This window comes from Hesperophylax consimilis, chromosome 1 (assembly GCF_061612785.1).
Source record: "Hesperophylax consimilis isolate HC1 chromosome 1, BYU_Hcon_1.0, whole genome shotgun sequence".
Lineage (NCBI taxonomy): Eukaryota > Metazoa > Arthropoda > Insecta > Trichoptera > Limnephilidae > Hesperophylax > Hesperophylax consimilis.
Genome location: NC_142836.1, coordinates 33200760 through 33272848, shown reverse-complemented (window position 1 = coordinate 33272848; position 72089 = coordinate 33200760). Strand labels below are relative to the sequence as shown.

General features: G+C 33.9%; 1 protein-coding gene across 1 annotated transcript; it reads right to left on the bottom strand.

Annotated features, from left to right (window-relative positions):
- Nucleotides 1-39418: 39418 nt before the first annotated feature.
- Nucleotides 39419-59264, bottom strand: lov (BTB/POZ domain-containing jim lovell protein). Its single transcript, XM_089632821.1, has 4 exons — nt 58685-59264; nt 50366-51190; nt 41387-41524; nt 39419-41249 (listed from the first exon to the last, which is right to left on the bottom strand). The coding sequence occupies exons 2-4, from the start codon at nt 51105-51107 to the stop codon at nt 40609-40611; spliced, it is 1521 nt and encodes a 506-aa protein (XP_089488947.1). The 5' UTR covers nt 51108-51190; nt 58685-59264; the 3' UTR covers nt 39419-40608.
- Between the last annotated feature and the right edge of the window lie 12825 nt (nt 59265-72089).

Sequence of the window (72089 nt, the reverse complement as noted above, 5' to 3'; positions counted from 1 at the left end):
TTTTGCATTTCGAATGTCTGTAAATTTGTTTGAACGTTCCGTTTCCGGTTCCAGATAGTGGCCGCTTTAACGATTCAATAATGTAACATAAATCTTTGTGGCACCTAACTGCCTAAAAAAGTGTTTTTATTGGTGTAGTGACATTTTTTGAGAAAAATTGTGCATAAAAATCACGTGACACTGTATTCGTGCAAGCTAATCTCCGAAACCGCCCAACAGATTTCAATGAAATTTTTTGAATATGTATGGTTGGCTCCAGCTTGAAATATAGGATCTATTTATCTCTAGAGATACGGAGTCGATTTAATGTAGTTTTTTAACAGAAACATTGTGGTATACAGTAGTGAATGGAAGAAGAAATCGAATAATAATAAGAAATAGAAAAAGACATTAGCAATAGCGAAGCATTGCGTGGGATTCACTGGTGTGTATATATATATAAATGCGTTGCGTTGAATAGGGTAAGACTCTCAATTAGCAATCTGAAAGTCGCGGGTTCAAATCCCGTGCGTTCCAGAGTGGAAGATACTCTCAGTATCGCTCTGGTGTAAAAACACCATTCAGAATTGAAACTTTGCTTGAAATGGCTTTTACGTGTTTGGTGACCAGATCTGAATTGCCAGGTACTCCCCGCCTTCCTCTTTCCTATTTCCTTCCGCTCCTCACTATTTTCAACCTCACAACATACCTCAAATGGGGATGCCATAGTCTCAATGGCTCCAGACGGTTGGGAGCAATTGGGGCTCGTGTGTGGAATTCACATTAAAAAAGTGTAAATATAAATACTAATAAAAATAATTAAGTAGATAGGTATTTAGGATAACAATTATTTTACAAGCAATAATTATTCGCCTGAAACACTCATCCACATTGAAAAATCTCCTGATAAAAGATACATGACGCCAACGGGACTCGAACCCGTGTCCCTTCGATTTCCGGTCGACAGCTCTGACCACTGAGCTATGGCGGCTTATCTCTTACCCGCGAAATGATTCAATATATACTAGTGTTTCATTCAACAATTACTGCTTCTTACATTTTTTCACCTGAAAACAACCAACTTTATTTTATATGAGAAAGGCATTGTAAGTGCTAACTCTCTCACTAGATGGCGTCGAGACAAATTGTCTACATTTTTAGGTGAAATACTTGAACTTGTCAAATATTAATTATTATTATTATTTTTTTTTGGTAAACTAATGAAAAATCTCCTGATAAAAGATACATGACGTGGATGAGTGTTTCAGGCGAATAATTATTGCTTGTAAAATAATTGTTACCCTTTGTGCTATGCATAAAAAACCTTGTCTTAAAACATTAGTTTACCAAAAAAAAAAAAAATAATAGGTATTTAGGAACCTACCTACAAATTTTATGGACGCGAGGTCTACTTAACTAATGGAATCAGTTCAATTAATAATATTATAAGAACCTGTGGTGAGGTGTTAACGTGTTTTTGACTTGTGTTTTCTTGCTAAATAAAATGAAATCGTGATACAAATTATCAATGACCAAAATACGTAACAGCTGATCGGAGTTATTTAAAATAAAAATATAAACATATTCAAAGTGGCGTTGTTGGCAACGTGACGGGGACTCTAACAATGGAGGCTTAGTCAAGTTCAGCTTTGTTATGTTTAGTTTAGTAATGTTCAATTTAGTTAAGTTGGGATTAGTAATGTTCAGTTCAATTTAATTTACTTAGTCATGTTCAGTTTAGCTAAGATCAGTTTACTCCCGGCTAACTGCAGACTGCAGACTGCCAGCCCTGCCAGCTCGGAAGCAGCCGCCTACGTATGTGTGTGGATTTATTCTGCAGTCCGTTCTGCCGTAAGATTTTTCCGAGAACTATAAGATCGATTTTAGATGATGTCGGACCTCACCATTCTGAAAAAAAAAACTATTTAAAAAGTGAATTTATTTGTTATGTCTTTCTCGGGACGTGCTGCCGAAATGGTGAATGTTTTTGGTTTATTTTCTGATTACTTTAGTATATTGCATCTCCTGGTGCGTTTTCCAATGGAATTTGGCAATCACAGAATGTCTTCATCCCGCAGGCTGCATTGCAAGCCATGTGGTAGGCGTATTCATCTATTAAGACTTACATCACTCTTCTCCTGGGGTCCTGGCACGGTTGATCGATAAAACCCCCTATCAATACTGTATTGACTAAATCCGTCATCTATGCTCAGTTGGCAATATTTCTACGATCGAACAGTCTACATTTGATTATAAATGTTCCGACTGCAGGTAGAATAGAGGAGGGTGTCAGATAGGCTTCGGATAACTGTCTAAAAATTTTTTGAATAAAATCGTAGGTTATTCAAAATTACTGACCATTCGATATTGTCAATTTATTCGTATGTTTACTTAACTGTATAAACAGTGTTGTCTTCGTAAAATGTTTTCTTGTATATTTCGGGTCAATATCGGTTTGGCTATCGGTGGCGCAACTGTGCTCAAGATATCCATATGAAATCGTCGGAAGTGTTAAGCCCATCAATCCGATATTGTTAAGTTAATAATTGGACCGCACTAGATCCCCAAGATGATCAAATCAATATCTCAATCACTGAATAGATAATAAACACTAGAAATGCCTTCCGTTTAGATTTGAATGGAAACCTAAGTCGCCACTGACTAAATACGTTCTAGCTTATATAGGACGCGCTTTGAGTAAGCACTATATCGTATATCGACATTGAATTTGAATTTCACAAAGATAATGAAACACAGTTCTGTATTTAAAACTTAAGGCGATGCCATACGTGGTAATGCAAAATCATGTGTTTTTGGGTTGAAAATTTGGTCGCCTAGAAATGTTTCAGATGCTTTAATTAAATACTGCAAGTAGAATACATCTTGGCCTTTGAAATAATCGAGTATTTTTTGGATAAGTCTTTTTATAAAAATAATGTAAAAGGCCTATAAAAACTGCTTTAAATTTCAAAATCTCCTACTTACGAACCCATTTTCGGTTATGATTTTATTGTATAATGTGGCAAATTAAGTTATTTATAAAATGATCGAAAAAATATTATCCACAAAATAAAATAAAAGGCACTTTTTGGCCATGTTTTTTTCTTGCGTAAATCAAAACAGGCGGATGGTGTTAAGCGGGAATTTAAACCTTATCGCCATCTACGTAAGGGTTGTTATTGATAGCGGGTCAATTTAAAATATTACACGACGTAGTGCATCGCCTTAAGGTCCGATTGGACAGACATTCCGATCAGGAAAAACGCTCACATCGAATTTCACGAGTTTTTCTTTAATCTATGATCTTAATGCTTTCATTTTTGATGGAAGCTTACTTCACTTTCCATAAATAATAAATCACAAAAATTTTTCAATCTTCGATTTTGTATTTATGTATAATTGATCCCATGAAGATTTAACAATTTTTTCCTCCCTATCTAGACAACCATATTTATACTTATTTAAAAAAGTGGTTTTGGTTTTTTTCCGCACCATTTAAATCGTTTATTATGTCAATTTTGAAGTTACTTATGTTTTTTAAAAAATTATTTACGGGTTATAATCGTCATTAATTTTCCTCCTTCTTTAGGCAAATTTTCAGCGATGCAGTGTTAATAATCTGACCTGATGATGTTAACTGTAGCCATAGTATGGAGAAAGCGTAACATGGCATCAAAACCCAAAAAATTATCACCAATGTTTTTCTTGTTTTATTTTCTTGTAATTTTTTGTGTTTTTTGCATAATGAATGTTCTTTCAAATGAAAGTAGCAAAAATCTAACGTTGAACTTAAAAACCACACCATTTTTTTTTCAAATAACTCATCAAGCTTCCAATATGGTTTATTACTGCCAGTTTTAATTCAGGTTAAAATTGGCTTACGATATTTTCAATTCATTCGACAACTTTTCTGAATACTCATTTTTTTAGAGCCATGAGATCTACATAACTGCCTGATTAAGATTCGCAGTTTTGGAGAGGGGACAAGGGGCTAATGGAGGGATTTGTTCTGATCTTCAAAGTACAAGGTAAAACGAAAGAACGCAGCTCGTTCCACTTAACCATTTTATAAAATAAATGAAGAAAATACGTATTACATAACAACCTCCGTTATAACACCTGAAAAACAAACTCAGAAATTGATCCGTAAGCAATGAATTGAATTGCTAATGAGGATACCGCCCTCATGTGCACACTAAAGTAGTTAAACAGGTAAACCAAATGTTTTCGTACGCGATATCCCTACCGGGTCAATGGCTGGCGCCTGCAACTGTTGACGGAAGGACTATCTACCGCAATCAAGGAGAGATTTTAATTACCACCCTCGTCCTGTGGCTATTATATGAAATCACCGAAATTCGTACATCAGCAAACTTGACAAACTCATTTGTTTTTGGGGTATTATGCCGTGTTGCGCTAACTCCTTCTTTAGCCAACGTTTCGGACAGCATTGCAGTGTCCATCATCAGGGCAGATGTGTTATTACAAATAACACATCTGCCCTGATGATGGACACTGCAATGCTGTCCGAAACGTTGGCTAAAGAAGGAGTTAGCGCAACACGGCATAATACCCCAAAAACAAATAACAAAAATACTTTTGGCCGTGAAAATCTTAAATCATATTTGACAAACTCAGTTAATGTCTTAAAAAGTAAAAAAAAACAAAAAAGTAAAAAGTAAAAATGAAAAGGTAAAAAGTAAAAATTTGAAAGTAAATAGTAAAAAGTAATAAATAAAAAGTAAAAATTTGAAAGTAAAAAGTAAAAAGTAAAAAGTAAAAAGTAAAAAGTAAAAAGTAAAAAGTAAAAAGTAAAAAGTAAAAAGTAAAAAGTAAAAAGTAAAAAGTAAAAAGTAAAAAGTAAAAAGTAAAAAGTAAAAAGTAAAAAGTAAGAAGTAAAAAGTAAAAAGTAAAAAGTAAAAAGTAAAAAGTAAAAAGTAAAAAGTAAAAAGAAAAAAGTAAAAAGTAAAAAGTAAAATGTAAAAAGTAAAAAGTAAAAAGTAAAAAGTAAAAAGTAAAAATTAAAAAGTAAAAAGTGAAGAGTAAAAATCAAAAAGTAAAAAGTAAAAGGTAAAAAGTAAAGAGTAAAGAGAAAAAGTAAAAAGTACAAAGTACAAAATACAAAGTACAGGGTAAAAAGTACAAAGTAAAGAGTAAAAAGTAAAAAGTTATAAGTAAAGTAAAAAGAAAATAATTTTGTGTTCCAATGGGGGTTTATATTGTAAGAATAAAAAAATAAAGAAATTAGTATTTATATTAGAAGAACAGTTGAGAATTATGAAACCATCTTATTCAATTTATTCATAAGCTAAACTGTATGCTATTGTCTTAATCACAGTTTATCCATAAATTCTTGTTAGATTTCGTAGCATTTGTTAAGCATATTCTTATTTCATCCTTTTTCCTGTCTTGACTTGACATTATCTCTATAATTTTTGTCTCCTATTTTTATCATAGCTTTTGTCATAGCATTTTTTTACTGTAACTTTTCTCCTTTTATTAATTTCGTGTAATCTAAATTGTTAATTGTACTTGGTGGGTTAGTAAATAAATAAATATTCTGTGTGTGGATAATAAGTTAGCTCCAATGATTACTTCGATATAAATAATTATACAATTATTAGACCGAATACTATCAAAGGATTTTGGAACGGCTTTCCAAGTTAACAGTACGTATGTGAGAGAGGTCAAACTACCCGCTCGACTACAATATATACTTTCTAATTGACCACTCGGTATTGCCACAGTCAACCTCTGTTATTATCCTACAATTAGTATTTAATATGTCAAAAAAGGAAATAACTAATTTAAGGGTGGCTCCACAAAATTAGTAGGAAAAAATAATTAATAACAATTTGTAATTAATTAGATGAGGTTGTTTCTTCATAATTTTATTTTATTTTAAGAACGCACGTGAAAAACCAATGTTAAAGAAGGAACATCAGATAATATCATCGTGAACAGTCCAAATCAATTTGTACAAATGCTTTCGCGAGATATACGGCGGGTAAATCCTTTTTATCTGTCACTCGTTTAATTTCAGAGTCGAATGTCGCCAGGGACGCGGGGGCAGGACGAGGGCGCAGGACGCAGGATGCAAGACGCAGGACGCAGGACGAGAGGACATTAAAGTACCGATGTTCCCAATTGTGATTGACGGGAGCCTCCGGGGGAGCCCACCCGCGGGCCCGGACCTACTGCCCGCTGCCCACTGGCCCCTGACTACTGCCGGCGCACAGAGGTCCGATGAGCTAGTTGAGGTTGGACATATTTTAGACTGGCAGTGACGGATACTGCCGCCGTTATTTTCTTCAAAAAATCAATAGTTCATTGTCATGGTTGACGTGTCATCATATATAAATTACATATTTAAAAAATAGCCGTCACATGACGACCGGCAGATGTGAAACATTGAAATTGATTTTTATTGAAAGAAGTGAAAATGAAAGAAAGATAGTCTTTATATTTTGAATAATAAAACAATTATATTTGAATATTAATATGTATATACAATATTTATCATTATCTAGAATAGATCCATTCCTAATTTTAGTGGAAATAGAATCAAATATGCCGCACAGAGCTTAGGCAGCCGGGCAGAAAAAGCCGAAGACCCAGGAGGCTGGCCGCTCCGTACCAAAGCGTCGCTCTATTTTCGTGCATAGGCGTCGTTTCGTCTTGCAATGCTTGCTACGCAAGAGTCAGTTTTACCCCTCCCCAGGGGCGCTAAAAGATGTTTCACATAAAATTATTGATTGTTTATCTAATTCTCACTTCACATTTATTGAATATAGGGTAGTGATAAAAAAAGGCGACGATTCTGAAAACAATTTAATTAAATATTATATCACAAGGCTTTGATCGAACATATGTTTAAAAATGAATTAGCTCGTAAACATAGTATACTTGACTAAACACACGTCTTTTTTCGGTGTATATTTTTCCTTATTTTCGTCCGAGTGATACATTTTGACAGGATCTATCACTAAAAACAATTGTTAATAAATATTTCGTTAAGAATATATCTCGAAGACTATTATCCATTAAAAATAGATCGCACCACCAAAATGGCGATCATTAAAATACTCGAACGCTTGTTTTTCGATACACATTTGCTACCATCGGCTGGGTAGCAGAAAATTTGTTATAATTTTGAAATCGTATTTCTGGCCACCTAAGTTTAAAATTTGGACCTCTGTGCGGCACGAGCTTTTTGTCGGAGTTTTCCCAAAAAGTCATGAGAAAGCTCCGTTCGCCCGATGCTTCGATGACATATTATGTATCTGGGTGGCGGCTCCTGGATTCCAGGAAATTAGGGTGGATAACCTCTCAGCTCAATCCCTTTTTCTTAAACAATAATAATGATCGATCAAAATTGTCAATTATTTTTAAACCTTTGGAGTTATTACAGCACAGTCGGTATTCTTTTGAAATGTAGACAATAAGGATGAATTTAAGTACCTACATACGTACCTACATAGATATTATTATCAATATTTTTTGGTAGCTTATATTTCTGACACTATTTATATGTGACGCTAGTAAAAACCTAAAGGACGCTATATTAGGTTTGAGGTATTTTCAGCGCCTTAGTTCCTTGGCGCTTCGCTTAAGTCAGCGCTCGGAGCGGACTGCACCAATTGCACCTGTACAGTGCCGGCCCTGGCTCTGCGTGTACACTTTGGCAAGTCGGCGATCGAAACGGACTGCTCCAATTGCACCTGCACAGTGCCGACCCTGGCTCTGCGTGTACACTTTGGCAAGTCGGCGATCGAAACGGACTGTTCTAAGTGCACCTGCACAGTGCCGGCCCTGGCTCTGCGTGTACACTTTGGCAAGTCGGCGATGGAAACGGACTGCTCCAAGTGCACCTGCACAGTGCCGGCCCTGGCTCTGCGTGTACACTTTGGCAAGTCGGCGATCGAAACGGATTGCTCCAATTGCACCTGCACAGTGCCGACCCTGGCTCTTCGTGTACACTTTGCCACGTCGGCGATCGAAACGGATTGCTCCAATTGCACCTGCACAGTGCCGGCTCTGACTCTGGCTCTACACTTAATACTCGTTTAAGCATTCATTTCTAAATGTCTTTCATTACTCATATAATCGCATTGCAAGGAAAACTTTGCCGCAACTAAAACCTAATCTCTCGTTGATCGATGGTAGATAACAACAAGCATTTCGCAGTGATTTAGTATGGGCGCCCGGGTTCATGGTACTAAGGTTTTTACAGGATTTGGTGGAGGATGCGAGCACCCGTGCCACGCACCGCAGTAGAAGGGATGGATTAATCGCTCCTGGACACACTGACCTCGAGATTGCTACTCACCCCTCATATATTTTCCTTCACCGAATTTCATTTTCCTTGATTTACTTAAAAATAACCTATATAGCATCCCCAAAGATGACCTAGGCCTTGAAGGAAATAATTTTCTTCAATGCCTCTGTGTGGAGTTAATGTAACTAAAAAAAAATTATGTGGATGTGACGTATTGCAGCCTACAGATTTTTCCTAGAGATTCCCCAATTGACGTTTTGAAGTAGTAAGTTCTGTGTATATGCGTTTTGAATCCTTTACTGCCTGAGTCACATGTCACCCAACCTTACTTACCATACAAGAATAATAAGAAAATAAGAACTTTCTTCGTAAACTCATTACCTATGTAACAATCGTTGACGTGATGTGATGACTTATGATACTACTTATAACTTACAACAAATGATACAATACATGATTAAAGAAGACGAGAAATAATAGGTGTATTTATATTACAATAGTTTTAATGTTTCTCGTTGCACCATCAATTTGTATTTTGCAGATATATAATATTATGTATAATTGTATATTATGTATCACAAGTACTGACTCTTGAAAATCAGGGGGATAGAATAATTGTAAGACTGGCAAAGCTGAAAGCATTTTTAAAAAATGTCTCGTAATGAAATTTACCCTTCGAATGTTAGAAACTTGAAAAATTACGACGTCTATCCGATGTCATTTACAAAATAAAAGACATGTTATATTCAGACTAATCGAACAAAAAATGAGCGCCGTCTATGGAAAGGATAGCCATTCAAAGAATATGTGTGTACAAATGAATTAGTTATCTGAATGGATCGCTAAATATGTCCACCACCATGTCCATAGTATGTGGAACTGGTTAAGTAGATCAGTAACGTGTCTCAAATCTATAAATTCGTATAAACATCTGTCAAATATTTTAGAAAAAAAAATTCACATTTCTAATAATGAATCACTAAATAATCCAATTGTTTTGGTACCTACTTGATCGCTTGTCTGATATGATTTATGTACTTAAATCGAGCTTATCATCAGTTCCAAGTTTGAAGATTAAAGTTCATTGAACCTGAATAAAGTTACGCATTACGCAGAAATATTTCCACGCAACAAAAATTGAAAGTAGTATGTTGAATATTCATTTTTCAGTTATTTATAATTAAAACTTTTTTGCTTTTTCACCATAAAATAATAAATTACGTTTGGTAGTGAATGAACTTACATAATTGATAAGAGTGAGACAAATAATACATAGTTTTTAAGTAACACGCAATAAGTTGGCTGAGTGAAGTTCTAGGCTATTTGATCCGTAAAAACAACATAAAAAAAACATATTTTAATGTACAGGACTTATATTGCGAAACGTTTTTTATTGACAAGCGACGATAAATCAGCTTTATTTATGCGGTTTTCGAAGCGGTTTTTTTCTCAGCAGGTTGACAACTGCGGGATTGGGATACGGGCGCATTATTCAGTGAACTCTAAGGCATGTTTACCTGTACCCGAGATGTTTGATGCCCGATGCCCGATGTCCGCTGTCCATGGGCGGAGGCCGGACACTTTTCCTCTCTGGAAGATTTTTGGTCGTGTTTATCCAAATCTACATGGACAAAAAAGAGAATTGCTAATTTATTAAAAATGGGATGTTTCCTGATGATAAACTGATGGTTAAAGTTCATGCACCTGCATTTGCCTAGATGACAAAATGCAAAAATATTAGGGCTTTTACCCGTATTCCGACATCGTGATAATACATTCGCATTTTACTAAGAGCTTAAACTATTAATTCATTCGTTAAGGGCCTGCAATCCCATTTTTAACCGGATTACGAACAATTTGAACAGATTCTTAATATGTTAGCAATATTCATTTTTCTCTGTGTAGATGGGCATTAATAGGTATTGCTGAAATGAATTACCCTAAACTGAAGGTCGATTCTGGTTCTACTTAAGGATAAGGAATTGTCGTTGAAATTAATATTTTTTTCGCTGTCGTCCGAAACTTGTGCAATGAGATTCTGGTTCTACTTAAGGATAAGGAATTTTCCTTAATCTTAAAATTATTAACGATGTTTAAATTAACTGCTATTACAGTTATTTCGGATGATAGCAGAATTATTGTCCATTACACTAAAAAAATAACTTTTTAGTTAACTGCGATTCTAGTTCTTTCGGGTGACAGAGAAAATGGAGTTAATTTATTGTTAAGGACAATTCCTTCCTTAAGTGCAACCAGAAACGCCCCCCTGGAATCGAAGTTAATGCAAATGTTGTTTTTAATTTTAGGTTTATGGAAAATTCTTTATCGTTAAGTGGAATCATCGCCCCTTGGATTCATAGTTAACGTAAATATCGTTAATAATTTTAAGGTAAAAGACAATTCCATATTCTTTGTAGGACCATAATCGCCCCTCTAGAAGCCGCAATAATATCTACCATTTTTATAAAAATATTTATGAAATGATTATACTAATAAAGCCCTTGAGGTGATTTTACACAATAACGACGCTATACAAATAATTAAAATATTATTAATATTAAATAAAATAAGTGAAAAAATAAAATAAGTGGTTTTCACCAGTTGTGAGACGAGTTAAAAAAGTAACATAAACAGGTATAAAATTCAGATTTAGCTGGAAAATGTAACCTTTAGAATATTGAACACTAAAGTCCAGTTTCTGATTGAGAATGAATTCATCATAAGATTGAGATTATCCTGACTATTAAGAATCCTAACAACGGTTAGTAAAATATAATATATAATAATCCTAATAGATAGGAAGCCATGCACAGATATATACGACGCACGGCCCTGGTGTATTTGACAGACCTACAGTTGAATTTGCCCTAGCAAATCTTTAAAATAAAGTGGTAATCTTAACGACATAAGAGATGATGTCGTATTGAAACAATATTGGCCCGGTGTAATAGACGGACCTGTTGGAATATTTCTGATAAACGTGTTACATAAAATCAAGGATGTCTCTAGAGGGATCCCCCAAGAAGTTACTAATTCAACCTATAGAAAAATAAAATCTGATGCTTACCGCTAATTTTTTATTTTCAAACTTTTCATACATTTTTCAAACCTTTTGACAAAGAATATTGTAACTGTAAGTCATTGATCTTAAATATATATAACTTACGTCCTTAGGATCGCTCTAAAAATACGAGCCTATGGCCGTTTTTACCAATTCAAACATTTGAACTATTTTGTTCTGAAATATGATTTAAGATTTTCACGGCCAAAAGTATTTTTGTTATTTGTTTTTGGGGTGTTATGCCGTGTTTCGCTAACTCCTTCTTTAGCCAACGTTTCAGACAGCATTGCAGTGTCCATCATCAGGGCAGATGTGTTATTTTGAAAAAAACGAAACACGGCATAACACCCCAAAAACAAATAACAAAAATATTTTGTTCTGTGTTAATGTAAAACTGCACCATTCCAAAATATTTTAGAAGAGAACATCATAATTACTTAATTTTCATATAACTACCGAACGGAAAATATTCAGATGTTTTTATTAATTTGTTTTATATGAATACTGCAAAAGAGTACCAACTGTTTCCAATCTTTTGGAGCCAATGAGACTATGGCATCCTCTATTAGGGTATGTTGTGAGGCTGCACAGATAGGGGAGGAAAAGGGATAGGAAGAGAAAGGTGGAGGAAGTACCCACACACTCAGATCTGGTCTGAATTCTGATTTTCGCCAGGGTAATAAGGAATAGTTGTTTCACAGAATTTGAACAATTCATCAAATTTCAAAGATAATTTTCAAGTTCTGTACAAATCCTGTTATTAATCACTATGGGTCAGTTGCTTCACTGAACTGAAATAATAACAGAACTAATCACAAAACTTGGAAAATAATGTTTTCGCAAAATTATTTTTATTAATTCTTTAAATGGCATTCAGAGTATCTTTTACTCTTAACGGTAACTTAAACTTTTTAAATGTGTTATTTTTTTCTCGTCCTGCCGTCAGAACAGCAAACGAACCAAATGAGAGGCGTGAATGTGTGGCGGCCTGCACTGGCAGGTCATTTCAACTCGAGTGAAGGAGATTGCGTAACTCAAAGCTCAAAGTACCTACCTCCAACATACATATTTGTACTTACAACATACTATAGACCAGTAGTTTGTTCGTCATTTAACTTGCCATGTTGTGGTCAACCAGCTTTTTCTCTGTAAGATTTCACGTCTGACATCGAAAACCAAAGATTAATATGTTCTTATTTTAACTACCTGCCGCTTCGTAGCATAATAACGTTACACGATGAAACCCCATCCTCATGTCAATTACCTGGGGTACTTTTATTTACACGTATGAGGTGAGATGATTGATATTATGTTACAAGTTTTATTTCCGGAGGCGAACCACCTTTATTTTGAACGAGCACTCGATATAACAATAACGTCTCTACTCTCTCTAACCGACGAATATACCTTGACCTCATGACCTTGTATAACTTCAATGACGTTATCAACTGTCCTAACGTACTCAAACTAATACACTTTAAAATACAACCCAGAGCAACTTGGTTTAACAACTTGTTAGTGATCCAAACGGAAGAATTTGCGAATTGCTTGATTAAAATCAAGGCATTAATCATTTTTTTGAAACATGCATTGCTTTTAGCAGAAAATTGAAAGCTGTTTACCTATAAAATTTTTAAAAAATCTACAACTCGACGCATATCGTTTACACGAACACTGTGTACACGAACATGGTGTACTTTCTCTATTATATTATTGATTTCATTTTTTTTCTTTCCCTCTAATTTCTAAAAACTATTTAAAAGCGTTTATTAATAGATATTGTGCACTTTCTATCATTTTTCAATAGCAGATAATTTTTTGTATTTATTTATTTTTATTTATAAAAAATAATAAATACATAATATTTTTTAAACGATATCCTTTTTTTCTTAAATTTATATAAATAAATATTTTTAAAGGTTTATTATTATTTTGTTAATCTGCGAGAAATTGTTAGGATGTAGGCAAATCCTTCAGTTGATATTTTTTATTGTCTTGTTATCTGCGTTTTCTTCAATGAAATAATTATAATGTATTGGACAATTTGTATAGCTATTTGTGAGATATCACCTTAGGGGCACTTTACAGTTGATGCAGGTATTACAAAAAATATAAATATTACTAAAATAAAGTGAAGTAATGTTAAGTAAAATGAAGTACAGGAAAAGGTGACACGAAGATAGAAGATGGAGACTCTGCAGAAGAATCCTAAGTGGTGAAGAAATTGGACCAGCTGCTGCAGCGAGAGAGTCCACCACGTCCACCAACAGTGCCAGAACGAGGTGATCATATTATATTCGATAAACGAAGTATTTTAAATTAATGCGATGCCATACGTAGTAATGCAAAATCACGTGTTTTTGGTTTGAAAATTTGGTCGCCTTGAAATGTTTCAGATGCTTTTATTAAATACTGCGAGTAGAAAACATCTTGGCGTTTGAAATAATCAAGTATTTTTAACATAAGGTAAGTCTTTTTATAAGCCCAGAAAAAAATAATGTAAAGGCCTATGAAAACTGCTTTAAAGTTCAAAATCTCCTACTTACGACGCCATTTTCGGTTATGATTTTATTGTATAATGTGGCAAATTAAGTTATTTATAAAATGATCGAAAAAAATTAAATATTTATGCCTGAACATCCACAAAAAAAAACAAAAGGCACTTTTTGACCATGTTTTTTTCTTGCCTAAATCAAAACAGGCGGATGGTGTTAAGCGGGAATTTAAAGCTTATCGCCATCTACGTAAGGGTTGTTATTGATAGCGGCTCAATTTAAAATATTAAACGACGTAGTGCATCGCCTTTGTCATCGTCATCGTCATCGTCAAACCTCACTTAATCTCATATAATTTAACCTAACCCAACCTTACTAAACTAACTAACATTCAGTCATACAACCATCTTGGCACACATTCCTTGCCCCATTCTCACTCATTCATCTTTTCATACATATTTATTTTTTACCTGACTTTTACATGACCTGAGCCACGCATTTGATACACTTTATTGTGTCACGTCCTCCTGGGGTCTATGACACTTCTTCAATTAATCTCGCATCATAGGCATAAACTTGATCATCGCCTTTGCATTACAGTCAAATGTTAAAAGGTCTGCGGAAACTGCTCGGATTCGAAATGCAAACATAAATTGTGAAATGTTTTTGTTCTTAGTACAGAAGAATGACGAATACTATGTATAAGGTAGTGCGCGGAGAAAAAATTAGTATTGCTATTATTATATTCAATATTTTCAATATTAGTCATTTTTCTCCGTGTTTGAAGACCATTATATATAAAACATGTTGTTTTCTTTGCATGGAAACCAAAAAATGTCAGCGTAAAAGTGATTTCATTGTATCTTAAGAGAATCAATGATGTTTCATGGCGTCCATGCAAATAGTATTTTTATACAAAATGCATTCGAGAAAACCGGTTTCCGCGTGCACGAATAGCCTATTGTGATTTTATTCAAAACCATGCGAAGTCAATTATAATACCAACGTGTTTTTGTTTGCAAAAAAAACTATTTTAAATATTATACACTGGCTGTGGAGAAACCTGACTTGAAATCTATGCTAATGCATTTTGATGCATGAATAAATTTTTTCAATGTTTCCGCTTTCCTTAATCTGAAAATTATGTAATAGATACAGCTTTTACAATATGCCAATTTTTTGTTTGGTGCAAATTTGTATATTGGTGCATTTTGTTAAATTCAAACTGGTAGATACAATTTAACTCTAGGTATTCGTTCGTGTATGTAAAATTTATAACTCTTATCTTTCATTATCTCTGATACTAGGATTCCACTGAACACATAAAGGTTTTATCGAGTGCATGAAGTCTGTCTATGTAAATCAGCTACAGATCAGCACACATAACTTTGTAGTCAGGGATATCGTTAGGTTAGTAATTATTATTTTGGCGGTCTGCTAAGTGAAGAGTGATCAGCAGTAAGCATGTTAACGTGATAAATTCTTCTTCTTCTTTACAAAATTTCTAGCACAGACTCACAAAAAATCACGGTATATTATAATTGTAGGATTTGTGAAGCTGAAAGTATTATTAAAATAATTTTTGCGTCAGGATCAATGCTCATCAAAAAACAAATTATTGCCATTTTTTATAGGTTCCTATTTACCTATTTTGTACCTAGTACCTATTTTATCGCTTGTTTGAAAAGAAAGTTCACCAGTTCCAATTTCGAAAATTACAAAGCAAATTTCGGTTCATTGAATGTGAATATGAAGTTGATTTATTTTTGGGGTATTGTGCCGTGTTGCGCTACCTCCTTCTTTAGCCAACGCTTCGGACAGCACAGATTTACAGTGTCCGAAACGTTGGCTAAATAAGGAGGTATCGCAACACGGCATACTATCCCAAAAATGAATCAAAATAATACTTTTGACCGTGAAAATCTCAAATCATAGGTATGTGAATATGATGATTTCTTTGTACCTCGTTCCACCGTGGAAGAACTTAGTATACATCTGGTTACGGATTTACTTTACTCAAATACCCTATGATATGTAGCACTCTTTTTAGGGTGAATTGCCTAATACAAAAAAATAAATACATGGTTTTCCAATAAGAGGTGTTATTTTAAATAGCCAGCTATTTCGGTAAATGTTACTTTTGAAGCTGTCATTTTTTTAACATTTGGCAAGTAAAAACTACGTCATTAATAAAAAGGTAAAAAAAGAATGATACGCGCTTTAACAACGAATTGAAATTATTAAAATTCACTTGAGTGAATCAAATGCAAATCATCTTGAGTGATGAGGCCCATTTCCACCTCGGTGGCTTCGTCAACAAGCAAAATTGTCGCATCTGGGGCTCGGAAAACCCAAGAATTATTGTTAAAAAGCCTCTCTATCCTCAACGTTTTACTGTTTGGTGCGGTTTATGGTCCGGCGGAGTCATTGGACCTTACTTTTTCGAAAATGAGGCTGGAGCAACAGTTACGGTGAATGGATTGCGCTATCGAGATAATGATTTATGGCCGGAATTGGATGGAATTGATCTGAACAACGTTTACTTTCAACACGACGGCGTTACGTGCCACACAAGCAACGAAACCATTGATCTTTTACAATTGAATATCAAAATAACACCTCTTATTGGAAAACCCTATACATTCAACGATCTAACTCCAGTGAAATAGTTGCAATATCAACAACTCAAGCCGCTAGAGGAACTAGTGTATTTGACTTTGACATTGGATGGCTGCAAATTGAATTTATTTAGTACTTGGTGTAGGTATTTTGCACTTTCTAATTTATGTTTTGATCAATATTGATAAAAGATACATATAAAAATGGCCCAAAAAACATGTTCTGTTTATGCAGTTTATGGATGTAATAATTACAAATAACGAAAACACTCCAAGTCGTTTTCAGGGTGCCAAAAAACGTTGGTTTGTGAAATATAATATGAGTTCTATAAATCATAGCAAATAAAATTTCCTGATTACGTAACAAGTGGATTATACCATGAAAATATAGTTAAATTTTAAGGTTAACTCAGCAAAGCTTTGTTAGTTCCTCTTAGCATTCTGTGTTCACGTTGAAGTTATAAATCATCGTCAATGTTCAAATATTCTAGTAAAATGTGTTTTCAATTTTTAAATAATATATTGATATATAATATCAAAATATAATATATTATTTATATTACTAAATAGTACATTGATTTTTTTGTTAAAAACAACGTCTAGAATTATGTAAGTATTTTATTACCCAAACCATCAAAGACAGAGTTAAAAGCCGCTTTAATATTTTATATGTATGAACAAAAAAAATACAGTAAGGTCGGATGTCGGATATCTAATTTTTTTAGCTTTCTATAATTTACTAACGTAAAATAAATAATATTGTATTTCACATAACATTTATTAAAACATTTGAAATAAAATAAATAAAATAGTATTTCACATAAAATCTATTAAAACATATGAAATAAAACCTAGGCGCATAACTCATGCCGCTAGGAGGCGATGGTGTAGTACGTTGCCATCAGAATGTATAGGAAATGTCAGAAGTTGGAGGTATTATTAATATTGCATGACGATGTCCAATGACCAGCCAGCCAGCCGTCTTACCAGCCAGGGGCGTTTTCTAAGTAATAATGAGTAGTAGCCAGTTGGAACCGTTTCGGAATGTGCGGTTTCAGTTTTTTTTTATTAATAATTATGAATGAAAATATAAAAATTACCCATTTTTAGTGATCAAAATTGGAAAAATAAATTGGTAATAAATGGTTCGTGAAAATATCCCATTGTTGACGCCATGTTCTTGTGCCGTTATCACATTCAATTTTGATTATCGATCATCAAATAAACTAATCTCTATTGTGGGTCTGTCTGTGATTAATTGTAACCCGGATTTGTTTTGAATTTGAGCATCATTTTCAAAATTGGAACTGATTGTGACAAGAATTCAGAAAAGTGATAAAGTACCAGCCTATAATAAAATATTTTAATTGTCATTTTCAAAATTATAACAAATTCTTTAAGAATTCAAACAAGAGATAATACTACCTATAATATTATATGTTTAACAAGAAATGTATTTTATTTCTATATTATTTTAAATGTGTATTTATTTTGTTTAAAATTTTCACGATTAATCTTGTCAATTAAAGCCATATTTCGCGATTTTTCGAGGGTCTACGCATTTCCATTTTCACGAAATCATTAATAACTAATATCATTTACCGTTATTTTTCACGGATAACTAGTTTATAATAATATGTAAATGAGTTAATTATGTTTATCTTTGATCCCTGTAATCAAATAATTGATAATATGATTCATATTCAAACGAATAGGAGGCAATATAAATATTATCGTAGATATCCTACATCGGCTATGATCATTTTATCGAATACTTAATGTCTATCCAAATTAAGAGCTTTTAAGTTTATGTGATAATAACATAATAAGGACCTCCAGTGAAAAATATCATTGCTTAAAAATATGTTCGCATAGATCAACAACCCCTGATTCTGATGAATATATGTTTTATTGTATATTATTTTATGTAGAATTTATAAATCGTCATTTAAAAGTAAATAAAGCACCATCACATTTAAACACCCTGTTTGGTTGGTACGACCGAATCTTTTGATGCTGACGCCACGGGTAACGAATCACATGTCATTCTGGTTTTGTGTTTTGAAGTTGTGTATTTAAAAGATTTCATCATAGTTGTTTCACGATATCGATGGAATTGAAATAACATTTAATATAATAACTTGTATTTTAGAAAGTTAATTATAGTTATAGGCGGTAAAAGGTGTATTATTTGTACTATTGTATTAGTATTATTATATTCATTTAGACTTTAAAAAGTCAAGGTATTCCATATAAATAAATAAATAAAAAATCGGATATATTTATCCGAGGCACTATCTAGGTAACAAACCAATTTTATTAGAAACTTTGTTTTCATTTAAAAATCTGGATGTCACAAATATGGGAAAAATTAGTTGTAAGATGACATTGTTAACTCTGAATTTGAAAAATTAGTTGCAAGATGACATTGTTAATTCTGAATTTGAAAAATTAGTTGCAAGATGACATTGTTAATTCTGAATTTGAAAAATTAGTTGCAAGATGACATTGTTAATTCTGAATTTGAAAAATTAGTTGCAAGATTGCATTGTTAATTCTGAATTTGAAAAATTAGTTGCCTGATGACACTGTTAATTCTGAATTTGAAAATGAGATCCACGTTACTTTTTATTTTTATGTTTTGTTTAGATTTATTTGTATTATCTTCTTCTTTAATGGTGTATTATTTTATAAAGACATCTTTGAGATTAGTTGAGCAGCAATACAATACAGTAATATTTATATGATAATCTGCTTACATAATAATAAACGTAGGTATATGATATTACCAGTGTACAATTCTTTCATAAAAATATGTACCAAATATTGAGATATATACCTCAAAGGCAAAAATCTAGAATTGCTCCCGAAAATTTAATAGAAAAAATGCATTTGATACACCATGGGTTAATCAAACTTACAAGTGCAATATCGGTTAAATTTGTAGCAAACGTTTATTAGTTCTCCTAAATGAACTAAGTATTGTACCTGCATCAAAAAATATAGTAGTTGACCTAAGTGATAGAGGAGAATTTTTTTATTGGTTAGTTTGATAGCATCCAACCATTGACTAATCACGACTCAATGCGTCAAATCATTTTATTCGTAGGGATGCAGAATTGAGTACAATAACAGTAGTGAAAAGATGCTGACATTTTACCTAGTGTGTCTTCAAAATTGAAAACGGTTGAACTTAATAATAAAAAAAACCTTTCCACTGTCGACGTCGCCATACAAAATACAATGCATGTTAAAATATGACGTAGGCTTTTTGTTACTGGTGACGTCACTAGACAAACCGCGTTTTCGGGAAACCCGATAAATTAAAACTTTTAAAATTATTTCACTTTGATAATTTATGTTTTTATAATATACATTAAAACATTTATTAAATTTCTATTTTTTCAACTTAATAATAATTGAGGATTTATTAAAAAAGGTAGGTAAAATAAGTAGAAAAGTGGAGAATATTATTTGTACTGTGTCAACACCATAATAATCAATAGGACGATAAAAAAATGGACTAACGTTTTAGTTATTGTAATTACAAAAAAAAAAAAAATTACAGATACAAGGATTTTTCGTTTACTATCCACCTTTTTACGATTTTAGTGTTGGGTTTTTGAATATTGACATATTAAATAATATTTTTAAATGCATCAGTCTAAACGTACAAGGATTTATAAAAACAAGTTAGCAAAAACGAGTATGTAACAATTTTGCACAGTTTATTATAAGTCGATAAAGGGATGATCAGATAGTGTGATCGATGCTTTTTGTTGAAAATAAAAGTACTGTTTTTCGTGAAAAACTATGTCTTCTAGTCATTTAATGTTTATTAGCTTTTGTTTCAAATCTGTTGATTTGGGAGGCGGGTTTGGGTACCGCCGCCCCGGGAATCATTTATTGATATTGGACTTCTGCCATAGGTCACCCCAAGTGGTTCGCTACGTTTGGTGATTTAGCAGGGTGGCCCAGGTTTATCGGGTGAGCTGTGTTCAGGATGCGCCTGCGCATGCTAGATCGAGAGAGGCTGGTTTAAGAAGACGCTTTGACTTCTTCAATAACTGGTCAATATGTCCGTCACTCCTGGACATACTGATCCCTAGATTCCTACCCAACCCTCATACCTTTTACCTTCCCAGAACTCTTGCCTTTCCTTAAAAAATACCCAAGAGATGACACAGCCCCGTGTGTGTGGGGTTGATGAAAAAAATACGTACCTACCTGTAATTCGTTCTCTACAACAATAACAAAATCATAATGGTGTTGAAGTTAGAAGCAATAATAATATAAAAGGACTGGAGTTCCTTATTGTCGAGAAAACTTCCTAATAATGTAAGTATGTTGATTCGTTATTTAACACCGTTGTAACTTTTTTTTAATTTTTTTTTTTATTATTATTATTTATTTATTTAGATTTTACGGCACAAGTGCCATTTACATACAAAGTTTTTATTTTATTTTTTTACATATTTATTTTACAGTATTAAATTTTGATGGGAAAAATTAAAGAATTAAATTAAGTTAAAACATAACATATAAAATAACAGTAAAGAAAGAAGCAATGACAATAGCCTGTTATGTAGTGACCTCATTAAAATAAGTGGCGTTAAAATGTGTTATTAGTGCAGCTTTATACTTTACAAGGGGAATATTAAAAGTATCTGCGAATTTAGCATAAAAGTTCCCAAGTGTGTGCAATCTATTTATAACCGAGTTATATCCTGAGACTGGTATAATTGTCACAATAATACATACTAGAGGACCTTGATCTAATGGTAGGTACATTATTCTTTATATTATTACTCAAACTAACGTATCATCAATATGTTATTACTTTTTACTAATTAGGCATACCAATTATCCATAGTTGTTACTATCTAAATAGGATTTAAAAAAATTAAGAGCAATATCCCAGTTTTTAAATGGGAATATCGATAACATGTAATTTTGGTAAAGTTCACTAGACTTTTCAGACATGGAGGTGTACCTGCTACCCACAATTTTTCCCGTACATAGTTAGGTTGATTAGGTTTTGTATCGATAGGTAATAATTTATATTAACAGCGACACCTCGTTTCATTCTATATACTTTTGACTCCGCATCTAACAACGGCGAAATTGAACCGATTAAGAATGTAAATAATCAATTTAAAATTTATTTATTTATTCGTTTGGCTCTTTATTTATTCCGTTATTGCCGGGAAAACATAAATTTTATTAATAAAAACGACGTAGGCCGAAGGTAGGACCAAAAACACTGCAAATTGGCACGTATCTCAAAATACTGAATAAATTCCCACTTTACGACAGGATCGTGAACTACTTGTAAACTTGCTACTAAATGTGATGTAAATAGGTAGACTTCGGTCAATATGTTAAATATTAATACAAATCGTCCTTCAATAATTGTTAAGAAAATGGGTTAGTTCAACTCTTGTCCCCTTATTTATAAACGTGGTGTTAAATAAGTATTACGCGATGCGTATGATCCGAATAGTGATAAACATGACTTATTACATGGCGTAGTTATAATTAGACCGGACTTAGTATAATGTTGTACTTTAAACCTTTCTTTTAAGTGAGATTACGAACAACTGCTCGGAATCATTGGAACTCCTCTCGTACATGGAAGAAAATAAGTATTGATAATTTCTCTTCAAATGATTGGTGATCCGGTTAAAAACGGGATTGCAGGCCGTATTCTTCTATTCTAAATTCTTAATAAATCGTATTTATGTGTTGAACATGTGATAATGTATTCGTATTTTAGTTAAAGTTTATCAGGAAAACTGCCTGCAATCCAAGTTTTAAACGGATTACCGATAATTTGAAGAGATTCTTAATAAATTGGCAATAATTATTTTTCTCTGTGTAACATCGAGAGGGGATGGTGCAGGAAAAGGAAGGTTGGGAAGCGCATGACTATTTAGATTTCCTCATTGGTATCCTGTTAATTCATCGCCCGTAATTAGTTACCAGGGTTAGGTTAATTATGGTAGCGATTTATACATGGTACTTAATGTTATTTTTCTGCTTAAATGCGTAAAAAGGCGTTAGTAAATAAATACATTATTTCAGTAAAAAAAATACAGTGTGTGGCAAGCCTACGCACGACGGAAGTGAAACTTTTAGTATTCTTCTCTCTCTTTTTTCATTTCATTCTCTCTTTTTTTCTGTCTATTGAAATATTTATAAGTAGCATGTGATTAAAAAATTAATAGTTATAAAAATATGGGATTCGAACCCGGGTCCTGCATAACGAGTGTCGAACGCTCTGCCTCTAGACCGCGAGGAGAGGTATCTCGCGCGACGAGAACCGCGTATACAAAGTGTACTCCTCAATTGACTTGACAAATTTTCGTTTTCAAACACGGAAAATGAATAATATCACATAACGTCTCGTAAACGCTTTATATAGGGTCGAATCGAAGATATCGGCAGTGTGAAGTCATATCTGTCGTTTTTCAAAATATTTCCGTATATTTGTCCGTTTTGGAAAAGATCTATCGTGTTTTAACAGTCTCATGGAGTCTGAATTTGAAAAACATTTCTAAATTTTGAAAAACTCACTTACGGCTGTGTTTTTTTAATAAAAAAACTTGTCACGCACGTCTGCGAGGGTAATTAGTCGCGTTATCGTCCTTGATTAGTAATTTACTGATTCAAAATAAAAATAATTTATCAAAATTCCGAGCGACTCTACCGGCTCGATTTGTAAGCTATATTTCGACCAAAATATCATATATCTAGTCAAAATATCTAAAAGTCGCAGCAAGAGAGCATTTTATCACTTTTCTTCGTATTAAAAAAATCACAAAAAGAAAAAAAAAAACAGTTAAACCGGGGATCGAACCTCGGTTCTTAACGACGATAGTCGGGTGCTCTGCCTCTAGACCGCGAATCTGAGTTTGGAGAGTGACCTAAACTAGGTATATAATATTAGCTAGGCTCCTATAGCGAAATGATCACGGTTTTTCGTGACGGTCATGAGTCGGTTTTACTCCGGTCCTCGAAAATGAATAACGCGCGTAAAGAAGTTTCACTTCAATAATATTGGAAAATAATTTTTGCTCCTGTAAATTGTGGGCGGTAAAGTTTCCGCAAGGTAAATTGTGCTCGGTGAATTAACCTAGAACCCTGCTCACTTAACATTTCTAAAACCATATCAAGCAACCCCTCGATTTAGACAACTCAAATTCTGTCTCAACTTTGTTTCAAATCTGTCTCAACTCTGTTTAAACTCTGTCTCTGGGTCCATATAGGTGAAATTTCCACAAAATAAACTATTTTATAAAAGTATTTCTGCGAACAGTAAGCCTAGTCACAAAAAGTACCCACGTTTCTAATTTTCTCTTATTTAATTAATCAAAACTTTTTTTAATTACCTATTTTAATAAACGGTATATTTTATACAACATTTTTTATTTCAAATAAAAAAAAACGTCACTAACTTAATGGCAATTCTTCTTAAACTTTATTCAGGCTGGTGTGCACTATAATATTGATAAAATACATATTAGGGAGTCCAAATAAACCTGAATATAACACATTTGGAAGAATAATCTTTGCTGAACCTTTAAAACGGCCAGCATCTTGAAACGGAAATGGAACTTACGAATAAATTTACAGTCAGATGAAATGCAAAACGGTCGAGTTAAACAGGGCGATTCACATTTGGAAAAAAATAATCTTTACTGAATCATTAAAACGGTCTTCATCTTGAAACGGAAATGTTTCGGAAAAACAAATTTAAAGTCAGACGAAATGCAGAACGATCGAGTTAAATAGGACATCGATACGGTCTGCCAATACACCTAAAAAACTTACTGATATGAAATGTTATTCATTTATTAAAATTCTGGTTTAATTATTCAGAATGATTGACAAATTTCGTAAAAAAAACTATCAGTAAAGCACAAATAAGTTATGATGAAGACGGAACACGTGTTCTTCAAAATAATAATAGTTTTGCAAATCTTCCATCATATTTATTCAGACATGATATCAGATATATTCTGAATGACTAATATTTTACTAGGAAATGGTCATCAGGTCACATTATTAACAGTCTTATATAATATAAAAAAGCCGCACTGTTTTTCTCCGTATAATAGAGAATCACATAATGATTTAAAAAAACGACCGGGAGATCATTCAATTGAAAAGTAAATCTATGCTTTCAATTCGAAAACACAGATTATAAAATCTACCTATTTTGTAGTGTATTTGCAAATAAATGTTTTTATAGACGTTTTGAAACCACGACTCACTTTGAAATAATAAATAATAATTACCGACAATTTATCACATGCTAATATATATTATCATATTATATTGTAATGTTATGAAGGCCACACGAGGCACTTTACAAATATATTCCCGCACGGGTATGTGGAACACGAGCTTGATTTCTTGCATGAAAATTAGTCCGTTTCTACAACTGAAAAGTTATTAGCATGCTGTGTTACGCTACCTCTTTCTTTAGACAACGTTTCGGATAGCATTACAATGTCAGGACAGATGTGAGAGGCTGGGCAGATTGGCTGTGTAATGCTGTAAACTGTTGATAAACAAGGAGGTAGCGCAACACGGCATAATACCCCAAAAATAAACCACTGTAATACATTAATCATAATCATCATCAACACTGAAATCTTAAATCATAACTGAAAAGAACTCTTTCACAAAAGTGTGTTTGCTATCTTAAATTTTGTTTTTTGTTGTTGTCATATAACACATTTCATTAATTTCTTAACAAATTAAAATGTTATTAAAATATCTAAAATCTGTAATAATTGATACTTATAAGTTTACGGCATCCAAAATAGGAGATAAGGCTCTTGACGGAGGTCGCAGGTTTATGTCCCGGCGTGCGCAAGTAAATTTTCTTTGATTGTAATTTCATAATTTAATCATCCAAAGTCGAAGCTGCGCTCATCATGTTGCTTGAAATAGCTTTAGCCATGTTTGGCGACAAGATCTGCAAAGCCAGGTACTTCCTCGTTCCCATCTCCTTCCCCTCTCCACTAATTTCAGCCTCACAGCATATCCGATTGGGGATGCCGTAGTCTCACTGGCTCTCTCCAGGCTGTTGGCAGCAGTTGCGACCACATAGCACGACGTTAAGAAATTTAAACGCTTTTATTATTAATTTATTTAAAAGTTGACCGTTAACTACTTTTTGTATCAGTAGGGTGACAAAAATCATAACGATTTGAAAAATGTACTTCATCTGTTCTGAAATGTAAGGAACGGCCATGCGGCCTTTTACACCCAACACTTAAAATTTATTTAGAAATTATCAGCCATTGAAGAAATCGATTTTTTACTCTAGAGTCAACTTTGGATATTCTTCAAAAACAGTTCGAAATATCAAAAAAAGATAATTACTTTAAAAATATATATATTTTGACATACCTTCTATGTAAATAAGGGTTTTCCAATAAGAGGTGTTATTTTGATAATCAATCGTAAAAAATCAATGGTTTCGTTGCTTGTGTGGCACGTAGCGCCATATTGTTGAAAGTAAACGTTGTCCAGATCAATACCATCCAATTCCGGCCATAAAAAATCGTTAATCATTTCTCGATAGCGCAATCCATTCACCGTAACTGTTGCTCAAGCCTCATTTTCGAAAAAGTAAGGTCCAATGACTCCGCCGGACCATAAACCGCACCAAACAGTCACACGTTGAGCATAAAAAGGCTTTTCAACAATAAGTCTTGGGTTTTCCGAGCCCCAGATGCGACAATTTTGCTTGTTGACGAAGCCACCGAGGTGGAAATGGGCCTCATCACTCAAGATGATTTGCATTCGATTCACTCAAGTGAATTTTAATAATTTACAATGCGTTGTTAAAGCGTGTATCGTTCCATTTTTATTAATAAAATAGTTTTTACTTGTCAAATGTTAAAAAATGACTTCACAAGTAACATCTACCGAAATGGCGGGCTATTCAAAATAACACCTCTTATTGGAAAACCGTGTATTAAAAGTAAAAGTTAGGTGTTATTATATATTGTATAAACAAAAAACAAATTACTAAAAAACTTATTAATCGGCTTTAATTTAAATTACAAACCACCGATTTACATTGGAACCAAAATTTGTCATATATAAATTGAAAATTTCCAACTAATTTATATACACATAGGTAGTCAGCCAACGTTTTTTAAAAATAATTACCACTAACACGCCTCTGAAATCGTGAATTATTGATTTTTTAGTGTCCTGTATTTTATAATTTAAAATATAAATAAACAAAGTAACATATATAATGTGAAATTTGCTATATCTTTTGATAAAAAAAAATGATTTTTCAGTTTTTGTTAAGTATTTTGGTCTCAAACTCAAATCTTTCTACTTAATTTTAACAATCCTCTCATGAATAATCTAAGCAAGTATACTTTTTTTAATGAAACAAACACATTGTATATAACCACGAAATTTTATTATTTTACATATCGACTGATTTTGCTTAAACCAAGCTTCATATATATTTATAATATGTTATTATATCCTTTTTGAGCTTGGTTAATAAGTTATTATTATATCCTTTTTGAGCTTGGTTAATAAGTTATTATTATATCCCGATGAAGCTTGGTTTAACCGAAACAGGTCGAAATGTAAAATAATAAAAGTGAGTTGATTTTTGCAAAGGGTGGTTTCATTTAAAAAATAATGCCTTACCACAAAGTAATTGCTTCTAACGAAAAAAAAATATAAATTAACTTTCTTAAATATTCATTTTTTAATTTTATGCGCAAATATTTGTTGTTCACTATATCTTAATTAGATAGAGTTTAGTAGGAATGTAGACGTTTTTAGTTTGTGAAATAATTAACATGTTCTTATAAAAGAGTTTGATGAGAAAGTTGTCACCCGCTATTAGATTCGAACAATGACTAACTAAAATACCGTAAGAGCTATTCAATGGATTGGAACCATCTACTAATCCGACTGAAGGTCAAGCGTTTCTTCCACTAGGCTATCAAGTATCTACCCCAATTATTTCATACATAATCTTTCATGAAATCTCCAAAAACTTTCGAATGGTGAGATCTGGTTTCGTGAAATTTGAATAGAAATCTATCTGAAATTTCTAGGATAACGTTACTATTTTCAGCTCGCAATATAACCTCCATCGTTAACTAAGCAGTTTTAAAATAAAATTTCGAAAGTACGAAACAACAAAAAAATAATTTTTGACGTAGCTTTGGAGCAAAAATTATGATAAGTAGGTACTACTAGTAGCGGCATAGTCCAGTGGTAACGCATTGGACTGCCATTCCGAAGGTCGCGGGTTCGAACCCGGCGTGCGCAAATAAATTTTATTTGATTAATTTGTGTTATTTCACAATTAATTAATTAAAATAATATATAGTATATTTGCGGCACGTTCCAGAGTGGAAGATACTACCAGTATCGCCCTGGTGTAAGACCACCATTCAGAATTGAAACGTTGCTCCAAATGGCTTTAGCCGTGTTTAGTGACTAGATCTGAATAGCCAGGTATTTCCCCACCTTCCTCTTTCCCTTCCCCACTTACCTTCAGCCTCACAACATCCCCCAATTGGGGATGCCATAGTCTCACTGGCTCCAGACGGGAGCAGTTGGGACTCTTGTGAGGTATTCAATATAAAAAAAAAGTCAAACATTTTGAAAAGCGTTGCAGAAATTGCGTACTGATAAAAGCTGTGAAGATTGAATGATATTTCATTCGAGATGGTTTTGATTCGAAAAACAAATTATATAGAATGAATTACTACAATTGGCTACGATAAAGCCATAATATTAGATAACCCCAAATTCTTACATTTGTACGAAAAAAGTTTTATGTCACGTCCGCAAGCACCTACCACCCAAATGTGTCGATTTGTTTAGAGCAGGAGTAGAGAACCTGCGGCCAGAGAGGCTTTTTGGTGCAGCCCGCGAGCACTTTCGGTGCGGTCCGCTGACTAAAAAATAAGAATATAAAAATCACTTTCAGAACGCGGAACTGTTTTCTTTCGCGGTGTTTACATTTTAAAAACATTATGACAAAACCCAGAGAAAGGTATAAAATAGCTGATAGACACCCTCACGTTACTAGAAAGCAGTTTGCACACAAATAAATAGGCGATCCAAAACCCCTTCTCAATTTCTTATTATATTACTAATAATAAAATAAATGTGTAATAAGAAATTATGAGTGCGATGGTAATTACACTGGGGACTCGCTTACAGATAAAAATACAGTTGCGGTTTTATCTGCAGACGCATTTAAGAAGAAAGGCATTCTCGTGTTTGAAATGAAGTTTTTAATTCTAGTTGCAATGCAAAAAATCGGAGAAAACCATTTTCTTGCTCTGTCGATTTAATTAAAGATGGAAACTCGCACAAGTATTAACCCTTGAGTTTAAACCTGTTTTGTGTTCAGAATGTAAATATATTTGCTGAGGGATTTTGAAGGAAAAAAATTCGAAGTGCAGTAATAAAATCCAAGATGCAGACCGTGTGCTGCAAAAATCGAAGGAAACTATTTTTGTATAGTAGTATAGTCTTAATCAAAGCTAGGGACTCGCAAAGAGATATAAGAGTCATAAGTTAAAGGCAGTTTTGTCGTTCGAATGACGTATTAATATTCCAGTTGCGGATTCATCTTCTAATGCATTTCGAACGAAACCGTTGGCATGTTCCGAGTGCAGTTTAAATTCTAGTTTTACTCTACATGCTGCAAAGTTCCGAAGAAAATCATGTGCTTGTTCTGCGTGTAACGATTGCAGAATTACACTTTAGTTTGAACCTTGTAGTCTTGTGTTTTGAATGCAACTTAAAAAATTCGAAGGTTCGGATTTATCTGTGGAAGCAATTCAAGGGAAACCACTCTCGCGTTCCGATCGCAATTATAAATTTCTAGAAGTAGAATCAATTGTAAACATAGCTTTTGGTCACGCATTTATCATTTTTTTATTCGAATAATTCTTGTCAGGTGTGAAATTAAAATATAACATAATCGGTACTTGATAGATATGAGACTATAGTAATATAAAGGATTCCGACCCCTCACCCCCCGCCACCAAATTTCAGTGCGGCCCGCGGGTGATACTACAAACATCCAAATGGCCCCCGACGACTAAAAGGTTCCCCATCCCTGGCTTAGAGCTTTTATACAACAGGGTTAAACGCTGCCAAAGACATAATAAACTTTTTAATGAATACCGCACAAGAGTCCCAATTACTCCTAACCGTCTAGGCACAGTGAAACTATGACATACCCAATTTAGGGTATGTTATGATATGAGGCTAAAGGTAGTAGGGAGGGGTAGGAGATAAAGGAGATCTGGTCGCCAAACACGGCTAAAGCTATTTCAAGCAATGTTTCAATTCTGAATGGTGTTCTTACACCAGGGCGACACTAAAAGTATATTCTTAAATGTATAACTAGACGAGAGAATTGATTCATTGAAGATAATTAAATAATAAAGTAGGTTAGTTCAGTAGTTATTTTTGCAAACATATTTATTTTTAAATATCTGCAAAAGAAAATTAAGCGTGGTTACAATCACAAGAGCTTCGTACAACGTACATGTGTCGCTCCCAACTAGCAAATAAATATTGAAACAGTCGAAAGGGCAAAAGTAAGTGCAAGAAATAAAAGTATTTATTAACATACTTGCTAATTGGGAGCAGGTCAAAAAGGCAAAATAAAGTGTATAAATTCAATTGTGACTATAATAGTGTACTTGGGCCTTCCCATCAATGTTTATTAACTTACTTGCTATTTGGGAAAGGCTCACGAGCGTTGTGCGGCCCTTCTGTACGAAACTTATTCCTCAGCTCGTTAAAAAATTGGGTTCTCGGAGTGATGTAGATTCATCATTGATGACGATTCAGTTCTCATCTCGTCCTGTATTGATGTAGTTTCTCGTGAGCTTCCGGACACCGTCTGTAAAATAGAGTGTCTGTGGCAGCATAGATTTCTTTATAAACAAATCTGCAGTATTATTTAGAGATAAAGATAAAGATTTAGAAAAAACCACACCCTCTTCCCACCCCTCAAAGCAAAATTTTCACACTTCTTAATGTAGTTTCTATATAATTCTACATTGATTGATTGATTGATTTCGATAAGCTCTTTGGTACCGTCGGGGACTTCAGTTGGTCTAAAAATAAATAGTAAACTTTTGACTATCACAGTGTTTCACCCCTAAATATATACACTCCACCTACCTACTTACAACTTAATGCGGTTATAAGTAGGTAGGTAGTGGCGTTGTGAGCCCAGGGCGGGTGGTGGCGAGAGCCCACGGGTTCGGAGCCTAGCCGCGCTCATTAAATGCGATTATAATAATCGAAAACGGGCGACAAATTGGAAATTACGAGCCATAAAATTTAATGGTAACATGGCAAGGCTTATTAGCCTGATTCCGCTGACGAACACTTACACGTTGTTGGCCCGGTTCGAAAGGGGCAAATCGTCAGAATGCTGGAATATTAATTTGAAATTTTTCTGAGGTCTAAATCTCCCTCTTCTAGCTAGTGTGCTTAATTTGATTGGTGCGATTTGATTGGGTATAGTTGTGTAAACTAGCCTTATTAAAGTGGATCACGAGGATATTATGCCGGAGCTACATGAACTGATTAAAACTCTAGAGGCGCTAAACCCCATGGGTTAACTCTAGAGGCGCAAACTCATGGGTTAAACAAGACGTGGTCTTCATTAAAAGCGCTTTTTATCATCGTAGAATAGCTAGGTGAATTATTATTTTCAGTTTGTATGAAAAGTTTGTTTTATTAGACAATTTTATATATCTTGGTTTTTGAAAAATGTTAATAATTAGTTCAAATAAATTATAAAACCCTTCCATTTATTTGATTGGGTAAAATAAAAAGTTTTTTATTTGAAATAATTATTAGCCTGACACATATAAATCTAAAAATCTTCCGAGAAAAAATACCTGCCGCCGAATTTATCCTTTGTGCTATGCATTCAAATAATATCGATTAAGTTGACGACTATTGCACTCTAATTCGAATAAAAATACCGTTACCATTATCGCGTAAGCGATAGTTAGTGATGCGCAAATATTGTCTTTATTCTTTATTCCTCACTCAAATGTTAAGCTTGCGGGCGGCGCACAGTGGTTGCAAATGCTCATTATCGTCTGATAAATCTGTAACTTCTTTGTTTCTATCATAAAAAAATAAAATTTGGTGTGCTGATTAAAAACTAAACAATCTTTATGTTTCATATTTTTATTTAGTGAATTGTCATAATTATTCTTAATATATTAAGTCTGAAAAACAAAAACATTTTTTTCTTTAAAAAAAAAACACTTGTAATTATAATAATAATTATATAATATTATAATTGATAATTAATAATAATTATATAATAGTCATAATAGACCCGATATAGTTTTACATGACAAAATTAAAAAAATAACTTATATCATTGATGTCGCTATTCCAAATTCCTGTAATATTCAAAAATCTGTTAGTGAAAAAATAAGAAAATACACAGATTTAGGAAATGAAATAAAAAGAATTTGGCATTCTCAGACTATAAAAATATTACCATTCGTTATTTCGGCTACTGGCATTATACCTAGCTCTCTAATTAAAAATTTAGGCGTATTAGATCTATCAAAAAAATTATATATAAAGATGCAAAAGTCGGTCATTTTGAATACATGTAGGATAACAAAAGATTTTTTAAATATTTATGTTGAGGGATCAGTAGGATTTATAGGCCCTGTTAGAAGTTCTACCGAGCCGAACCCTCTGATATGAAAATATCTGGAGACGGTGAATTATTTTCCCATTTGATCTCTGGTGATTTGACGTGTTGTTCTTGTATTGTTTTGTATTTATTTTGCTTATATAATGCACTTACATAATGTTGATTGACTAGATGATCATTTGTGGAAAAGTGAGTGGAAGGGTTAAGTTTTTCCTTTGGGGAAGATTTAACCCAGACAACTAAATCGGAAGTTTAAAAAAAAAAAAAAAAAATAATTTTAATTTTAATTTTTAATCATTTATTTCTGGAATATAATATCGTAAAACATGTATTGTGTATCCTTTATTATTCTAAAAGGTCTTTAGCCTCGTCATCTAGATCCGGCGTCTTTTTCGTAACGGGTATTCGTATGCTAGAAATAAATGGATCTGATGAATAGAGAAAAGAATGCAGAACATCTTCGTTTGTTGCAGATCTTGAACACTTTTTAGCATGGTGTAACCTATACATCTTATAGTCCTTGTTTCTAGATTTCTGAGCATCTTCAAGTGGTAAAATTCAAATCATACCTAATAATATTTTGTCCGTGCAATAATATTTTATGCACCGAAGCTGGCATGCAATACCAGTTGTACTGGCTAACATACAGCTCTGCGGTTTTATTCGTATCCTCTCCAAATTTATTTGCATTTGTGACTCTTCCGCATGCCATGGTCTGTAAAATTACAAAAAAATTATCTCTTGGTAGTAGCAGTACAAACAGGGTTAGCAAAAAATCTTCTAACCGTGTTTCCGTCATTACTACGAGTATTTCCAATACCTTGTCTTGGTTTATCTATAATTAAACCGAGCTATTTGCGAAATGGTTATTGAATATATGTTTTTTGTTAGCATTTTCTCTCTTGTTTTGTTCATTTGTGGCGGACAGCTTCATAAATGATAAATTATATAGTAATAATAAAAAAAGTGTTTTTCCGGTATGTGGTGAGGTTTATGCAGTCCCACACATTCCATATAGAGACACAAAAAATATATAATCAAAAACAAAAAGATAGAACAGAAAAACAAAGAAAAGAAAACAGAATAAATTGAAAATAAAATGGAACAAAATGATAAAATAAATAGAATAATAGAAAGTTGAAGCCTTTAGGGAGCCGTGACTATATTAGGCGCTAGTATGAATTCTTATTATTTTCTCCAGTGTGCGTCAATGCTGGAGGATGGAGTGAGGCGGGCTTCCATCGTGAGGATATTTCCAGAGCTTCTTATCCTTTCCCTCATTCCTGCCACCCTGGATCTAATAAGGGCTGCATATCCGGGAACTCGCCCCTCCGTGAACATACGGGAAGCGCTGCAGTATCTGAGGAGACAAAACATTGTACGGAAGGCGTTGTTGTATTGGACCCGTAGTCTTTCTATACTACTCTTTTTGTAGTTTGCCCATAGTTCGCACGTGTACAACGTTGCGCAGAAGGAAAGGAAGAGCGTCCTTTTTACTGCGGTACTGCAAAGGCGAAATCTTCTACCGAGCATGTTTGCTTTAACGCTGAGAGCTCGTCTTTGTCTATCGATATCGTCATCGTCCATCAGATTACTGGTGATTATGTGTCTAAGGTATTTAGTTCCTTCGGTCACCTTCAAGTTCACACCGTTCAAGATAGCTGGAGGAATATTTTTCGGGCCTTGCCCATGTCTTATGACCAATAGAGCCGTTTTAGCGATAAAATATTAAGTATTAATATTTGCATGTCATTTAAAAACAATTCATCGTTTGTAGGTACTGTGACAAGTTAATTTTCTGATAAAAAAGAGCAGCGAAAAAACCGTTTTTTGACGCTGTTGCGCGAAAAATCCGGAAAAGACTTTTTTTTCACACATTAAGAAAATGTATCTTTTAAAAAATTGTGTTTTAAAATCCACAATCCCTGCGACCACTTAAAAGTTTACCGGAACTTTGTCAAAATCTGATTTAGGTATCATTTGTTTAAAGGGAGCTTACAGATCATTATTATTTAAAACTAAAAAAATAAAAGTAATATTATTTAAGCACAAGAAAAAACCTTTTCGGTGATAAATAATATGCTATAAATAAACTAGTTTAGATACTTCAAATTTGCACCACGAAATATTCCACATTTTGATTCAATAAAATATCTCCGTCCAAACCCGTACTTTGATATTATTTTAAATATACAAAGAATCAAAAAAAATCCATCAATCATTTATCTAATTAAAACCGCTATAAATATTTTAAAAAAAGTTGATTTTTTCGTTTTTACCAGACGGTCTTGTTCCGAGCCCAACCATAGTGCGACGTGCCCACTTTGACTCTCCCATAAATTCAGCATTGATGTTACACACATTGTTAGAAATAGATATCTTTTTAATATGTTTTCCAATTTTAAAGCGAAAAATACTCATTGAACATTTTGAAAGGTTCTAATAATGCACATGATATTATCATGTAATCCCGTTACTTACGCAGAGGTATTCCAATAATAAATTAATTTTGATAGGTTCTAATAATGCACATGATATTATCATGTAATCGCGTTACTTACACAGAGGCTTTCCAATAATAAACTAATTTTGATAGGTTCTAATAATGCACATGATATTATCATGTAATCGCGTTCCTTACGTAGAGGCATTCCAATAATACTGTCTCGTGATTAGGTAAAAAAAATGTTTTTGATTTAAATGTTTTTATAAGGTAGGAATATCCCAATATTTATTTATTTGACATAAAATTATGATGTGTAGGTATATCTAACCGCCTAGTATTTTCTTCGTTTTTGATAATTTAAAACAAATAGTGATATACATGTTGTTAAGGGACGTCCTTGACTTTAACCAGTGATTCTTGAAATTATTGTTCATTATCAATGCCTAACTACAGCAAAAGCACAAAGCATAAAATATCTCGGGGTAGTAATTGATGAAATTTAATAAGGGACCTACATATCAAAGGTATCACGGAAAAACTTACAAAACTTATATATTTCTTTAAAGATTTAAAAAATGTGGTGAATAAAAAGGACATGAAAAAATTCTATTACGTTTTATGTCATTCTCGTATTGAATATGGAATTATAGGATGGGGATCTGCTGTATCTAAGTATATACATAACCTGAACACAATTCAAAAATGAATCATAAAGACCATACTGAAAGTACCCATAAGAACGCCTTCGATTGAAAGTTTCAATAGTTTCAATATACCAAATGTACGACAAATATATGCTAAAAATATACTATTGAAACTATTCAAAAATACTGAACCCTCTCAATACCGCGTATTTATCAAACAAGGTCAATCACAATGACATAAAAAATATTCCAAGTCATAAAACCACATTCGGACAAAGAAATATATTTATTTTGCGACGAAACTCCACAACATCCTCCCCCTCGACATAAAGCGAATAGGAAATTTGAAAGATTACAAATCAAATATACAAATCTGTCTGAAAGAGATTAATGAAAAAACATTAAAAACGACATAGAAAACTAATAAACAAGAAATGAAAAAAAAATAGTTTTTTATTTTTTTGAATAACTTTATTGAGTAAAACCTCCATTTGTAATATTTAATTATTGAAGACAATATTAGCGATTTCTATTTTTTGATTTTTTATTTATATTCTACATTATTATTTTCCATGAAGTGGTGAATCATTTAAATTTACTGAATTTAAAGTTAATGTTCTTTATACAAATAGAACGGCTTCATTGCGGCTCACAATTGTTACCTGATATGTGTGTTTTAAATGTTACTTGGCTATTATAGGGCCTTGTATTTTCTCGGTAGGAAAAAAATTGTTACCTAAAAACACTAGAAACTAACGCCTCTATACACGAGAGTAAAGACTGTCAGATATTGTTGCAACCGAACGAACAAGACTAGGAAACCAACCAACCCCTCCATGATAAAGCCGAGAAACGTTGAAAAATAAGAAGTGGTTCAATTAATTTCCGATAGATGTCGTTAATCAATGTAAGCTTTAGTAGTGAACAAACAATTGAAGAACATAAAATTTATTGTGAAGTACGAGATGTCGTATGTAAAGTATAGGAAATATTGATTTTTAAGCATCAATGTATTTTTATAAATCGTAAAAGAACAGATCTTTGAAAAATCACTCTACTTGTCAAAGCTGAATACGAACGACATAGCAATTTGGCTTGTAGCCATTTGGAGTGAGTTTATATTGTGTCGCGTGGGTTCAGCTTAAATAACAATTATTTTATAGATCCTTGACATCATCTATTCAAATTTTGAAAATTATGTTTTTACTCACAGACAACGGAAATTAGATGATTAGTGGTTAGGTACCAAAAGAGGTATGACTGATATGAAAAGAAAATCAATGCTGCCATCTATTTGCAGAATTACTAAGCGTTTCATTTTCTTTCAGAGAAGTTCAAAAAAGTAAATTATTATTTTGGAATTTTTCATTGCCATCTATCTAATTCGGCGAAAACTATTAAGTTCCCGGAGAATTCAATCTGTGGAAATGAAAGAGTTTCTGAAGGAAAAACACAGATGTCAGTCTGAAAACAGCTTTCTTTTCTTTCACGGGGCTCCCCCTAATGACGATAGGGTTGCGAGAACATTTCTTTGAGAAGGTATCTAATCACATATCAAGTTCTTTGAGTAGGTATCTAATCATCTATTAGGTTTTCGTGAGGTAAGATTTTTTAAATTTTAGGTTCCATCATATCGAGTTTTTTTTTTAATGTGAAACCGTTCTAGAGTCCTAACCGTCTAGAGCCAGTGAGACTATGGCATCCCCAATCGGGGCATGTTGTGAGGCTGAAGGTAGTGCGGGAGGGAAGAAGATGGGAAAGAGGAAGGTAGGGAAGTGCCTGGATATTCAGATCTGATCAAACACGTAGGATTTCAGAGCAATAACAAGAGGTATTTTTTTACATCAATTCATTTAATCATCCAATTGACAATTCAATATTCGGCAATTCCAAAGATGATGTCCCTACATTGATCTCCAAAAATTCATAATATACTAAACATATTTTTTTAAATAATTTTATTCCATATTACAATATAATATACTAAATTTATAATATATTTAATTTACAAAGCCCTTAAACATAATTGCGTGTTTTAATAATATATTATTTTCTCCCATATTTTGTGGGTTTTGTGTTCAAATAAGGAATTAATTTTAAATAAACATTCCTCTAAATAAATTATTCTGAACGAATTCAAATTATAATTAATTTAACATTAAATTATAATAAAGGAACTATTCAAATGTCCTGCTACCATTTAAGCATGTTCTTAGCACATAATAAATTATTAAAAATATTTTTTTAACTACTGAAATATTTGATGTTATGATCTCGCTTAGTATGGAATGTTTCTGGTAAGTTTTGGAGATACATTTATAGGTAGGTAGCAATTAACTAAAAAATAACGATAATACTGATCGGGAATGTCTTTTATACTAATTTTAAATATATTTTTGAAGACAAAACTATAATTGGTAATCATAATTTAAAGAAAACTTTAACAAACAAAAAAATCTCACTTAACAGGGAAAAAGTGATTTTTGATCTTTATTGTCGATCATTTATTATTTCAGACGAAATTTTGTTTAGTGAAAATAATTACGCATAAATAAATTGATGTGTAATAAACTTATATATCAGTTCAATTATTAATCTACATGTAATAAAATTGTTAAAATACAAAAATGGTAACAACCTTTGAAAGTAAAATTATCAACTGTAACTATTTTACCGTATCGGATCGGTGGACTTAACACATTATTTATATGGAATTTTTGAGGAAAGGACCAAATCAGGGAAGAATAATTAATCATAGGGTAACCCATTTCTTAGGATTGATTTGATTTGAAACTATCAATTTGAGATATGTGTCTTAGACACACTATGAAAACCAAGTAGGCTAGTTGTAGATAACCTTACTTAGTAAGGTGGACAATTCAAGAAAATTCTTAATTATTGTAAATTAAATTATATTGATCTGTTGGATAATATGTTGCGCAAAATATACGTAATATAGATATATTTTATAATTTTAATAATTATATAAAATATGTAACTATTATATTAATGTTACCCTGATAAATTGATTCTATTATAAATTGAATCTATGGAAATGATTCAAATAGAAATGTACAGATTTCTTTGGAAAATAAGAAAACAAAGGGTTTTAAAGAGAAAATTAAAGAAAACATTTTAATTTGAATTTTGAAAACAGTACAATATCGATAAGTATTTTTGACTAATGTTTGTACACCTAAATATTCAAAACCGTATACATCCTATATCTTCTTAACATTTGATTATTTTGTAACATTATGTGGAGAGAAATTTATCTAAATTTAGCAATACCAATTTTTACAATATTCAACACATTTACAATACAATTTTTATTTGGCAGATATTCCTGCATTTTTTTTACTCAATTAAATACCAAAGTTCCTAGACCGTCTGGATATTCAAAAATCATACAAGTGGTGTTCGTAGAAGAAATAAGAAAATTATTTCGAAGAGTGTGTTCATTCAAAAGTAATTTAACAGACTTGTTTTTACTGTAATTCAAATGTATTATGTAACAGAAAATGCTCTGTTCTAATAAGAAACAGAAAGTGGAGAAAAAAGCTTAATAAAAGTCATGATAATATGAAACTATATCACAACCATAAGTGTATCACTAAAAAACTGAAGCCTATTTAACATTTCTTACTTAATTGATTGATGCTGGTTTATTTCCTGTTAGTTTAAAGTTGAAATAATGCAGATTGATTGGAAGCAAACTTTGTAGTTTAACACTTGTCAAACAAAGAAGTAATAAAATAAGAATGAATAATATGAATATGTTATGAAGTAGAAACTATTGTTGTACTGTCACTATTTAACATGGAACTGTTGTTAAAGTTTGCTGCCGGCGAGATTTATAAAAATATATATAGATAAATAACATATCAGTCTTTTTTATTGTTGAAATTTATGTAAGTTTTACTATGACAAAATCTCATTAATATTCTTAGTTTATCCAACGGTAAGAAAGTAATAGCATTTTAGTGAGGTTTGTTTCTCTTTGATTAAGATATATTTTATAAATAATAAGAAATGCCAATTAGCATTCTATAGTCACCATTTAGTTACAAATTACAATAAGGTTTAGTATTTATAAGTTATAATATTATATTGATTTACTTCATTACATAGAAAAAAAGCTCATGGAAATTTGAACATTGTGTGCAAGATGGTTTTGAATCGAGTATTTTTACATCTATGTATAGAACTTAAAGTGTAGATATTAAATATGAATTATTATAACAATGTATTCAAAACTTAATCGCTGATTAATCAACCAAATCATTATTACACCATTTACGTAAATAACACGGTCTATTTCAAAACAGTTAACTCCAGTGAGTGAAACATTAAAAGAGAGAGGTCAAAAATTTATATTCCCTGCATTCTGTACATATATTAAACATCTAATATAAACGATGGTTATCTTACACATTTAAATAATATCAATCAAACAAAACACAGTGATTTCTTAGCGCAAAACAGCCGGAATGTGGAATAAAGTTCACTGGGTATATCGCAGATCTATTTTCATGAACGTTCCCTTTTACACTTCTCTCTCACGCAAGCTCTCTTCTACGCAAGTTTCGACGCGGGTGAAATTCACCGACAATCAAAACACAGTGATTTCTTAGCGCAAAACAGCCGGAATGCGGAATAAAGTTCACTGGGTATATCGCAGATCTGTTTTCATGAACGTTCCCTTTTACACTTCTCTCTCACGCAAGCTCTCTTCTACGCAAGTTTAGACGCGGGTGAAACTCACCAACAAATTAAAAGAAAACATTTATTGCACTTGGTTGATCATATCAACGACATATAATATATCTACGTGATCATAATATTTTGTATCTAATAAGTTATAATGTTTCTACCTAATAAAAATATATCACATTAAAATATCTAAAGAAATAAATGTCAGTGCCATGTATTAACTCACATTATTCTCAATTCACTTACATACATAAATTGGATAAGATAAAAAAAAGGAACCAAAATCAACGGCAATAAAATTTGCGTTCGTTAACATTTAGAATGTTACAGTTTCACCGACATAATATTAACTAGTTTTTATTCACGCGTCGATTGAACACGGTATAATACGATTCGGCTTAATTTCCTTACTCGAATAAGATACTTACAAAATGCTAATATTTCCTATTTAGTTTACATTCGAATCCATACCTTTCACAACAAGCATGAGATCAATTTCTTCTTACTTATGTCGTCCTTGCTCTTATCTCACACCTAAAGGATAAAATAAATTAACGACATCTATCAGGGAACAATTGAACGTCTCTGTACACTTTGGTTCGTTTCTCGGCTATATCACAGGACGCAGAGGGGTTGTCGTGTTCCTAATCTTGGCCGTTCTGCTGGAGTATCTCTCTCCGCTCATCCCTGGAGAGCAACGGCGGTCTGAACATGTGGTCCGTGTCCTCGTCCGCGGAGTTCTCCTTGGATCTGTCACTCTTGCAGTCGTCCTCTTTGCCTGCCAGAACGTCCAGCGCTAGCGGCATGGACTGCCCGTACAGGTCGCGGGACTTGTCGTTATGGGGGAGGAGGTGCAGCATGTTGAGCGGCATGGGGAAGCCGGGCGGGAACTCTGGGTAGAATCCTTGTGAGAAGGGGTTGAACATGGGGCTGGACATGAGGTCCGGCTCGGAGCTGGCCGGCCTCTGGTTCAGCGAGTTCATGTTCTGCTCGTCCTTGACGTGGTGTTTGGGCGTGTTGTTGTTGTTGTTTCCGGAGCCCATGCTGAGCATGTCGAGAGGGCCCCCGATGCAGTCTTTGCGCAGTTGCTCGAGCTTGAGGCTCTTGCCGTACTTGCCCCTGACGTACATGAGGAGCGAGTTGTAGGGGATGCCGAATATCCGGGATGCTTGGCTGGTTGTCATCTTCTTGTTCCATACGTGTTGCAGAGCCTCGGTCAGTTCAGCGTTGGTCCAGGAGCGCGGAGGTCCGCCGCGGGGGGCGCTGTGTTGGCCCTTTGGGCGCCCTGGACACACAAACAAAAGGATCATTATTTAAGCTCACAGCGTGGTTCAACTACTATCATATTATTATATTAACGTGGTAGCGGACAGATGACTTTCACCCTATTGAAAGCAAGAAGGTAGAGGTAGCTAGACTTACACTTTTTCTTGACGCTACTGAACATGTGCGGGTCGTGGTGGGGCGCGCGCGGGTCCGGCATGTCCATGAGCGGGCTGTACAGCTTGCCGGGGTCCAGGCCGGCCGGGAACAGCCCGAGGCCTGAATCTAAACCGAACACTGCAACAATACAAACATACTAATTAATATCTATATATCGGTATATATAATATGTAGGTGTTCTAATATGGGTGTTTGAAGCACATTCAAATCGTCATCTACAAAATAAATTGTTGCATTTCAGAAAGTTCATTTTTTGAATCACCCTCTATAGCGTACTACTATATTCTATCAAAAAAATTCTGCACTACGTATCCACTCTCGACATAAAAACTTTGATAGCCAAACATACCTACACGGAAACAAAAATACCAAACTAAAAACAAAAAAACGGCCGACTTTTAAAAGAAATCTAAATCCTAGAAAATATAAATAATTGACTATAAAACTCGACCGTTTTGCATTATGTCTGTCTGTAAATTTGTCGTATTTATTTGAACGTATTCGCATTTTGAATATTGAGATAGTGACGTTTATTTACAGAAATTGTATAATTCTTTTATTGGAATGTATAACATGTAATTAATAAGTAGATAGGTATTTAAGTACCTACTCACTTCTTATGATTGTGAGGAAATATTGGTTTTGATTTTAAAAAAAGAGAAAATTAGAAAAATACTTTATGGACGTGAGATCTACTAATGTTCATAGCACCACTAGTTAATAGTTAAAAGGTTTTTAGAATAATAGTAAGTACATGTTTTGAAATTAAAGCATACATAAACAACTATACGTTGATGACTATTGACTGAATTAAGAGCAATCATCATGATTATCAGATGAAGCTAATCTTGTAGAATTATGGCCGATTATTTCTTTCAGACATACAAACAGTGATAAAACTATCTTACTTATGTAACTTACGCTCTTATAATACAAGCTCTTAGAAATATTTTTGCCACTTTAAATAACAATATGTTTGAAACTCGCATGGTGAAAATGATTTTCTCACTAAACTTACACGACAAATGTTTGTGGTTCAGTTCTTGCGGACAACTTAACAGATTAAAGCTCTTTGTCGGTTGACTTAAGTTGTTCAGATAACTTTAGTTTACTTTACGTATCTTGCCAAGGGAAAACCGCCTCACATGTGTGGAATAACCCTACTTCAGGGATAGTTTAACTTTCGCAGAACTTTAGATAATTTATTGGTGGGTATTTATTTCAAATCGAGTAGGTAGTAAGGCTTTACATATTCTACAAGGTTAACCTATCTTAAATACATTTTTTATTAATTATTCTATTAAGGCGATGCCATACGTAGTAATGCAAAATCATGTGTTTTTGGTTTGAAAATTTGGTTGCCTAGAAATGTTTCAGATGCTTTAATTAAATACTGCTAGTAGAATACATCTTGGCCTTTGAAATAATCGAGTATTTTTTAGATAAGTCTTTTTATAAGCCCAGAAAAAAAAATAATGTAAGGCCTATGAAAACTGCTTTAAAGTTCAAAATCTCCTACTTACGAACACATTTTCGGTTATAATTTTATTGTATAATGTGGAAAATTAAGTTATTTATAAAATGATCGAAAAAAATTTAAATATTTATGCCTGAACATCCACAAAATAAAATAAAAGGCACTTTTTGGCAATGTTTTTTTCTTGCATGAATCAAAACAGGCGGATGGTGTTAAGCGGGAATTTAAACCGTATTGCCATTTACTTAAGGGTTAATATTGATAGCGGCTCAATTTAAAATATTACACGACGTAGTGCATCGCCTTAACAGATCACTTTTTTTTATTTAGTACAATATTTATAAGCATTACTCCTAAAATGTATCAAATTAAAAATAATATTGAAGATATTATTGTAACTGAATGGAAATAAAAAATAAATTATGCGTTTTTATTTTACTTAATATTTTAGTACCTATATGACTTTATTATTTCAACATAAATTCCCCCACCTAACACAAGAGCCTTTATCACAGTGTAACATGTAATAATTTGTATATTTATTGTAAAAAATTAATGATATATTTATAAAAGAAAAAATTGATGGTTGTATAGCTTTTAACAACTAACTAACCATCCAGCCGTTTCCCCGCAGGGGTAGGCAGAGAGGATGGACCGTCAAACAACTCGGTCTTGGCACAGACTTCTTGCCTCATTCACATTCATACATCCTCTCATACATGCTCTTCTATTATTCTGACTCTTGACATGGCCCGATTCAAGTATCTGATTCACTTGATTGTGCCATGTCTTCCTCGGGCTTCACCGACTTCTGCTACCATTCACATTTATTATTTATTACCATTCACATTTATTATACAGTTTTTATAATAACAAAGAAAATAATTTAACTCTGTAAACGTTTCGAACGATAAATAAACAAAATATATAGTTATGTGAGATTAAAATGTTATTAGGAAAACATTTTTACTCAATATGGTGATATTGAATATATGCATAGATTTAAAATGATTTATATTTTAAAATGTTGAAGTTTCCACACCTATATAGGTTTTAATGATATGACGGTGGAAGAAAGCACGTGGCGGAAACCCACGTGGAAAACACGTTTTCCGAGTGCATCCACGCATGCGTCACACAACCACCTCATATGTGATACCTTCAGGCCTCAATGGAAAGCAGCTCGCGGCACGTGAGCAAAAGGTAAACACGAAACACCCCTTGAAAGCACAGCTTCAAGGGGGTGGATGTGGTCTTCCTACACATTCACGTGATTTGTACGCAATGTGTTTGGGGTTGTTACGTCACGTGAATGGGGGGGTTATGTACGTTGCAACTGTTGAGTAAAGTTACTCATCCATTCATGAAAAGTTTGGAGCACTTCCCCTGGAGGTAAGTTCAGGGGATGCGTTGCGTTGTTAGTCGTTGAGTCAGTATTTACTCTCGTCAAAGTTGAATTAATGATCACATAAGTAGAGGAATTTGATATTATATGCACTTTCAGAATTCAGAGTAAAGTGAAAGTCGTGGAAGTTCTATTTGTTTTAAGGAATAATGGCCAAGTCGAGTGCAGTTAAAGCGGATTTATTTTCATGCGATGCGTTTTAATTAAAACAATAACAATTAAATAAACTAGAAAATATATAATAAATACCAATCGGGCACAGCCGAGTGGTCTAAAGCGTCGCGGGTTCAATCCCTTGTTAACTAAGTCTTCAATTATTACATACGCAAAAAATTGTTTATTAATTTGGAAAAATAAACATTATTTAGAACTAAATTTTAAGTTACCGAATTCACTATTTACTATTTCGATTGTGCATGTGAAAGCTCTATGAAACAATACACGATTCAGTTTTAAAGAACGATAATAGGTATATACATGGAGAATACACATCACATATTATAAGTATATTCTGATAAACTGAGTGTTTTTTTTTAAATTTCTTATTGTTCACAATTTGAAATAACACATGTTTTGTTATGCGTTTTTAAAAAACCTACACTTTCGTTTCTATAACCTAATACATACGTCAATATGCTAAAGGATAATATGTTATGGAAGTACAATAAAGACCAAAATGTTAACTGGAGAGTATTACCTATACTATATTAGTAGTTCGTACCATATACAGTCTAATAGTTACGTCTTTTATAAATAAATAAAATAAGTTGCGTATTCTATCGGGTCAACAGTTTTTCTTTATTAACTCAAACGGTAAGATAAAACTAGCACTAATATTGTTATTATTCAAGCTCAGATATTTTTAAAAGGTTGTAAAAGTTTTCACTTTTATCAACCAGCGTATAAAACACGATTAAATCCAATTACCAAGAGGCGCCGGATGTACCTAGCCGTGTACTTGGATAGTTGGCTTGGTAGGTACTTCATCCTAAAAAGGTCGAATAAATAACAAAGGAGTCGACTTAAGCGAAATCGTTTAAAAATTCAGATTCCTCGAAGTTTCGGCAAAGAAAAAACCACGAGTTTATAATAATGTAATGGGATCAGTGATATTTAATAATGCGTCGTTTCTTCTTAAAGTTTATCGCAAACTCTTTATTATTGATAAATAATAATTTATATAGGTATATTTGATCTCTTTAGGAATAATAAGAACCCAGTTAAATAGTTAGGTATAAATCGGAGAAGAACTATTCTCCAACATTTGCTTTCCGTCGGATTTGAGCTGATTTAGTATACAGGAAAATCGTTTTTGAAGTGTATGTACAATATAATACAAGTAGCCTGTTCTTAAGTTGGGTAACTTAGACATACATAAATTGTTTTTCTTCATCAGAATGTAAGGTTTCTTAAAAAAATTTGAATGTGAGTTTTACAAATGTAGGCATGCTTTACTTTAGTATTAGAAATAACCGAATTTTTCCAAGAAATAATGATAGCATGAGAATATATTTAGCGAACTCAGCACGTATGCTTATTATCAAATCCTTATGAGGCAAATTTCTTTAATTTGTTTGTTTTATTCGCTTCTTTAACACAGCAATTTCATAACATCATCGTTTTTCCCTAAAGCCAATACACGCTTACTTACTCATCTTGCGTATATACTTACATACATTCTACAATGTTCAGACTCAGACCCAGCAAATGTGGTTGTTGGGGGGAACCTCGTAACATTTCGGCAATACGTTACGTCTTGGGGCAGGAGTTAAGGTGAGCGAGATGGGAGTTACACATCCCCACGGGAGAGAGGAGGAAGACCGTATGTGCTGACAGACTGTTATCAGAATATGTTATGTAGGCATATACCTACACATCGCTAAGGGAGGTTTCCCAAAATCAACCCACTAATTTAAAAGTGGAATTTACTTGAGAAGTTAAAATTTAAGCCATCCAATAATCCACGAGATAATCCCTGATTTCTGCTACCATTCATATTTGCGTCATATATTTTTCTTAAACTCCTTTCTTCGCTCATTTGCTATACATGTCCAAACCATCTAAGTGTCTCAAATGTTAACAAAATATATGAATTTGTTTTTTTATGCCTAAAACTAGTTGACTTGTATTCAAATAAAGTGGAGAAAAGAATTACTATTTATTATACATTGTAAATAAAAATGTACGGCAGGAAATTAATTTCTTGAACACGAACGCTTTTTTGTTTCCGGGAAGTTTTCTAAATTTAATGTAACCTCGTGGAAAATATAAATAAACTCCCATTGATAATCGTTATTATTTGTAAAATTTACTTTTAGCAACCATTATTTCTTGTCGGCTATAATTTACAAAGTTCACACTTTAAAGTGCGTTGAAACATGATTTGTTTTGCGTAAAAAAGTTTAGTTACCTACACTTTCATTACTAATAACTAATAAATACGTCAATATGCTACATGATATGATATTGAAGTAACAATGTCAATAGAAATTTACGTTTTCTTCGATAAACAAATAAAAAGCAAAATTAAACTATGTCAATAATAATAATAAAAAAAAAAACAAAAAAGTGATCAGTATCTTTCCTTAGGTGAACTATCTTAATATCAATTCACCTCCGCGAGTAAGTTAAAGCTCTTAATGCGCCAATAAAAAAAGCTCATCAAACAGGTTCCCTGGCAGCGCGCTGATAGCCGGAACACTTCCGAGCTTGCGATTATGTATTATGCCACGCACTGTACTAATAATTACTATTGCTACCGCCGGCATTTAGGCCCGGAGCGAATATACTCGTGTGTATAATGTATACCTGTTATCCAGCGCCCTTCTGCGCGCCTGGTACCTCGATCTCAATTCACCCAGTAATCCGAATTAAAATTATGCAGATTTATAAAATTATTATTTTTGCAACTAATTATACGATTAATGGTTATGCCATGATGGGGTGATGATTAGCCATTTAGCCGTTTCGTTGGCAGAGAGGATGGACCGACAAACAAGTCAGTCTTGGCACAAACTCTTCGCTTCATTCACATTCAAACACATCGGTCTTTCGCTCTACACTCTACATCTAAGCACCCCTTTATTAATCTTGCACGTTCGTCGTTATTTTAGTACGCCTATACCAATGATATGTCATGTCTTGTAAAAATATTATTCACAAAAGTTCTTATATAATAATAATTAATTAATGATACTGACAACTTTCATCCATCCGTAAATAGTCAACGTAATTGTGAAAATCTGTTTCGTGAATAATTCACTCAGAAATATATATCTTTTTAAACGCTCTCCGATTATTTGCATGACACATATTTGTGCCTTTATTTTCTACCCTGATATCCGCGGGCGAACAATAATAATCTTGTACACATTCGCAAAAGTGAAGAGTTGAATCGTTTTTAATGTAAATTCAAATAAACTCACCCTACAAGATCTGACTAAATTGAATTCCAACTTACAAAAAAAAAATTAGTAAGCTTGGAATACTAGAATTGAGACTAAATGGGCTGCTGTGAATATAATAGTACGATTTAAAATATTGAACTAAAGTCTCTTTCCTCATGTCTAACGCATTTTGTAATATGATGGAAATAATATGATTTTTTCCGATGCCCTACCACAACCTGTACTTTTAGAAAGGCGTGTAGTATTATGATAATTTTATCGACGATTATTATGATAATCACTTTGTACGATGGTATATTAGAATTTTATTAAACCATAACAGTTTTTTATTTATCTCATTTCGTATTTAGTATAAGTGACGTCAACGTATTAAAGGCACATTTAAGAACTTAGTTCAATCCACGGAGTTTTCCGTTCCCATAAATAATGGTTCGGACAGCGCGATTTCTTTATGTCTCGAATCTTAGGCCGTCATTAGCAGCAGAGCTAAGCGTGTCTTGGTTTGTTTTCTAACAAAGAAGAGATAATCAAGAAACGAGATAATAATCAAATCACACATGAATAAAAATCCCAATTTGGGAATCTGAAAGTAGTCGGGCGGGCAAAGCTCGAAGAATGGGCACTCGACAACATTGTGTATTTCTGTTCCAACGCATACGAGTGTGGGTATACAATGTACACGCTATTTGTTATTATTTTAATTAAAACGTGTATGCAGAGCGTTGCTCGCCTTCATGTGTTCATAGCCGAATTTAATATTTGGATCGTGAGAGCGATTCGGCTCTTAAAAGTTCGCAGGTTACGCAATTAAGATGCTGTGGAGACGTTCAAATCTGCAATATTAAGGTGGTTTATTACACTTCGGTACTATTGTACTGTGAAAAAAATATTCTTAACAAAATATATGGCGACAGCGCGCCTATGTTCTTGTACCATTTGAAAGGGGATCCAATAAATATAAAAGACAATGAACAGTGTGCAAACTTGTTACATTCAGAAACTTCTTCGGCGAACTATTTCACAAAGTATATTTCGTTTGAAAGGTAAATAAATTAAATTTGCATTTTAAAATTACGTAATAATTTTCCTACCCTTTTTATTAATAACCATCCTACCGATCAGTTCATTAGCAGTAGGTACTAAACATGCAGAATGCATCCGGGAGTGGGTTTTTTTTAATTGGAATGATAAATGCAATAACATTTAATGACATTCACATTCTAATACCAAGTCTTGTGTGAAGCTATGAACACATCAAAAAATATTAAAATTGACGATATAAAATAATATTGATATTTATACGAAGATCAAGCAAATGCGTGAATAACAGATAAAAACACGTATTTTTTTACAGTCTTAATATCCAAGGATTGTTGTGTTTGACTTTGATGGTTCAATGGTTTTTACAAATGGCGGAAGGTCATACAACGCTCAGCTTTTTTAGAAAATTATAATAATAATTGCATTATAAAGCAATCAATCGATGAATCATAAGTATCGATTAGATGACAGGCGTCGATTATAATAATTATAATAAAATTACCTATAAGTATTTAACTACCTTAACCACGTATATCACATTAACTAGCAACTGAAATAATTGGACCATAATTTCTAATCTGCAAATACCTACATGTATACTAACAAATACAGACAATAAAACCGCTATAAACTCACCCCCTCTTGAAAACAAGTTGAATATTTTTAGAAGTCGTATTATTTAAATGTTGTTTCATAATCAACCACTTTCCGATTAGTTTTATGATTGATCTGTTAAATGTTTTTAGTCATTATAAATTACGTAGGCATATAAAACGTTCGTATGAGGTAAACAATGATTTTGCAGTTGTACGGATGTAGGTTGCATCGAATTTAAAAATTAAGAAAGTCTTCACACAAGCAGTAATAATTGAACTCACTTGTAACAATTGAATTGCCCCATAAAATAAATATATGGTTTTGATATTAATTCACACAGGTATGATGATTAAATTTAAGTTAATTGAAAACGAACCGCCCAGGTGAGCTTTTACTTTAATTTAAGAGATGTTAATGTTTAATTCATTACACGGTGTAAGATAGTTTCTACAACATGTGTATTTAACGTTTAATACTCCACCCATTTGAGTATCAAAAGACTTTGATAAATGTGGGTAAAAATGTTGAGGAATGTTTAGAATTTAATCTGCATCAAGATTGAGGGAATTATTATATGTTGCGACCTATCACGACACTATAAATTATTGGTGTATCAAGATGGACTATAAGCTTCAAGGGTATTGAACAATGATTTAGTTTAATTTATTTTAATTTAAAAAATCTTACAACGATGGAAATAAACGAAAGCTATGTTCTAGTAGAATTATTATCAATAACGAAGGCTTCAGCATAATAATTAAAAGTGATAGGTATTTAAACCTTTCAGAATATCAGAATATACCTACCTGTTTGTGCATAGAAAGATTGTCAATTTTCTGAGAAGATTCTAAATTTCTTTTCATGGAAGTTAAAAGAAATCTAAGGATTATTCACAAAAAAACATTGAGAATACCGCTGGTGCGGAAACACAAATTATTTTATCAAAAGCATCATCCCGCCAGGAGAAATATTATCAAATGTCATTTGAAATAGTAACAATGCAAGTATTATGAAGGGGTGTTAGTACTTACTGTGGGGTGGTGTTAGAGCCATGGCCGATACGGAGGGTGCTGGAGGGTAGGGCATGGGCTCGGGGGGCGGCAGGCGTGGCGGGGGTGGGGGCGCGGGGGCCTCGGGGCTGTGGCGCAGGTCCTCGCTCTCCAGCTTGGGGCGCCTGGCCTCGCGCAGACCAGCCGAAGGGCTCCTGCGGGGCCCGCCAAGAGACAGGTCCTGGGGTCCTTCTCCGGAGCGGCGCCTGGGGCGGGCCTGCTTGCGGCGCGGCAGCGGGGAACAACACGCCTCCACCGGGGAGCCAACGGCTACGGGGGACACGGGGCAAACTTCTTCTAAACCTTCCGAGAGCGGGGGCTCGGGAGATGGAGCGCCCTCGGGACTCTGCTCGCGGCCCTCCTGCTCGACGAGCCCGCGCACTTGCAGGGCGGCGCCCGCCTTGATGATCATCTTCAGCTGCTCCTGCGCCACGCTGATCTCCCCGCGGTACATAAAGTCCACCACGGCCTGTACCTCCCAACCGTGGAAGTCCTTGAGCACGATGACGGGGTGCTTGCACGGGTTCTCGGAGAAGATGCGGCGGAAGAAGGGCGAGCACGCGCTGAGCACGACCTTGTGGGCGCGCACGCGGCCCTCGGCGCACACGAGCGTCACGTCTACCAGGGCTTCAGCCCTGAGCAGGGCGGCGAAAGCGCGCAGCAGGTGATGCTGATGATTGTTCCAGCGCAGACTGTAGTGCTCCTGCTGTCCAGTGGCGGCCATGGCTGCTCCAGGGGCGGAGGGTCTGTTTCCGGTCGGCTCTCGGTCTAGTACTGCTGGGTGCTGCTCCTGCTGCTCATGCCAAGCTGCAACAAGCGAACACTGCTTTTAGATAACGTTTTGTCACTGTATTATTATCGAGACTTTATTATGGTTTTATAAATGTTTTCAACTCTCAATTGAGTTGTATTAAAAGTTGCCCGTTTGTTAAGAAAGTTTAATTAACCACCCGATAGTTTCTTTTGTAATTAATGACATCATGATCATATTACAATATTATAAACAATACAGTTTTACTTCCAATTAATTCAATTCACCAACAAGGTTCCTTATCATCAATTTCTCACATTAAAACCAGTTCATTGTTTTGAAGGCATTTCAGATAAAGATTGCTTTAAAAATGTTCAAATGTTGTCTTTAACAAACCTTCAAAGGTAACACAAACTGATAACAAGAAGAATATTGCAGTATTCTATCAGTCATAAATTCTATCCGCACTTATTTTAGAGTTCATTTTCCGATTTTTCAACAAAATGTTCATTTGAGAAAAAAACTTTTAATCTATCTATCTTTAAAAAGATCCGAAAATTTTCGGCGGAATCTTTACAAGCCGTGCGTTGGGAAAAAAGCGCGCGAAACACCGGCAAAACGTCAAACTTTCGGCGGGTGATTTTGACAGATGGAGAAGCTTTCAGGTGAAGTGAGATTGTGTCGAATGAACGAGCGGAGGGCGCGTGCGGCTCTGTCGGCTGCCGCGGTGCATCTGTCGGCCTTCCTCGGACTGCCAATGGACGCATAATTCCCGGATCCGACGTTAATGAATCCGATTAGACAAAGACGCAAGCGCCGCGACGGCCGCGACGTTAAAACACTCGCCCCGCGTCGTCTGTCCCCCTCTGATCCGTCCCGGCGGGAAAAGACAAAACTAAACTACCCCCGCGCAATACTAATTTCCGTCTGGTTTTCCGTCTCTCTCATTCGTATTGGGGTGTCCGAGTAAAAAAGAATCGTGTGTAGAGTATCGGTAGGCTCTTGTGGGGGTGTGTCGGGCTGGTCGCGGTGGGTGTCGGTGGGTGAGCGGAGGCTGCGGGTAAGCATGAGGGGGAGGTGCAATTAGAAGGAGTGATGCGAGCCGCGAGGGTTGAACCCGAAAATCTCTAACATTTTTGCATGTGTTTAAGAAAACGAAAGAGCGAGGAACGCAAGGGTGGAGCGTGGTTGCCGCGAAAATTAACACGCGGAAATAATAAAAAAATCAGAGTGCTCATAGACTATTGAAATTGTGTATTCTCTTTTCAAATTAACTAATTCAATGCATTGCTTATAACTAATAAATGTTCCACTGAGTTATTTCAAGGAAAGCCTAATAATTTAATTTCTTTCTTCTTAGATTGTTTGAAAAATTGAATGATGGAATGAGAAGTTACACATAACACAGGTTGTGCAATGACGTTTGAAATGTCATTCAGATTGCGACAGGTCCTATGTTCAGCTTCAACAAGCATGTTTTCATCATCACGAGAGTGAAGTATATTTATATATTTACCTGTTTTACAAAAATATTCGAGAATAGAGAGTTGCCGAAGAATGGCTTTGCGTAACTTCGAACAAGCGTAGCGATAGCTAGGTACTCAAATTGGGGCGATTGCCACTTTAACCAACTTTTGTGTGCTTTTTGGTACAAATTCAAACCAAAAGTAAAAGCAAAAAAAAGGAAATGATAGATTATTAGCATAAAGAATTACGTGTTAAATAAAAAAAATGAGTACGCACTAAAAAAATATCAATTTTAAAAGATTCTTCACTGGTTTAAAGGGAGAAAAATTTAAGAGAAGTTTTTAATCGTGACTGAGAATCGTATAATTTTTTAAATATCTCTTTGACTTTAACATTCACCCATCTATTGCTGCACAAGCATTGCAAGAATGCACAAGATTTGGCCATACTCAATGATGTAAGCTTTACTGCAGAAATGTCACCTCCCAGGCTGTACGGATTATTTAAATCAGTAGGAATAAAAACATTATAAAACAGAAGTCTAGGATTTATTTTACAAAAAAAATAACTTACAAAGTATTTTAAATTCGCGAACGTCGGAGATAACTTATATAAAGTGTTTACTTTTGGTGTTATTTTAGATTTTTCATCAATTGAACTTCACGGATGCTGAGAGTTTGCCTTTTAACACACCAAAGAAAACTTTTTAAACTTATTTATTATGATGACCAGTATTTCTTCGGAATTAAGATGTATTTGCATTTATCATTTTATGAAAATCGCGCAGTTTTTTTTCACATCAGCAATAAAATGATGCACGAGCAGAATTTTTATACACATGTAATATAATGCTATATATGGCTTTGATTTCCTAGAATTAATCTCGACTCGTAAGGCAATAGTTTTTAATAAAAACAACAGCATTAGGTATATTATTTCTTCAATAGTAAGCCATTAATATTGTCGTAATATATCTTTAGGGTGTGCGCAAGAAATAAATTAGAACTTTCAGCGTCCGTAAAAAGCTGTTTTGCAATCTGACTAGAATCACAGTGTACCATTTAATTAAATTAACAATAATTATTACCTTTGACACTAATCTATCAAGTTTGCGTTTGCAACCGTTTCTCATTATTTAATCTGAAACACTGATTTACGGTTTTCGCATTTCGAAAAACCGGTATGTAGATTTCAGCTGAAACCAATCTACTCACTTTTCACAACATTATAAATAAATAGCAGGTAGGTATTTAATATATTTATATTAGGTATATAGTAATATAGACCACGTATCCTTGCAGTCGACGAAAGGCAGGCCCATATCAGAAGTTACATGAAATAAATCTAGGTATTGCTGCAGTCACCAGATCCGGGATTGTCATATTATTCATTGTACAGTGTTACTAGGTACATAAAATAACAAGAATACACGAAGCATTAACATTAAGCCATTGTGTGTTGTATGCACGGTAGAATGTGAGGTGACTCAGGGTATAAAGAAAAACCCAATATGTTTGAGTGGAAATATCCCTCACGTTAGATTGTCCTACGTGGAAACGGGTTCTTTTGATATGTTAAAAGATGTAGTATCATCTCGGTAGTACTACCTGCTTCCTACCTGTGTGTTTCAAGGAAAAGATTAGTGTGGAATGTATGTTTTGGGGTAATTTTCTGATGAATGTAAAACTGCATTTAAAATCTTATTTTTTAAGGTTGAAGATGTAAGTAAATCGCTAGCAAATGTTTGTAAACAAAAATTAAGTGATTTCTAAATAATTTTTCACTTGTGGCAAACACTTTGTGGGTATACATTATTATAATAATTAAAAATAAGTTTGTTTGAATACCACTTTATTATATATATTTCTAACAAACCGGTTTCAGTTCGAACCGAACCATCATCATGAGGATAAAGGTTCAATCAAATTTATTTTATTTTAATTATTATGATTTCTATGTAGTTTTTAGTTAACTCCTAAGGTCTCGGCCATATTCTGTGGGACGTTCGGAGAACTTCCCCATTGCAATAAAATCCAAATAAATGGAATATTTTATGTATCCGAAAAATAAAAACTGTTTTTTAAAGGCGATGAAATATGCTCTCACATTTTATTATTAGAGTTAGCATAAATGTTTTTTTAAACTTTAAAATTTGAACCGAAACATAAAAAAAATTAAAGAAAAAAATATAAAAACCTATTTTATTAGGCAAATTTATTACAAACGTTATCGTCACCTCAACTTTTGTCGTTTCATATAAAATAATCAATGAAAAAATCGCGAAGTCTCAAATTTGCGGTCGGTACCTCTAGCTTCATAAAGGTGTAATTCTTCTGTGATTAACTTCTAGATTTTAGTATAAAGCAAGGTGTTATCTCTTCATAACACCTTTTAGATCAAATTTAACAGTAAGAAGACACAACGATTCCTGTGAGTCCCAAAAGCGTACAAATTAACCTGAAGGGATAATATGAGAAAGATACCTGCTAATTCAGATTTTCAGTAGAATATGCGTTATTGTACTAACATGATGGGTTAATATGAGGAAGATACCTGCTAATTCAGATTTTCAGTAGAATATGCGTTATTGTACTAACATGTAGGGTTAATCTGAGGAAGATATCAGCTAATTCAGATTTTCAGTTGAATATGCGTTATTGTACTAATATGAAGGGTTAATCTGAGGAAGATATCCGCTAATTCAGATTTTCAGTTGAATATGCGTTATTGTACTAGTAAGAAGGGTTAATCTGAGGAAGATATCAGCTAATTCAGATTTTCAGTTGAATATGCGTTATTGTACTAACATGAAGGGTTAATCTGAGGAAGATATTTGCTAATTCAGATTTTCAGTAGAATATGCGTTATTGCAATAACGCATATTCTACTGAAAATCTGAATTAGAATATGCTTTATTGTATTCAATCGGGACACTTGAAAAATACATTATGAGTAATAATTTGGCTTACTTTAATTCAGAGCACTGGAAAACGCTCGGTATGAATGACAAAATAGCTTCGGGCTGTTTTCTTTTGAAGATATTTTCTAAAATTATGCTTATTTTTATTACAAAGTGAGGGTTAATAAAACCGTGATGGTTTGTAAATAAACAGGACCATTATGATAAAAGCATATTTTTATAAACCCGCCATAAATTCACAATTAAGTCATTTTTCACATGAGTAACGATTATGATTGACCAGGAAAAAAATGACAGAAATAAATAAATTACTATTTCCTTTATCCAAATATTGTACGTATTATCGGAATTTTATCAGAAAGCACAATAAAATATGTACTTTGGTAGTCGAAAATATATAGCTTAACTAATTAATATCCTACATAATATACATACTACGTTTATGATAATAATTATTTCCAATTTAAACCCCATTTAACTGACAAAAGTGTATCAATTCACTAGCAAATCATTATTTTTAGTGCATGGTAAAAGATAACTAAACGTACTGTAACATTATTTTTTTAAAGTTGCAGCAGCGGCAGGCTGGACTTCTATTCTCTATTTTCTAAAGAAAAACATGTTCGTAACTTATGTACAGATATTTTATTATAATTTCCTACTTTTGATTCAAGGTATTCTTGAACGGTTGAAGGATTATTCTCATAACATTTTCAAACTTATTCCATAAAAGATTTAAAAAAATATAAACAAAAAAATCTATATTTAATATTTTTAGTTTCTATTAAAAAAATATTTTAGTTTCTTCGCAATGGATTTCCATAAACGAAGTGATACAAGATGCTTACTTTTAGTTCTGGAAGTTCTCGTGGGAAAACCATAACAATTAACATCGCATTAGTGCAAAACAATGAGTCACAGTAATGTTTAATAACAGTACTCAAACATATTAAATAACACTAAAAGCCCTGCAATCATCAAGTCGCTGTAGCCAAAAACATTATTCTCTAATTAAAACTGTTTCTTACTAGAATCAATCGGGGCTTTTTCCTTCGTGGCTAGTATTGCTAAACTGTACTGATCCGCCTAGTTGAATTGAATTATATGGACAAATATTAAGAACCAACCGTGATAAGAAATTAATATATATAAAAAAAGTTAGTTTGTACAAAATCTTATAAATCTCCAGAAGTTCTTCACTGATTGTCTCCGTATTTTAAGACAACGTTGCATTCGAAAACACGTGTGTTTTTAGACAACGTTGCATTCGAAAACACGTGTGTTTTTAGACAACGTTGCATTCGAAAACACGTGTGTTTTTAGACAACGTTGCATTCGAAAACACGTGTGTTTTTAGACAACGTTGCATTCGAAAACACGTGTGTTTTTAGACAACGTTGCATTCGAAAACACGTGTGTTTTTGTATATTTTATAGATGTCACCCGTGACAGGAAAAAATTTTTTTTTTTTAAACAGCGCCAGCTTTTGGACGTAAAAGCAACACGCGCTATTGTTTCTCTATCTGCACAGACAGAATGAGCTGAAGCAACGCGTGGCGGGGCACAGCTAGTAAACAATAGATACCCAAACACAGGATTTGTCTATTTTTTAACAACTTAACAATTAAGGAAGGCGATGATCAATAAAGATTATAGAATTGCGCTTCGATTAATTTTAACGTAAGTACAAAAACATTGCGTGGAAATATCACATCTATTATTTCATGCTGGTAGGTATTTAAATAAACGTCACAAGTAAAGAAAATCTTTTTCCTCTTGGACTTATAAAATCCGATGTTTAGGCATTTGACAGAAGTTTTGTCTACTTTTGAAATACTATGAATAGTACGACTGCGGAGCATTTCCACTATGCGAATGTATACTAAATAGAGACGAAATAATAATGAAAGATAAACTCTTACAGGACCTATAATGTTATTCTAACTGGAAATTAATTGTAGTATAATCTTATAAGATCCTTAGATCACTTGCACTGGCTATGTGCCAATCTTTAATTGACTGACAACTTCAAAAAAAGTTAATATAAAACGTTATAGGTAAGTACTACCTACATATTATTCTAATGGAAAAATAAACACAGTATAATCTTATAAGGTTCCTAAACAATTTGTTTCGTCCAATAATCACTACTCGATGATTTTTTTATAATAGGTAAGAAAAATTATTGATATTTTTTTGCGTAATTTCTGATCCTGCGGCTTCTTGATCAAGAGACATGAATAAATCCACATGACGTCAGGATAATAATCAGATCATAGCAGTTCAGCGCACTCGCTATACAGTACTGAATATAAGTACAGAGGTATGCAGGCTGGCTGCATTTACTCTGAGGGAATCTGGATCGCTCCTGCCAGAACAGGTTCCCTTTGCCTACATTCGTTATTATTTATATTTAGCCACTTCTGCGTGGGAGGCGCAGATTATCTCGCACAAATTTGAATAATAAGATGATGGTAACGATAGGCGCGAATCGCGAATGACAGATAATGGTAAATATAAGAATGTTTTAAAATATGAATCTCTTATGAAATAAGATTATGATCTGTAAAAATTACAAAAAAAATATATTTACGTTTAAACTTAATAAAAAATACTTTCTTTTAGTAGATCAGAATAAATCAATATTAAAGTGCGGAAAGTTTGAAGCTTTGTTTTGTATATCAGGAAAGGGAAATGAATAGGTTGGCGAATGCCACAAGAGTAGTAATAACCTGTGATGACGTATACATTAAGATTTTGAACGGGGTAATTACTATTTACAGGGTAGAATCAAAAGCGATTACAGCGCATTAATATAAAATTGTGGGGAACGATCATAAGCCCATTTTAATTGACGGTGTAATTAAACGTAATGTGAATGGAAACAATAAAGCTCATTAGCAACAACGGACCGGAGAAAGGTGTTAATATTTCTAAACAACTAGAACATCAAATTTGCATTTCGAACATAAAGTCAATCGTTTCTAAAACCTTCCTCAGTACTTAATTTGTTTTATTCTTCTGTCTGGGACCCGATGGGAGATGCCGTATAATTACCAGATGTAACCGACGAAGAATCTCATTGTTCTTGTCTCACATTCACATGGAATTTCGGTTCTAGTGACAGTACGTTGTAATTATAAATTATTAACCAAAAAATTACCTTTTTTCCGACTTTTTAATGGGCGAAACACCTTTGTTTAGGCACAGCTTTGTTCCGTGTGTTCTTCTTGCCTTTGCCGGTGGATGCTAATTCTGCAATTAATTGCTGTCCCGTATTTACGTTCTTGATAGCGGGCGATATTTCTACTTCTCTAGCATTCCCTTGGGACTTCTCAGTCTTCACACGTCACTTAGAACTTGGGGCACAGATCAGCATTTACATTTTCCCATAAAAATGCTGTATCGAGTCCATTATTATATAGTCTGCGTGATTATAGGTGTATATATTACGGGCACTCATTTAGGAAATAGTAAATTCACTGCGACGAATTTTCTCGATAAACAAAAACAGTCGCGGTTTTTGCAGAAATATCTTCAAACAAATTAGATACGTAATTCAAAATTTAACACAATCTGGAATGTCAAAAATAGCACCGAGAGAATGACAGCTCTTCACTTCTTGTCTGATGTCACTTTTGAAATAAGAACGCCATGGAAAAAATCGAAAAAGAATAAAAAAAATCACTTCTCGTTGAAATCGCGTGCGGAGGAGGTTGTTAGTTGAATTGAACGCGTGTGGTATTGACACCCGCGCGGACACTTGTTAGTTAGCGGTAAAGGTAATCCGGCGATCTCCGGACGTAAACAAAACGGGCTCGGGAAGCAGAGGCAGACAGGACGCGGTGCAGCCGCTCTGACCACCGGACAGCGTTTGATGGAATCGGTCGAGTGAGGCTCTGTCCCCCCTCCCCGTGCGGGGGGGAGGGGTGTCCGGCGGCGCGGCCAATGGCGGGCCGGCCCCGCGGGGGAGGGGCGCCCCCACCCGCCGGGGGGAGGGGAGGCCGCGTGGAGATGGACAGGAGATGAAGATGATGTTTGTCGTCAACAGCCTGAGCCGTGTCACCGGGCAAAGGTTTCTAGTTTCCACGGCATTTTCTCGGGTCCCGCTGAAAGCTGACCACTGAAATTTACGCGTCAACTTCGGACGTCGCGTGCAGCAGTGTCTTGGGAACACACAACATTCCACCTGCGTTGAATAATATTATTAAATAATGTATGTTAGATTGCTTGAGGGAATGTGTCGTGGAGGGTGTTGAATGTAATATTATAGGTAGAGGGCATTTTTTCTTGGTAAGACTTACTTACAAGTAATAAAGTTTTACCTTTTGTAAATATGAATATAGTTTCATTTACCTGTGTAGATACATATTATTTGTAACTATCTTTAGTTAAACGTTGAATCATTTTAGGTTTTTACTGAGCTTATGCCTACATACAACCTTACATCGGTACAGGTAATGACACTGGGGCCTTTAGCTAAATGTGCATTATTATGTCCAAATCAAAATACTTATTACGGCGATTTTTCATTATTGATCTGTCACGAAGTAGGTTCTGTTTATCGAGCAAAATCGTCGCAGTGAATTTACTATTTCCCACATGAGTGTCTGTAATATATACACTCTAATAGGACTCTTATTTGGTTATTTAAATTATATCGCATCGGATGACGGACATTTCCAGTGTTAAAATAATATAAGGTAAGAATAAAAGAAATCCAACTGAATAAGTAGGTGATACATGTTACTTATACATATTTTTTGGAATTTTGCAAAGCTTTAGTAGCGACTATTTCAAACATTAAATTATTTTTCTGTTCACAAAACATAGGTATCTAAACCTAAGTATCTCTAACACGTCAAAAGGAAATGATTTCTTTGAGCAGATAGAGGTACAATCCTGTTAAATACACAACCATAAGCTTTTAATAGAAGATACGTACGAATTGTGCGGTGTATAATTTGTTTGTTTATCTTATGTAAGTAATTTATAATAATCTGACATAGTCACTTATTACATATGACCCAGAACTAATAATAACATTAAAAAATAATTTTACAGTGCGTAAAAAATATTCTGAACATTTGGAACTTCGATAATAAATAGTAATTTCAGAAACAGTTTCCAGTCAACATGAAGGTGGCAGCTCTGAGCCAGTAACACGTCGGCAGAAGTAGTTGTGTGATTGCTACTCGTTGCTTGCTGCTTACTGCTTGCTGTTTGCTACCATGCCCATGTGACTGTAATATATTTTTAGTGAAAGCTCCGAGGCAATAAAACGCTGATTTAAAATAACGATCCGCCTTGTAAAATAGTCGAAACGATTAAACGTTAGCGCCGAGTCGTAGATTTCGTGGCTTGGGGGGAAATATAGCTTCTTTTTGATTACTCACGAACCCTCTTAATTTCCTACACACAACCCCCTATTCATTTCCTCTGCCCCCACCCACCCCTCCCCCAAGGAGTCACCCCAAACAACACACATGCTGAAAACTTTAGAGCGGCGTGGACGATCGATAATAAATACTAACTCATTGCGTACGGACGAATAATTATCTTTCTAGAACACAATAATGCTGTACCTACGTACCTCACTGCCAATATGTACATTCTTTTCCGCAAAATTGGCATAGAATTTTTCAAATGGCTCTGTTAGCTTCGTGTCTGCTAGTGGAGTTCTGTAGAGTTGTTCCTATGAATTCTGCAAGGTGAAGATTACCATAATGATAACCAACCTCCGATAAAAGATGGTACCAGAAGAAAAATATCAGAGAAGATCATGTGTTCCTTTCAAATAAAATATAAAACAATATCTGTCATATGAAAGTCAATCTTCAACGTATTCAAGTTTCGAACAAAGTTTAAATTTTATTTCATAATGTTTGAAAGGGAAAGTAGGTACCTACTATCTATCTAACTGAATATTGACAGATAAGTAGGTACTATGAAATTGTTTTCATTTTTAATCACTTCATTAAAATTAGTTTGTCACGTTTTACACACTATTAAAATTAATTAAGAAAATGTTATCTGTGCCAGCGGCCAAAATAAAAACTAAAGAATGAATCTTTTTAAAATTCATACTGTCTACAACAGCGACAACCCCACTAATGCATACGTAAATATGTCAACCTGTAATATATTTTTATTATTCCAATTACGTGGAAATTACCTCCCCGCATTAAAAAAATAATTATCTTTCAAATAATTCCCATCAGTTTTTACACGCAAGTAACATGTATAATAATGTAAAAAAAGTACCTAAGCACTTTCTAGAATGCTAGATACTTTCAGTATCGCCTAGATAGAAGACCACCGAGGATTTGCTTGAAATAGCTTTATTCATGGTCGCAAGGTCAATATCCAGGTGTTTTCCGATCTTCCCCTTTCACATCTCATTTTCCTCTCCACTCCATTGAGCCACACAACACACCGCATTTGGGACTCTTGTGGGAAGTCAAATAATTTTCATTTGATAATGTGTAATTATTTTGAAGTACGTGGTAAATCACATTATAATAATGGAAATTCGAAAGAAGAGATTGAGATTTATTTTTAAAAGGTCATTACATATACGTGAATGATATACTTAGATATTCTCTCGTCTAATGTTGTCATAAAAAGACGAAATCTTGCTATGACAACATTATATGAGATATTCTGTCATCTAATGTTTTCATAACAATTATTCGTTTTTTTTAGATGTTAGATTATATATTCTTTTAAATATTTTAAATGGCACAACACAACAATTTTTTAATAAAAACGACCAACAATTACTAAAAATAAATCAGTAAAAATAACGAAGTCCCGAAAGGGTAAAGTCCCCCTTAGGGAGGTCTAGCACCCATGACAGCCCCCCCCCCATTGCATGTGTGGCCTTAATGAAGGAATCAGACGGGCACGTGATTCCCGATGTAAGGAGTAAGAGGCATAGATAAGTCATTTACATAGCCCCGGGACCGTGGTGTTGCCATGTGAAGAATGAAAATATAAAAAAAAACACTGAGGTAGTTGGGTGGGTACCTACTTCGGTAACTTACTGCGGAGGGTGAACTAACTGTATCAAATGATAATGTGAGATTAAAGATTTTTTAGCTTTTTCTTTGAAATGTTTCCATCCCAACTATAATGCAAATAATGTCACGTTTATCGAAAAAGCTGTTTGTTTTGTCTTGGCTAAATAGTTTTCAATATCATGTAATTTTCAACGTGATTCACAAAGATTTGAAATCCCCATCCGTCCCAAATTAACGGGGGACAACATTTTTTTATCCAACATAATTTATACAAAATATAAACATAATTGATAACTTCATTAGATTTATCCAAATAAAAAACAATGCTTGTTTGCATGCCAGAGGGGTGTTATTTATGTAGTTATTATTAAGATTTTTTTTTACCGTTGTGGCAATCTTGTTTGTTTTATTTTATGACAAAAAAATTATTTATTTTATTTTTTGTATTTTTTTAAAATACATTAAAAAAAATATTTATTTCCAATAAACATCCGAAAATCATGCTATTAAATTCACTTATGAATTTTATTAGTTTTGGTGTACGTAATCCTTTGCTAAAGTAGGAAGTAAAAAATTTCATGTTGTGTATCAACCTTTATCATTTCGTGTTCACCATTTGATTGGTCACACATGGTAGAACTTACTTCCAGAAATGACGCGGGTGTGGGGAAACATGCTTTTTGGGGATAAATGTGTTGCTAACAGTAATAAGTAAGAACTTATGTTGGGCGGTTCGAGAATCGAACAACCATAGAAAACCAAATAGACAACCGTTCAAAAAATGGTTGATTTGATGTCAATGCATGTTTGACGTGGTTTCGAACGTTACTTACTCTGCATGCGCATTAATCTATTACCCACATCCAGATCCAAGCTACCCGCGTAGAATGTGAAATCCCATATTTTGGGCGTAATAAAAAAATATATATTTTGAATTTGAGAAATTGAATGGTAAATAAGTATTCAGTATGGAGGTGGTGTAGGCGAGTAAAAAGATTCCCTCGATATAAAAAAATACGAATCATCCACGACTTTCGTACCTGTTTGTTATCACGCACGTAATATTTTTAATCAACCCCCGAATAAGTAGATTCTAGATTGTGGGCTCAAGAAACCTGAAGGGGGGGGGACCCCCGGGGTTTAGAGGAGGTGGTGTGGGAGGCATGGGGGGTGAGGGATCTGGGGGAAGTTCGTGTATGACGACTGCTGTCTGTAATAATTCCATACACACGAACGTCATGAAGATTTCCACGTATGCACAGTAGATTACTAGCCACGCAATCAAAACGCCGCGCGATGCCGCTCCTTAAGAATGGTAGTGCAACAACTTGATTTATTAAAAAAAGTGTAATCCATTTTTAATAAGATGTTCATGTTGGTCCTTTCAAAGAGAAAAAATTATTTAAAGTTATAGGAGACAAGAAATTATTTATTATACAGGGTTTTCCAATAAGAGGTGTTATTTTGATATTCAATCGTAAAGATCAATGGTTTCGTTGCTTGTGTGGCACGTAACGCCGTTTTGTTGAAAGTAAAAGTTGTCTAGATCAATACAATCCAATTCTGGCTATAAAAAATCATTAATCCTCACTCGATAGCGCAATCCATTCACCGTAACTGTTGCTCCAGCCTCATTTTCGAAAAAGTAAGGTCCAATGACTCCGCCGGACCATAAACCGCACCAAACAACAAGAGGCTTTTCAACAATAACTCTTGGGTTTTCCAAGCCCCAGATGTGACAATTTCGCTTGTTGACGAAGCCACCGAGGTGGATGGTCCTCATCACTTAAGATGATTTGCATTTGATTCACTCAAGTGAATTTTAATAATTTCAATGCGTTGTTGAAGCGTGTATCGTTCCATTTTTATTAATGGCGTAGTTTTTACTTGTCAAATGTCAAAAAAATGACCACTTCAAAAGTAACATCTTCTACCGAAATAGCGGGCTATTCAAAATAACACCTCTTATTGGAAAACCCTGTGGTATTCAAGTTTAATATTAATGCTTAAACATATATTTTCAATGTTGTTAATATTGTAATTTTACGTAGCACTACCTACTATCTTCTTGGATTTTAAGCTACCCGGCTTCTTCGGAGTTTCAAAGATATTTTTTTCCGATGTTTTATTGAGCAAGTTATCGAACAAACAATATGTCTGTAAACTTCGCAGGTTTCACGAAGACTAAAGGCATATATACAGTGGTAAAGAAATTCATTCTAAACAACAAATTGAATTAAAGTGTTCACCCATTCAACTTGGTGAACACTCAAAAAGAGTTTGTCGTTATAATGAACTACCCCATCTTATTACTTTGGCGCACACTCCTATTGGAGGCAAAGGAAGAAGATGAGGCAGTTTTCTTGGTATGTGAATTTGTGTATTGTACCTACTGCTTGTCTCCATTCTTCCCATAACTTAGAAAGGCATCTGTGCCCCAGTCATCGTTGCAGTCATAATTCACACCAGGTCATTATTTTATTCGTTATCTTCGATATTGAGTCATGCATATTTCGTTGTGCACAAAACTTTGTTTAACCATACTACACGGGACAGCATCGGGCGGTACTGAGACAGCGCGCTACACAGAAACGGTGACATGAGCGAGACAGATTACGATCATAGTGGTATATCACCTGTTGGAACGATGCAGATATATAACTCATCCCGTTCCCTATCGACGCATGCGCGAAGCGCCCTTAAAGGATCTGAATTTTGCACTATTTTGGTCATGCGTACTCCAATGCGTCTGGAAGGAATTAGTTTGAAAAACTAATTTATTATGTTAGCGCTATAACATTCACACATTCGCACTCGTGCGAGAATTTCTGCGATTAATTAATTAAGCGTCCTTTACCATAGAGTTGATTGTGCGAACGCTGACAGAGCAATATTAATTATTAATTTATATCACAAATTTTAAATTTAAATTTGGTGGAATGAATGATTTTTTGTCCTCCTTAATTAATTTGCTACACCTATATTTGATACTAGAAACGTTTTGTGAACAAGTGAAATCCACTGCTGGCAGTTTTAGTTACGAGCCGCCTCTGACTGGAGGCTGGCTATCATCAGGACACTCATCAATCTGAAGTCTGGATTAACTCGGCGGAATGAATCACCAAGAAAAATAAATGAATTAAAAATTAAGTTGCGGCAGTAACACGACGTCCGCGGATTTCCACGAAATGACAGCCCGCCTTGGAGGTAGTATGTAAATATTCTTTCTTATTCCTTTAACTATCTGCACGCCACACGGACTTGAGCCCTGCACGTGTGTGTGACCCCCCCCCCACACACACACACACATCAACACGACACGTGTCTTATGTCTAGCCTGTCATTCTCCACACACGACATCCGACACACGTGGAAAGGTGCAATGTTTGAACTATGGGGTGACACGTGAGGTTGCCTTGATTATAGTGATTAATTTTAAGTAATTTGTCTTTCTAAAATAATTGAACTCTATAATTAGTACTATTTAGGTGAATTAGTATCCATACTTTTCATCATTAAAACATAATTTTCATCATTAAACATATTTACAAAAAAAATTAGGGAAAAGCGATTAGCAATAGCATACATCAATTAATCGTTAAACATTTGTTTCCATTGGCAGATGATTTTTGAAATGATTGGATTATTTGCTTCGAGTAATAATTGGTTCTGACGATACAGCTAAATCACGTAATAAAAAGTCGTAGGTTCAAAATTCCCAGCATGGTAAAATTATTTTGGTACAAAAAAGCACCAACTGAATATAACCAACTTTGCTTACATTAAATTATACTTTGTATCCTTATGAAGATATAAACCTTAATTTAAACACAGTTGGTTATTTTCATTTAATTTAAAATGACTAGAACACAATTTAAAAGCAAAAAGCATTGATTCATCTTATGGATGTTTGCATCTCGTTCCGGAAATGAATAATGAACCCGACTCCCAGCATTTCCTTGTCGATAGAACACTATTTAAGGTTAAATCCAGCTTACGTTTTAATTTAAACTTGATTAGGTAGTATGTTCATGTACATAATTAGAAGGGGTGGAATAAAAATTCTTTCACACATAAATCATTCCAGAATCCATTCATCTTCAGGCGAGTTAATAAAATATATGTGGCCCTTGCTTCAGAGCATCAACCAAACTCTCCCAAAAGAGGTGAGGGAGGTTATTTTATTTTTTGCAATTTGGAGTTAAATGATAAGCCCGGCGTGGGTGATAATAATATATAGAACACATCTCCACATCTTCTCTCGTCTCCAACCTTCGTCACGATGAAGTTGAGGCATCTTGGCAGCTTTATGGAGGGAAAACAGCGACACACTTGCGGCGAAAATGAGATATTTTTTAAACGAATCCTGAAATGGCTGACGTAATTTGAAATATTCACAATGGAGTGTGTTACTGAGGGGGGATTTCGAGGATTCGTAATGAAACGGGTGAAGATATTCATACAAGATGTACACATTCGTGTCATTCCCTGAGAAAAATAAGGTATTTTAAAATAGGTTTTGAAAACTGAAGATATAATTATTATTTAATTTTCCATAGTATTAAAAAAATATATTTATAAAAATTAAGCACTTAATTTTGATTATTATTGAAATAACTTTTGAAGATTACACCGATCGATGTAGTATATCATTAGAGAAGAGGATAATACTAACAAATCTAAGCAAAATGCGAAACAGAACAAGACACAGAAAATAAAAAGGGTTATGGTCTGAACTGGGAATCTCGGTCATTGGGAGCTAATTATTTTACGCAATTCTTGTCGTATGTCATATTTCAAATTCAGAATTGCCAATATTATGTTCTAATAATTTTTCCCAAATTTTTAATTATCAGTATATTACTTTCTGTGTCAGTCATACATGGAATACGGAATCTTAGTTCAGGTTAATGCTTCTTCTACTGCCATACAAATTAATTTTAAAAATACTCCTGAAACTTAAGGCATACAGGTAAAATTGTCTTTTTAAATTTCAATTCATGTTTCACCTTTCTGAACTATGAACTTAACTCATCGAAACAAGCTGTCTGTTAACCCGATTCAGACGATAAACATATTAGGGATGTTTGGATTTCATAGAAGGGGAAAGTAAGGCAAAGTCTGGCGGGTACAGGGTACACCACTCACCACCACCCACCGAGCAGTGACGCAGTGAGTATGTTAGCTTTCGGCATGGATGGCAATTTAAAATCAACTCACTTCAGCCTATTTGATGAATTTGGTTTATTACACGGAAAATTTGTTGGGAATAGAAAAAAAATATCGAACGATAAAATTCAAACCTTATTTTGTGATTTTATTGTTCAGCGTATTTTATAACAGCGCGTTTCCGCGTGTCCGAAAACTCGTAGCACAAACGGGAAACTGGATCTGAAAATCTACATGACATTTGTAGTCGATTCTGTGGAACTCTTAAGATTTGAGCTTTCGTTTTCGAATAAATCGAGTCAAAAATTGAAATTTTTTAAATAAAATTTGAATAAAATTCGGTCGCTAGGGGGTTAATGTCAACTGTTTTGTATTTTAAAATAATTCGAATCGTAGGAAGGTTCACATATTTTTTTTATTGGTGCCCTTTTTTACTCATTTAAAGTACGCTCTAGCGTGTTTAAATCGCACTTTATGGAACGCGCGTTTTTTAAAGTTACCATGGCAACATCAACAAATCAACAAAATGTGAAGTCTAAATGTCAACTTCGTGTTTTTCATTTCCATGACAACAAGATATTGTGATGTCACATCAAGAATTCATTAATAGTTCTTATTTCCAAATTTTTAATAATAATATCAATATTTATGTTTTCAAAGTGTACCAATAAAAAAAAATAGCGTAAAGTATTCGTGGATAACTGGTCTTTAAAACACTTGCTTTATTTCGAGCACTCGGCTACGCCGTCGTGCTCGAAAAATCGCGCGTGTTTTAAAGACCTGTTTATCCACTTATACTTTAATATACTATTAACAAAGAAAAAAAAAACAAAAAAGGCTGAGAGAGAAAAAAACAAGTTTTTTTGGGTTGTCTATGTGATGTGGAATCACCAGTTTTTCGCTTGTACTACGAGTTTCCGGACACCGTGTGTACTAATAATAACGGTACACTTGAAATGTTATTACATAATTGATATCCATAAAAGTGTGATATTTTAATTGGTTAAGTGTTCGAATGCGACTTATCAAAATTAAAATACCAATATAACAATAACACGGTGTGGTGATTTATTTAGAATCGAAAGATTGTTTGAAATTAATTTTACAGTGATTAGAAACTATGTAGGTAGATCAAAATTTTATTTTAGGTTTTTAAGGAATCCTATAAGTAAGTTATAAGGCTGAAAGAATTAAATGGTAATTTCTAGAAACGTTTCTATCAACAATGGCTTCAGACGTGTTTGGTGACCAGATCTGAAGAGTCAGGTACTTCCCCAGCTTCTTCCCCTCTCCACCATCTCCAGCCTCACAATAAATTTAATTTACTGGGGGTGTCACAGTCTCCAGACCGTTGAAAGCAGTTGGAACTCTATTGCAGAATTCACATTTAAAAAAATAGTTCCACTGTTCAGAGCCATTGTATGGTATTAATATATATAAAACTATCATATTTTACAAAGGTATTAATATAAAAGTACTTTTAATACGATCCTGCCAAAGTATAACATCACAACTGCCATTCTACAAATAATTCAACACTCCTCACACACCAACACTAAACCAGTCTTTATTTCTGACATACACCAGCACAAAACACGATCACAAAATAAAAAAAACACTTATCGTCATCTACTTACACGACTAAATTTAAAATTAAATCCTTACAATACATTGCACATAAGCAATATAACGCATTACCTAGTAATCTAAAACTTCCGGCAACGAACAAAAAAACATTGGCAAAAGCTCTTAAAAGATATTTCCTCAGCAGTTTTATTGATGACTAACACCATCTTTCTTTGGAACTCCATAATAACATCTGCGTTTATTTATTTTAATGTATTTATGTTGTAATTGCAATTGTAATCTAATGTTGTCTTTCCCGAAATGAGTTTTGTAAATTCACTGGGAATAATACATTATAACTTTGTTATTATTTTGTAATGTATTATATTGTAAAAATAATAAAATAAAAATAAATGATATTTTAAACATAAAGCATGATACAGTTACGGAATAAGTCAGATTGCATGAACTGACTGGGAATGCGTAGCAAACAGTAAGTCTCACAAGAAGCGGTGATGGTGAATTGCTGCCAAATGCTTCGGAAGTGAGCACAATGCGATATGAAACTATGTTCTGATTTCTCGACACAAATCTGAAGACTTTCAGATGTAATGCTTTTAGTTATAGATAAATATTTTGCAGGTAATACGAAAGTAAGTTCACGTAAATAAATGAGTGCGCATTTTAAAAAAATGAAAATACTGTTGAAAATGTGACTCCATGGCCATTTCCTAATAAAATATTAATCATTCAAAATATATCTGAACGGGTATTCACGCAAGTAGCCTTGTCCTAAAAAATATAATGGATAAGATGCGAAAATATTGTAATTTTTAAGAACATGTGTTCCGACTTCCTCATAAAATATTCGTGCTTTACTGATACTTTACTATGAAATTTGTCAATGCATTCGTTATAGGCCTGCAGTCCTGTTTTTAACAAGAAAACGAATAATTTGACCGGTCGGTGACCGAGTTGACATCGCGCTTGGGTCCCACTCAGGCGTAGTGTGTTCAATTCCTCCATCACAACACAAGCAAAATTTTCAGCTTTCTGTGGTGGTAGTAAGAGATTTTTAAATATTGTCAGGTTATTCGTAACCCGGGAATAATAATAACGATGTATCGTATATATTTTTTAAGTTGTCAGGACGATATTACACGGTCGTGAATTTCACGTAGGTACCACTGCGAGAATTACACGCGGACAGAATTATAAATGGACGGAGTTACACGTGGAGAGATTAAACACGGACAAAATTACACATGAACGGAATTAATGTGGAGAGAAAGTGAAATATTTTATGTCAGGTTGTATACAATCATTATTTTTTTTTAAAAGAGGGACGGTAAAAATATGCGGAATATTTAACATACTGACGGACACTAGCCAGAATCGTGATACGACACTAACTATAGTAATAATAATATTTGGATGATTTTTATAGCGCCGTTTTTGTGAAAAATCACCTCAAGGACGCTGTACAAGTATATAATACATTTCTCACGTGCATTGTATCTTGTCACAGGACCATAGACTAAATACATCAATGCACAGGGCACATGCGTGTTGTGCAGTTGATCTAATGGACACAGTTCTGTTCTGTTCTGAATCTGTTTTTTAAACATTTAAATTTTTAAAATTAGGTGAATTTTATTATTTTTGTAAAAAAATTACATTAAAAAAATGTTAGGCTAGGGTATGTTAGGTTTATTGATGTGTGTAATTCTAGTAGGTGTAATTTAAGTGAGAGTATTTCTCTACATTTACAATTTCGTCCATGAGTAATTCTGTCCTGTGGAAATAAGCTTATGTTAGGTTTGTTAACATATGTAATTCCAGTAGGTGTAATTTAAATAGAGGTATTGTCCATATGTAATTTTGCCCATGAGTAATTCAGTCCTGTGGCAATTAGGTGAGGTTATATAAGGTTTGTTGACGTGTGTAATTCCAGTAGGTGTAATTTAAATATGGGTATACTCGATGTGTAATTCCGTCCATGAGTAATTCTGTCATGTGGCAGTTAAATAATATTGGTACGTGAAATTCAAGCCTAATGTAATTTTATTGTAATTTACCCTATCTATGCACGTTTTTTTATAACATACTAGTTCTGGTGTGTAAATATTGCGTAGATAATAACGGACATTATTTATAAATATTCTTGTAAAAATCTAATAAAATAAAACTTGTTTAGTTATTTTACTAAAAAAAACATTTTATTATTAGTGTTTTTGATACATTCACGATACAGTACAACTTGCCACGCTTATACGCATAATATATCACCAAATCTAAACCTGCCACGCTACCGACTTCAAAGTTAAGTATGTCGAATGTAATTTTTACGTCTCTGTTGTCAATAGATTTTATAAGTATGTATGTATTGAAAAAATTGGGAAATAATATGAATATTACAAATGCCAGCTTGTACATACATAGATATAATAATATTACAGAATTGCGTCATTGCATCATGTGTTCTGCTTTGTGAGTTTATGTATAAGTTTGCTTGTGAAATCACATAAGCTCAGGCATTTATTTGATTTGCGCTGAGACAAAACAGCCATAAATCTATTCCATTTATCACAATAATAATATAATGTTCCGCATTTATAATCAATAGTTGTTGTTACGTTCACAATATTCACATATCAGGAAGTATTTCTCGCAGATAGCTGACAGTGGGAACGTATTGTGACGGGGAATGTGGCTGTGGCATAGGCAGATTTGAGCTAAATTCACGTATTGTATGCAAACTACTAGAAGCTACTTAGTTCTTCGATAACATTATCTGAATTGTTTTACATT

What these genes read in the sequence shown, in the direction of transcription:
- lov (XM_089632821.1), bottom strand. Translation starts at nt 51,107, where the DNA reads ATGGCCGCCACTGGACAGCAGGAGCACTACAGTCTGCGCTGGAACAAT. An exon ending in GGCTCTAACACCACCCCACA is followed by an intron (nt 41,525 to 50,365) that starts GTAAGTACTAAC and finishes GTATTGTTGCAG; the next exon opens with TGTTCGGTTTAGATTCAGGC. An exon ending in CAGTAGCGTCAAGAAAAAGT is followed by an intron (nt 41,250 to 41,386) that starts GTAAGTCTAGCT and finishes TTGTGTGTCCAG; the next exon opens with GGCGCCCAAAGGGCCAACAC.